Consider the following 60,948-nt stretch of genomic DNA (forward strand, 5'->3'; position numbering starts at 1 on the left):
TAGGAATGAGTGAAAGAACCCTGTCTTCCCTAAGGAAAAGCTGCCTTCATCCAGACCAGTCCACCCGACTCCTGTCAAAAAGCCCACCCCCATTTTGCCTTGTGTCACCCATTTGGGGCTTAACTGAAAGCAGGGAAGGCTATTGTAGCAGCTATCTCACCAGCCGGAGCAAAGAAAACTAAGTTTCTTATGTATGTATTTTTTTGCTCTTGTGAAATTACCACGGTTGTAATGGCTTTATACAACATAAATGCATTATCTTACTGTTCAGTAGTCAGAAGTTCAACATTGATTTTACTGTGCTAACATCAAGGTGTCAGCAGAGCTATGAACTTTCTGGAGGCTCTGAGGAAGAATTTGTTTCTTTTCCTTTTCTGCTTTGTAGAGAATGGTCACATCTTTTTCTCTGGGCTTCCTTCTACATCTTCACATCCAGTAATATTTCTTAACCTTTTTCAACCATGTCTCTCTCAGCACAGCTGAGGAAAGGTCTCTGTTTTTAAGTTTCTTTGTGATGACAACACGCCTTCCTAGATGCTCAGGCTACTTGCCCTGTCAGGCTCCTTACATCTGCACAGTCCTTTTGCTGTCTGAGGGAACATTCTCTAGGACTGTGGGGGAGGAACAATTCTGCCTACCACGGAACTGTTTCCTATAAGTTGCCTGTTTGTAATCTTTACCTGTTGTCTTTTATGTATGTTGTATATTTTTATTTCAAGGAATTCAGCTCTTTGCCTCAGATTCTAATGCTCTCTTTTGTTTATTCACTTGTTTATTTAATCAGTATACTTTTAAAAAAACGCAAGTTTTACAGAAAAGTGAAGCTTTACAAAGTGCAGCTCATATAGTGTTCTTTTCTCCCTGTCTCATTTTCTTCTGTACTAAAATTAGTGTTTTGCCTTGGCATAGTATATTTGCTGTGGTTGATGAATCAATATTGTAATTATTATCTAAAATCTGCAATTATATTAGAATTCACTGTGTATCTGCTGTATAGAGAGAATCCTGTCACTCATGAACAAAGATGGATCTTCTCAATCTTTCTATCTTTTAGCCAGGTATGGTGGCACACACTTGTAATCCCAGCACTTGGGAGGCTGAGACAGTAGTATCTGTGAGTTTGAGGCACCAGCCTGGGCTGCAAAGTGAGTTCAAGGCTGGCGCAAACTACATAGCCAAGACCTTGTCTCAAAAAGAAACAAACAAAAAGCTAAACTACTCTTTTATTTTCCTTCCTTTCCTTACTGTGTTAACTAGAACGCCTGTTTGGTGCTGGGTGGTAAAGAGGTGAGAAGCAGGACCCTTGTCGTGGACCTAATCTTAAAGGGAAAGCATTTAGTTTCTCACCACTGAGTATGATGTTAGCTCTAAGTTTTTTGTATCTTTTGTATCTTTATCATGTTGAAGCAGTTTCTGTTTCTTCTTTTTAAAGTCATGAAATGAATTGTGTTTTATTAAAGCTTTTTTTCTTGCGTGTGGTGATATGAACGAGTTTTCTTTTTTTTTAATTCAAAGAAATTAACTGTGTCTCAGATCTTAACTCCTGTTTGTTATGTTTTTCATTTTTATCAAGTGGTTGAATTTCCATTCTGCCTTTTAGGTTTTCTAACTCCTTATAGCTTTCCTACACTAGCATTATAGAAGTATTACCTCTTTTCTAGCATTCTTACAGTCTTAATTTTCTTATTCATATTTTTGTACATATTTTATTTGAGGTAATGTGTATGGGGCAGGACAAAGGGTTTGGGAGGATGCTGTTGGCTAGGTGTTGTCTCAGTCTGATTAAATTTTTGATAGCGATAAGACAACCCAGACTGAAAAATTGCATAAATGAAAGTAGTTTTGTGGGGTTCAACAAGAAATCCAGTTTGGCTTTACTTAACGGGTATATACTTATAGGAAGGCAGTATTAGGTGTTGGGATGGGAAAGATGGCTGAGATCAGAAAGAACATAACGACCACTGAAATAGAAACAAGCAGTTGGCCTTGACAGTGATGACACAGTGAGGATAGTGGAGTACCAGACACTTGGACAGGCACTATCTGAAATGATTTGGGAGTGGAAAGGGAGAAACAAGATGTTTCGTTTCTTTCTAAGTGAGAGGTAGGGAATGAGAATAGCGAAGATAACAGACTGGATATCAGTGGCAAAATAGATGTAGATCCAGAATTTAAGTAGAACCATACTTTGAGATGAAACAGGGTTTAATTTAAAGAAGGCACCTTTAAAAGAAAGGATTTACAAAGTTGTTTTGAACACACATGATTTTTATTATTAGCGCGTCAGGTGGAATGAAATGTTTGCATACTAATGTGAGATACATTCTTGAAAAAGCAGTCAGACAATAGAACTAATTCTGAGGATTGTTGAAGCCTTGAGTAGATGAGATTCTCAAAAGAAAATTTGAAAAGTCAGAATCTTGCGACTTTTTTTTAAGATAGAGGAATAAAACTAGATGAGGAAGAAAAGATACCTTCAAAGTAGGTGAAAAGCCAAGCAACAAGAGTGTTAATGTATGCTTTTTGCTCTTTTTAAAAAATAGGAAATGGACCCTCAGGAATATGCCTTTCATACATGTTATCAGGCTACAGACCATATTTATCATCAGAAGCAATACACCCAAATACAATCTTACATAGTAAATTAGAAGAAGCAAGACATCTCTCCATTGTTGATCAGGTAAATTTATATGTCAGTTTTTAAAATTTGTTTTTTGCTGAAACAAAAATAGTTTTCATTTATATAAACATTGTGTCTCAGAAATACTTTATTCTAAATTTTATTTTTTTTAAATAAATTTCATTCTTGTATTCATAAATATAATACTTTCTGCCAAGTAATACCAATTTATTTTCTTGAATTTCTTGGACAGGAGCAGAATTTCCCAGGTTATTTTCTGACGGAGTGTTTTGTTTTGTTTTAAAGAGAAGAAAAATAGAAATAAAAGTTTTAAATCTGGCTAACAGAGTAACAATAATTAATGTATTCCACGATTTTATTTTCATAGTAGTTACTCAAGAGTCTGATGGAATTTTAATAGGTGCTTAAATAAATTTGAGAAGTGTACTGCTTTTTATTATTCGAAGGCATCTTCTGCCTTTGCAGTACAGAGAACAGTGGGTTACCTTATACCAGTGATGGCAAACCTTTTAGAGCTTTCCATGATAACAAATGGCTACCTGTAGCATGGATGTCATAGGTTCACCACTGCAGCACTTTCCCTGTTTCTTTGGCCAGTGAATCTGTTAAAATCTCAAGGAAGGTCAGAATTTTGTAACACACTGTCTGGGAGGTACTGAATTGGAGTTGTGGTCTTTCCTAATGTAGCACTCGTTTGGGCCTTTTTCCAATTCTTTTTTTTTCAGGACTTAGAATACCTGTCTGAGGGCCTTGAGGGCCGATCATCCAATCCAGTTGCAGTCCTTTTTGATACACTTCTTCATCCAGATGCAGACTTTGGGTATGATTATCCATCCATTTTGCATTGGAAATTAGAACAACATCATTATATTCCTCACTTAGTTCTTGGTAAAGGTCCACCTGGTGGGGCTTGGCATGTGAGTATATTTTTCTTAATATTTTAATTGTATGTGAATTATTTAACTGTCTTGATAAGATCAACTTCATTCGTAAATATTGTGAGGATATTGTTATATGTGATACTTACACATTTATATCTGAGAATTTTAACGCCATAGAGTTTAGTTAAATATAGGTCTATTGCCTATGATGGCTAAGTTAAGTGTTTTTGTGAGTATAGTCTTAGAACAGGCTTTTCCCTATAATGTTTTTTTTTCTTTTTGCAGTACTGGGGATTGAACCAAGGGTCTCATACATCCTGTACAAACACTATACTATTGAGCTACATCCCCAGCCCTTTTTATTTTTATTGTGAGACAGGGTCCTGCTAGCGTGCCTCCCAGAGTGCTTTGTGATCTAATTGCCTCTGCCTCCTAATAGTTAATAACATGCACCCCCACACACAGGTTTTCTTCTTAGAGAGCCATTGACCCCTTAATAAGGACCTACCATAATGACTTTACCTGACCCTAATTACATCCTAAGCCTCCATCTCCAAATGACATCAAATTGAGTATTGGTACTTCAACATAAGAATTCAGGAAGCCGGACAACACAGTTCAGTCCAGGGGTTAAACTGTGGAACCTATGAATTAAAGATTCACCTAGTACCTTTCACTGGGTGAGGGGCAAGTAGGTAATACATATTCTTTGTTCCCATGTCCTGAGCAGTTAATATGGTGTCTAACATTGTCACTGTAGTGAGTGTTCATATGTTGTATAAATGTTTGCAGTATTATGAATACATGCTTCATGGAAACTTTAACATATTAGATGTTGGAACTTTAGTACAAACTTCATTTGACTGTTTCTATATTGGTGCATTCGAACTCAGGACCACACACTTGCAAGGCAGGCGCTTTTGCCGCTGATCTAAATCCCCAGTCCTTATTGGTGCATTCTTTTATTTATTTATTTATTTTGTCTTTTTCTTTTTTATCGGTACCGGGGATTGAACTCACAACCACACACTTGCAAGGCAGGCGCTTATGCCGCTGAGCTAAATCCCCAGCCCTTATTGTTGCGTTCTTAAGAACCCTATATGACCCATCGTTTTAAAAATCTTAATTCTCCTTATGATATAGCATCTACCAAATTACCTGTGCCTTTTGCTATTTGTTTTCTGCTTTTTAATATTAAATTTATTTAAGCATAACTAATTTATAATAAGCAGCATCCTTTTAAAATGTATACTTTGATGAGTCAGGACAACTATCTGTAACAGCAGAAACTACTGATACAAAGTAAGAAACCTCAGTTAGGCCCTAAACAGTACTTGGCAACCTTGTCTATTTCCTGAGTAAGTTCTTCTCAAGCTTTTTTTTCCTCTATTGTATTTAGAAATGCTCTTAGTTCTCATTTTGCAGAGAAATAGAATTAACATAAAACTTCTAGTTTTACCTTCATACCTATGAACTTATCTGTATTCATGCCGTTCGGTTTCTTGTTACAGTGGAAGAGGTTTACCTTCCAGCTGTATTGGGGACCCCAGTCTTCTTTTATTTATTTATTTATTTGTTTATTTATTTATTTAGAGACAGGGTCTCACTATGCAGTTCAGGCTGGCTAAGGTCACTTTGTAGCCCAGGCTGATCTCAAACTTGTAAAGATCCTCCTTCAGCCCCTCAAGTGCTGGGATTACAGAAGTGTGCCACTATGCCTGAAAACAGTTTCAATACAAGATAATAAGAGAGTAACAGTGCTTAATATTTTGCTTGTTGTTATCTTTAGTTACTCAATCATACTAGCATTTAATTGCCCAAACAATAATAGCACAAAATTTTACTTTCAATGAACTAAGAGAAATTAGTAGTGTAACTTTTAACTATCTTTTATGTAAATGTATCTGTGTGTGTGTATACACACACACACACACACACACACACACACATCTGTATTTTTGTGGGTTTTTTGTTTTGCTTTTCCCTTTTCTCAAGGACCTTATTTATTTCTATTCTTGTTTCTTTAGTTTCTCTGCCAGTGTTTATTGGTCACTATGTAAATATGCTCAAATTATTTCTTAAGATTTTTTTAAGGTGTCACTTTATCTGTGTCTTTTTCTTCAGAGGTAACTTCTTGAGATGTTTATCCGTGTACACTGTCTCATGCCTCTGCCTCCCATTCCTATAGCGCACTTACTCCAGCCTCTGTTGCTGGTTTCCCACAGGGCCTATTCTTTTTAAAGGTCATTGAGTCCAAGGGCTGGGGATTTGTTAAGCGCCTGCCTTGCAAGCAGGCAGTCATGAGTTCGATCCCTAGTACCAATAAAAAGGAAAAAGACTAAAAAAAAAAAAAAAAAAAAAAAGAAAAGAAAAAAAGGCCAGTAAGTCCCATTTTTACTTAATTATATGTGGAGTTTCTAAACTTCCTGAGCTCTGCAGCATTTGACAGTGTTAATGAATAGCTGAGGTTCTTTGACTCTTTCGTCTTCTTGATTTCCTTCCTCTTTGGTCACTCCTTTTCAGTTAACCTTTGTGGGACTCTGCTCTTTAAAACATTGCTTCTCCTGTATGTATATAGATCTATCTTGTATGCACATTACAAGATCTATGCATGTGTATGCATACAAGATAGATAGGTATACTACTCATCTGTGTTAGTTCAGCCAAAAGAACAGTTTGTGCTTTCATTGTTTGATCATTTTCTTGTGCCTAAATCTTATAACCTGAACACCTAAATCTAAGATAACAATATGCAATATATTAAATAATGTTAATTTCCTATTGGTTTTTCTTGAAATTCTGTATTGTTTCTATCCTTTTGTTCTGTTTCACTTTTTAAAATTAAAAAAAAAAAAAAAAGCCTGCGGATTTAGCTCTGAGACATAAGTGCCTGCCTGGCAAGTGTGAAGTCATGAGTTTGATCCCCAGGTACAAAAAAAATTAAAAAAAAATTAATTTAAAAAAATTGCTCCTTCCCTGAATGTGGTGACATGTTTGTAATCTCAATACCTAAGCAGCTGAGTCAGGAGAATCACTGGGAGTTTGTGACCAGCCTGGGCTACATAGTGAATTCAAGGTCAATCTAAACTATATAGAGAGGCCTTGTCTCAAAAACTAAATAAATGAAAATAAATAAAACAAGTGGGGCCAGGGACATAGCTCAGTGGCATGGGCATCTACCTGGCAAACAAGGTCTTGAGGTCAATGCCCAGTACCAGGGAAAAAACCTTAAAAAAAAAACGGTCCAACAAACTGTATCCCAAGCTAACATCTTCTTTTCATTCTCTGGATCATGTCGTCTGTTTTAGTGACTTCAGTATGTGTACTGATTGATTACCAAATAAAAATTTAGGGTGCCTTTTGCTCTTATATATCTAACTTATATATCTAACTAGATATTTCCCTTAATGATTGCAAAAGTATCAAGAAACTCAGCCTGCCTAAAACTGTTCTTGTGATCTAATTGTTTTATCATTAAATGGCACTCTTACTAGGTTGTTCAAGTCAGAATTCTGAGAGTCTTACTTGATCTTTCTGTTTCCAGTTCTCACATCAAATTAATCAGCAGATCTTTTCTCATTCATTATTCTCTTTTTTTTTGAAATAGGGTCTCAGTAAGTCACAAGTTTTCTGGACTGGGTTTTATCTTTCTGCCTTAGCATCCTATGGGGCTTAATTTTCCTTTTATATCTGTTTTTTTCTTTTTCTGATCTTTTTGCTACCCCTTGAATCCAAGGCCTCACATGCTATGTACATGCTATATCACAGTGGTAGATCTCCAGCTCATCCACTTTTTTTTTTAGATAAATTATTTAATCTACTCTTCTTTTACAGATTATTATAAAACTTTTCTAAATGATTTTCTGATTCACTTTTTCTTCTTTAGTCACTCTTCATACCAAAACCAGAATTATCTAAAACACATCTGATGTGGTATATGCATGAATTATTCTCTTTAAATTAGTCCCCATTTGATAATGTATAATGTGCAAATCTAATATATTTCACCATACTTGATCTGATTTAGCTTCACCCTCTTCTTTTTTTCTCCCTCTCTCTCCTTCTCTAGAGCATCATATGCTCTGGCAGGCTTGTATTAAGGACAGCATGTTTGTGCTTAATCTCAATGATTGACAGTCATAGGACTCAGAAAAGATGATATACTCATGGTTTCAGTGTATTATAATGAATGGTTACAGATTAGCAATATGGCTCCTGGGGAAAAATCAAGGAGAAACTTGTAAATGATATAACTGCATGTATATTTAAGTGTATAAGATAGAAAATGATATCACTGAGTTTTATTGGATAATTGAACAGAACTGTTTGCAGTCTCACTGTTGGAATGTCCACTTTACATGCTATAATTTTGTGACTTGAACAATTATTTTTAAGATGACAATATGTAATCCATTAACTAGTGATTTCCTATTGTTTATTTTTTTCTGTAAATCTGTATAACTTGTACCCTTTCTCTGTTTCTTTTCTCCTTAAATAAAATTAAAAAAAAAAAAAAGAAAAATCAAGGAGAAACCAAGTAGGGAATGCTTCAATCTCTTAGCAGTAGGTGGTATATGCCAGGGCTCCTGTAGAGTTGCCAACCAGGGAACATGCCTAGTACACAGGGGTTTTTGTAGGCCTATAGTTACAGGTCAATAGTGCCATGTGGCTGACCTCAGACCTCTGCCACCCAAGCAAAAGCTGGTATTCATCACACATCCCATTGTTAGGATAAATACACACGGTTGCACTAGTATAGCATGGCCAGCACTTCAGACATAAAAACAGTCATACTCATCGAGTGGCATATCCTGAAGGATTGGCCCAGAGGTTATCTCCTAGGAGTCAGTGTTAAGGCTTGCTCCAGGAGACAGGTCTTTCTTTTTTTTTATTTTTTTATTTTTTATTTTTATTTAAAGATTAAACAAAAAAGAAAATAGGTAGAAATAGTACATACCTTCAGAGAAAAATAAACAGTAAGAAATCACTAGTTGATGTTGTCGTTTTACAAATAGTTGTTCAAGGTACAAAAATGGAACATGTAAAGTGGGAATTCAAACAAAGAGACTGCAAACAGTTCTGTTCAACTGTCCATCAAAAACTTAGTAATATGGTTGTCAATCCTATACATTTAAACATACATGCAGTTATCCATATCTTCATTTATGTTTAGCTTAAACAAACTAAAGCAAGTTAAAATCATTCTGAACAAAGAATAATAGTATTGCTGGATTTCACATCATGACACTCCGTGACCAGCACTGGGTACTGTAGTGTCTTCTTTTTAAAACTGCATTTAAAGAAAGACTTAACAAAACAGAAAACAGGTAAAAATAATACATAATTTCAAAGAAAAAAATAAACAGTAAGAAATCACTAGTTGATGATTACAGATTATCTTCTTAGGGCTGGGGATTTAGCTCAGCAGCATAAGTGCCTGCCTTACAAGCAGGCAGTTGTGAGTTCGATCCCCGGTACCGATAAAAAGGAAAAAGACAAAAAAAAAAAAAAAAGAAGAAGTCAGATTGTTTTCTTACAAATAGTTATTCAAGATACTAAAGTGGAGCATATAAAGTGGGGATTCAAACAGTGAGATTGCAACCAGTTCTGTTCAACTATCCAACAAAAACTTAGAAATACGGTTATCAATCCTATACACTTAAACATACATGCAGTTACCCATATCTTCAATTATGTTGACATTGAATAAACCCAAGCAGGCTAATATCACTCTGAACAAAGAATAGTACTATTGCTGGGTTTCACATTGACACTCCAGGATTAGCACTGGGTATTTTAGTGTCTCTTTTATCTGTTCAATTCATCATGTGTCGTAAGATCAGTTCCCATAAACTGTTTATAGATTCTACATATGCATAAGTCTTAACATGTGTTTCTTTTCTTTTCTTTTTTTTTTTTTTAATTTTGAAAGTAGTAAAAATGCACAGCACAAGACAGAACAAAGCCAATCGAGACAATGCAGTGAAATTGGTACAGGATTTCACAGTAGGATACTGGGATAGTAGTAATAAGTACTATGATATATCTCTTTAACTTAACAATAGTTGTCCAGTCAATTACATATTGTAAAATCAAACCAAAAATAGAAATTATGAAACCAATTGAGAATACTGAATAGAGCAAGAGAAACATAACAAAACAGTGAAAACAACCTATGCCTTTGAACAGAAGATAGAAGGAAATCCCCCACATTTGCTGTACTGCATATGGTCATCCTCCCAAGAGATGTTGAAACATCTATCCCCAGTAGCTAAGGGGTGAGGGGGCAGGCGAGAAAAGTGTGCTTGATTTTCAGCCTGCGTGGCAGTAGGCTCACAGGAAATGGTTCTCCTCCAGCCCCAAGCTGCAGGTGCTTACCAAGAGGGCGGGTGAATAAGCTGCCTGAGTCCCTCCATGGTTGGATCTCGAGAGCTCTCTTCTTCTGGCCCACCTTGCAGGCGCCTAGCAGGTGAATAAGCTGCCTGAGTCCCTCTTTCTTAGTAATGTGAACTGTAAGAGTAACGCAGACCTGCTGAGTTTATGCTTTCCTAACGTGGCTCTGTATCATTTAATTCCTTGTAGGACATCCAGTGTTCTTTCCCATTATTGAGCTGTCATGCTAGTTTCTGTTTTGGCCTGCAGTAGTCTTCCTTTCTAGGGAAGTGCTCTACTAAGGCAAATGCTCCTACTGTGAGCCACATTCCCAATCCCAGTAGTCTTCCTTTCTAGTGGTACACTCCTGAAAGCCCATTTTCATCCTTGAAGAAATAGATATTTGCTGTCCCTATAGTACTTCTGTCTTGTTTCCTTAAGACACTTTTCCTTCTCAAGACAATTTCCATGATAGCAGGCTGTTCATGGCATGCAGGTTGGCCTATGGGAAAGGAAGGTCACTTGGGAGCAACAAACCTGGGTCTCCTACCCCTCTGGAAGAACTGGTGCAAAGATGATGAGATTGACACCCAAAAGCAACAAGAGTTGTGCATGAAGGTTTTAGAATTGTAGATGACACTGTTTAATGGTTCCAAAAAATGTCATATAAAACATTCTTAACAGTTCCTCTTAGTGAGCTTCTAGATTCTGATCCAGTTTTCAGGGCTGGTCTGCTCTAAGCACTGGCAGCTTTCCCTGCATTCTTTCCCTGTGTGTGTTATCTATGTACTGATATAAATGATACTTCTCAGGGCTTAACAAGAAGTGAATATCCTGTTAATATAATAATATGCCTCATTGCCAACGCTGTGCTATATAGAAATAGAGCAAGAGAAGTTTTGTGTAAACAAGCTAGGGTTAAGAGGTCATTGGTCACTGGGATAGATGCCTTCAACCTTGACCTTTGCTGTTTGTTGTTTTTTTCAACAAAGCAAATGTAAGCAGGCCAGGGAAGTTTGGAGGGCTCACTTCTCCAACAGTGAATCTGTTTCTCGGGCAACCACTGCTTATTTTTCTATTCTTAGGAAGCGATGCTATTGTATCCAGTCAACCAAGACTTTAGAATTAAAATTGATGAAAAAACATTTCTGTTAATTTTTGAAAATCTGTAAATACTAAAATGGAAAAACCTCTAAGGTTTTGGAAATGAACTTTTTTTCTTTTATTTAAAAAGTGAAAACGCAGGGCTGGAGATTTAGCTCAGGACATAAGCGCTTACCAGGCAATCGAGAGGTCATGAGTTCCATCCCCGGTACAAAAAAAAGTACAAACATTAAATTTTTTTCTTAACATGCATATTTGAATTGCTGTGTTGATCACAGGCTAAAGCTATAAGCATTTTGTGAGCATTGGATAACACTATAAATTTGTTTATAAATGTGTGACTACATGAAAGAAATACAAATAGGTAATACCAAATAATGAAAAAGTGTGAAAGTTTATTGGAGTGAAGTTTTAGAATTTGTACAGCCATTTAGGACTGCTTTGAACATACTTTCTCCAAAGTCTTAATTATAAATAAGATGAATTTAGCTTAAAAAGAATCCATGTTACCGCCTAGTTGCATTTTTTTTTTTTTTTTTAACTCTTCTAATTCTAACAGAATATGGAAGGCTCCATGTTGACAATCAGCTTTGGAAATTGGATGGAGCTACCTGGACTGAAATTTAAAGATTGGGTGTCTAGCAAACGAAGGTAAAGATCCTTGGTGTGTGATGAAACAGACAATTAATTGGAAAATTTCACAATTAATTGTGATCCTGTTTTGAATGAAGAATATAAACGTACGAGTCTTTCAAATAAAAGTACTTCCTTGAAGCAGCGATTATAATGATGGTTTTCATTTAAAGGTGTTATACAAACTAAGCACACAAGTAAGAGATTGTTTTCAGATTCATTTCCTTTGACTTTCTGGATTTATACCTGTTCTGTTACATTGCTTTCTCTTTTGTTTCTTGTCTACCCACATAAGATTTTCCACATGCTTGCCTAGTTATTTTTATGAATGGATATGTCTTATATCTCATGTATACACCTACAGTATTTGACTTTCAGGGTAAGGAGTATGTTTTATGATTGATAATTCAGAGTGATGAAATAAATGAATCTTAGATATGGTTATTTGGATATGAAGATAAATATTTTCATTAAAAATGTAAAATAGAAAAATACCATCTTGGGAAAACACGAGTTTTATTTATTTTGGAGCAAAGAACCCAGAATTAAAAAGTTTATGAAAATCCCTATTTCCAAGAATAGTAAATACTAAAATAGATAGGAATTACTAATGTAGAGAACTGATTCTAATTTGACCATTAAGGGAAACAATGCAGGAAGTTAATTGGTGGAGTTAATTAACCTGTATTAGGACAGAGATGTAACATTTGAGTACTTGACTTCCTTCTAAATAGAAGCCATGTTAATTCATAGAGATTTTCCTTTACATGAAATAGGAGAACAAACGAAAAAGACCAAAAAAAAAAAAAAAAAAAAAAAAAGAAATAGGAGAACAAATGAAATCATCATGGGTAAAGATTAAATCTTAAAAAAATCTTTTTAGGTTTTAAATAAAAGGAATTGTTTCATAGGTTTGAAACTAAACTTTGTAAAGGCAAGTTGTACAAGTTCCTGATTTCTGTAATTAAACAAACAAAATTGCTCAGCAGCATGCTCTTTCCTTCGTTAAAACGAGTAAGAAAAGGGAAAGCATAAGTTTTTGCACCAGAAGCATTTAATCTTCCTAAATTAGGCATACTGTATCTTGAATAATACGTGAAAATGAGTCTTGCTGTAGTACCTGCCTTTGCATAGTGTTAAGAGCAGACTCTCAGGTCTCTTGGAGTCTGAGTCCTGACTAACTTCCCATGTTGTGACCCTGGGCAAATAAACTAGTTGTCAATATCCTAGTTTATAAAACAGTATATTCGAAATCTTAAAGCCTTAAAGAGAAAAAAATTTTATAAAATTTAGATACAAATTACATCAAATGATTAGGTTTGATTTTATTGCAACTTCTAATTAAGGAATGGGGTTTAGGGAGATTACTGACCTTTAACATTGAAGTGGAAAAAAATAAAATTCAAGTGGAAAATGAAAAATGTACTATTATACATTTTTTATATAGAGCAATTATATTTTTTGCTTTTATGAGTAGGAAAATAAAAATATATCTTGCTTACTTAGCTATAAAATGATTTCATTCAGCAGAAGCTAAATTATTTCTTGTCATTAGAAAAATAGCAACTTTCTAAAAACCATGTAAAGATGATGTTATCTCTGTGAAATGTATGGATATTAGACCTAGAATTTCTTAGTGATTATTATTCAGCTGATAGTTATAGCTTATAACTGCAAGATGTGAAAGTCTGTATAGTGTTTAGATACCTGCATTTAATCCCTTTATTCATTCACTGAAAATCATTAAGCACTAAATTGAGCTACACTGTGAATGACACTAGGGAAACAGATGCATTAAGTATAGTTTTTGCCTTCCTGGAACTTTTAGTTGATAAAACTAAGTTATTAATACTGTCTTAAAAAGGAAAAATATCAAGCTTTCTTTGTAAAGTGTCGGGATGATATTTAGCTAAGGTGGTCCAGAGAAATTAAAAAGTTATAAAAGCTTATTAAATGGAGTATTAATCATAGAACTAAAAGTACTATCTTTATAATGTATTTTTTCTTTTAATAGGAACCTAAAAGGTGATCGAGTTATGCCAGAAGAAATAGCTCGCTACTATAAGCATTATGTAAAAGTTATGGGTCTTCAGAAGAATTTCAGAGAAAATACTTATATAACCTCTGTATCAAGGCTCTACAGAGAGCAAGATGAGAGTGATGATCAAGACAGAGATATTTCAACAGAGCATTTACAGATTGAGAAATCAAAATTTGTCAAGAGAAACTGGGAAATCAGAGGTTATCAACAAATAGCAGACGGTTCTCCTGTTCCTTTTTGTCTCTTTGCTGAGAATGTAGCTCTAGCAACTGGAACATTGGATTCGCCTGCCCATCTGGAAGTTGAAGGAGAAGATTTTCCTTTTGTGTTTCATTCAGTGCCTGAATTTGGAGCTGCAATAGGCAAAGGAAAATTTCGTGGCAAAGTGGATCCAGTGTTAATTGTAGGTTCTGGGCTTACTGCAGCTGATGCGGTACTGTGTGCTTACAACAGCAATATTCCTGTGATCCATGTTTTTCGCAGACGAGTAACTGATGCAAGCTTAATTTTCAAACAACTTCCCAAAAAGCTTTATCCTGAATATCATAAAGTCTATCATATGATGTGTACTCAGTCATATTCTACAGACTCAAATCTTTTATCTGATTATACCAGTTTTCCTGAGCACCATGTGCTTTCCTTTATGTCGGACATGAAATGTGTTCTTCAAAGTGTCTCTGGATTGAAGAAAATATTTAAACTGTCTGCAGCAGTAGTACTGATAGGTTCTCATCCTAATCTGTCTTTTCTGAAAGAACAAGGGTGTTACCTTGGCCATAACTCAAGCCAGCCAATCACTTGTAAAAGTAATCCTGTGGAGATAGATGCATATACCTATGAATGTGTTAAAGAAGCCAACCTTTTTGCATTGGGTCCTCTGGTCGGAGACAATTTTGTTCGATTTTTAAAGGGTGGGGCATTGGGTGTCACACGCTGCTTAACGATCAGACAAAAGAAAAAGCAGCATTTATTTGTTGAAAGAGGAGGAGGAGATGGAATAGCATAAAGCAAGTGTACAAGTAATTTAAATGGACAGTTTACCATTAAAAATTTTTAATAGTGGTTTTGCAGTGTACTGGCTTAAATTTTCTGGACTTGAATTAACTGGAGGAGAGCCTCATGATACAGTAACTTCATTTTTTTATGGTTATCAGAACTCGGTGTCCTGATTTATATTGTATCAAAAATGTCACTGTCAGACAAATACAAACACTGCCAACTCGTTATACTTTAAGCTCTCTCTTAAGCATTCTTTTTCTTCCAAGACTTACTTTTGTGGTTATTTTTTGTTATTATTTTTGATTCTAAAATATTACAGCGTGAAATCTATAAAAATGATAAAAGTTATTAGACCAGAAGTTGTCCTTACTACATTAGGCAACCTTGCTTCTCAAAAAATATAAAAAGACCAGTAGCATCAGCTTTTGTTTGTTAGACATGTAGATACTCCCCAGGCCCCACAGTATAATCAGAAACTGCATTCTGAAAAGATCCCCAAGGGTTAGATTTGCTCATTAAAATTTCAGGGACACTGATTTAAATGATAATGGGATATTAAGTATGCTGGGGTGGGATAAGGATAGGAGGCATTTTTGACTCAGGTCTTATTTATTTTGAAATTATCACTTATATAAATTAATTTATTACCAAATATGATGGCCTTTTAAAAGTATTTTTATTGTTGAAACCTTGACAGATACTTCATATTCTTAATTTCTAATAATTTAAACATTCCAATGTTGCTATATACTGTGACATCCAGGAACGCGCCAAGATATTTTTCAGAGGTTTATTCTCTCCTTAACCATCATAACATCTATTTAATCTGATTTGCAACTCAATAAATTGTGGATGAAACTACTTATCACCGTGTGAACATTTGAGTTAATGTCACTGAAGCCAAGATGTGGGCATGGAAGGTATTTCTAAAGTTGTAACATTATTTGGAGTATTAGCAGAATTAAAGCTTAATGTAGAATGTAAAATTAAAATTTTCATTTCCATTCCAGAGTGATTAGAGATCTGTAATACTATTTGTTCAGTGATGATAACAGCAGCTCAAACCATGTTTTTTTAAAAAAAGGATAGAATGATACAGAATTTTTTAAAAAAGAAAATTAACAGTAGTTAATATATTGCATATTGTAAGAAGTTTTTCAGATTACAAAATTTAGGCATAAAAATGATCAATGAAAGCACAGACTGATGAATTCAGAGATTACTGTGTGTATATTTATACATAAGTATGTATAATTGTATACATATAATCTTTTCCCTTTTTCCATTTCCCCTGCTTTTTTGGGTTTATCTGCTCTACATTCAAATTTATTGTGCTTAATGTCTATTTCTATACAAATGCTCAGAATTTTTGTTAGAAAGGTCTTCTGAAGTTTGCTTTGGAAACACATTTTCAGCCCCCTCATCACTAGTTACTTCACCTGGAATGTGCTCACTGAACTTCTAGTTCTGTTTTTAGAATTAAAGATAGTGGACAATTATCAGTATTTTTCTCTCCATTATCTTGCAGTGCTATGTGCTGGTTTACTAGGATCACAATTCACTTTAAATATAGTTGTTTAGAGTGTGTTTGCTCCATCACCAATCACTGAAGTGAATTCTTAGACATTTGGTAAATGTCAAACCTGATTAGTGTGATTTTATAGACTGTGATCCAGTTTTAGTTTCCTCTTTCTCAAATTGATCTCACATCTTCTGAATATTTTTTTTTTTTGGTCTTTTTCGTTTTTTTTTTTTTTATCGGTACCAGGGATCGAACTCATGACTGCCTGCTTGCAAGGCAGGCACTTATGCCGCTGAGCTAAAAATCCTCAGCCCCAAATATAATTTTTTTTTCTGAATATTTTTTTTTGGTCTTGATCTCACATCTTACAGAAATGGTATGACATATTATTATTACTATACTTGACCCTGTAGTTTTGCTTTCTTGTTTTTGAACTCTTGGATACTTTTCATGTCACTTCTAAATTGAAAATGGTAAGATTATAAACATGGTTTCTGTGATAGTTCGGACCCTGGAATAAAACCCAAGGAAGCAAGAAATTAAAATTTGGGGAGCAAAGGCTTTATTTTAGGCCAGGCCTTGGTGATGCAATCCCCGGAAGCCAATTTGGAGACTGTGCCCCTTACAGCTAGAAAGGTTGGGTTTTAAAGCCAAAAACCACACGAATGTTGCAAACTTTGACCCCGTTAGATAGCACCTGGGCCTTACAGAACTTCCTGTAATTTCCTTGAAGTTAAGCATTTCTTAAAGAACAGCACATTTTATTACAGATAGCTGGATGAGGGGTAGGGGAGGGGGTTACAGGAAACTGATACCTAAGGCTTTTACAGCTTTCTCAGGAAATTGAAACTTAACCCAGAAAGATAGGAAGGGAAGCGAGTGGGGAGGGGGGGCTGAGCGGCGCATTCAAAACAGAAGTGAGGTGCAATGGTTATAACTAGGCTATAACAGTTTCTAGAGAATATTTAAGACCCAACAAATCTCTGTTTATCTCAAAAGTCTGCTTCAGCTCAGCCAATAGCATTTTTATGGAGTATTCAGTTAAAAAAAAAAAAAGGGAATCAAAGTCTAAACAAGACAGATAACTTCCTCTCTGATAACCTATAGCTTTCCAAGTCTCCCTCAGTGCTAGCTATCCTATGTAGCATGTGACATGCAAGGCATTTCTCTGATTTACAGCACTGTATTATTTTTTACCCTATAATTGCAGTTTTTTCATTGTATTAGCATTAAAGTTTCTGAATACTTGATTATTTATAGGGTAAGCAAACACCTTCCTCTTCCTCCTAGTTTGCAATATGCAGATCATACTTAATATGTGTTGAAAGAATGTTTATAAATAGGCATACGATAAAATCAGATTTTCAGTGCTTTTAGTGTTTGGCATCCTGAGTATGTGAGCCTAACCCAAGTTTTATTTACAAAGTTTAAGAAACTGATGTTTCCATGGCGTTAGGTTTTAGTTAAAACTTTTTGTTTTTTTTAAGTCTGAAAAGTATTTTGAAATATTTAGTAAGGAAATGGTGCAAAATTCTGAATCCTGTGATTAAATAAAAAGCAAGTCCTATTGTGTTCGCATTTCTGGAACATCCTAAGGATAAAATAAATTTAAATATTAGAGTAAATTTAAATACTTAAAAATTTAACTTGATTACAGGACACCGTTTTCATAAAGCCATTTTGATCATGTCAGTTTTTTTTTTTTTTAACTACTGAATATAGTAGAGGGGGAAAGGGGCAAGGTCCCCAGGGTTAGGTTAAAAAGTAAAAACCAGTATCAAAGCATAGCAGTCCAAGACAATTTTAAGAACCAAAAGAGGATCTCTTTCAATAATCATCTTGCCCTTTGCCCTCAGGGCACCTTGTAAACTAATGGATTTGGGTAGGAGAAAACATTCCTGTGGGAATTTGTAAGGCAGGGTATTCCAGAGGAATAAGCTGCACAGAGACTGTCCAGAAATTAGCATAAGGATTTCCTGAAGTCAGTGAAAATTCTGAGGCCTGCAGAGATCAGCAACCATAAAGTAGGTTCCAAATAGGAGATACTGAGGTATACAGTTCTAGAAGGCATTGGAGTTCTAGCCAGCCAATGGAGCAAGACTTGCCAGAAAATAGCCCACATGAAACAATGCTTTTTAAAGACAAACCCAGACCAAAAAAAAAAAAATAAAATAAAATAAAAAAGATAGGGGCTGGAGGGTTAGTTCAGTGGCATAAGTGCCTGACTTGCAAGCAGGCAGTAGTGAGTTCGATCCCCAGTACCGATAAAAAGGAAAAAGACAAACCCACAGCCACAATGTTCAGCAATAGTAAAATTAATAGGTGTGCAGACAAAATATTACAACCAGGAGAGAAAGAAAATCAAAGCAGAACTGAAAACCATGCAGATGTTAGAAAGAGCAATTACTTTTAAATAGTTAATAGATATTCCAAAATATTGACAGTATATGAGTGAAGTCTCAAAATACTTAAAACATTCTATAGCTGATTTGTCTTTGATTTCAGGCTGGCTTTGAGCTCACTTTGTAGCCCAGGCTGGCCTCAAACTCTCAGCAGTCCACCTGTCTCTGCCTCCTAATAGCTGGAATTACAGGTATGTGCCACCACAACCTGCTGAAAACATTCTTAAATGAAGACTTCACTGAATGATCTTAACATAAAGAACACTGAAGCCTGGCAAGGTGTTATACACCTATAATTCTAGCATAGCACTCACCAGGCTGAGGCAAAAGGATCATCACAAGTTCAAGGGCAGCCTGGACTACCCAGTAAGACCCTGTCTCAAAAGAAAAAATAGACACTGAAGATAAAGAGAACTGTCTTAATCACTTTCCTTGTCACTAGGATAAAACACCTGACACGAGATTTATTTTGACTCCTAGTTTTGGAAGTTCCAGGCTATGTTCAGCAATCTCAAAAGATGACATGGAGAAAGGGCCTGGGCAAGCGAAAGTTGCTCATGCTATGCTAGTCAGGAAGCAGAGCTCAGAAAGGAGCCAGGGAAGGGGATACACCCTTGCAGGTCATACCCTCAGAGAGCCCTCTTCTAACCAGGCCCTACTTCCCAAGAGACTATGCTAGATCTAGTCCCCATAATCCAATCATTTTCTTAAAGGGCAAACTGAACCCATTGCCTTTGGGAGATATTCTTTCTATGGCTCAACTATAACATTCCATCCCTGATTCCCAAAAGACATATGCACATCTCTTTATGCAAAAATCCTTTAGTCCATCTCTAAGATTTTGCTAAGTTTTAACAGTTCCAGCATTGTCAAAAAGCCCACTTTCCTCTAAGACTCAAAGCAAACTCTGCTGAAAGCTACTATAGAAATACAAAAGTTGAACACTGCTGACATACAATGACACAGGATAAACATTCCTATTGCAAAGGGGAGAAATAGTAGGGTACAAAGTAATGGGACCAAAGTAAAACCAAGACCCAAGAAGGCAAACATTAAATCTGTAGCTCTGTATTCAGCACACAGGGCAATTTACAATGACACATGAACTAAACAGTTTGGAAGGCCCCATCTCCATGGCATGGTGGATTGCAGCTCTCATGGCCTTCTTGGGTAGGCTCTGCTCAGTGTCTCTTTCTTCACTGAATGTTCCACATGCCTGCATCCTCCAAATTGCTGGGGCCTCAACTGCACTTTCAGCTTCACTCTCACAGCTTCATGCACTGGCCTCTCAGGGGCACACTGGCTGACCTCCCAGGCTATCTAAAATCTGGGTGGAAGTCTCCCTGTTCCACAAATTTTGCATTCTGCACTCCTGTCAAACCAGCACCAGATGAGTGACAAGATTTGCTACCACTTGGAGTGGTAGCCAGGGCTGCCTGACTTGTGGCTACAAGGCTTCCAAGTGCCTGGCTGGCTGAGGAGTATAAACTAGATCTGGAGAATCAGTTCTCTAGGTGGCCCTTCTAGAGTCGGGTATCCTGAGGCTCACAAATAAAAATTTCCTTAAATGTTTATCTAAACTGGGTGTGGTGACACACACCTGTAATCCCAGCACTCAGCTAAGGCAGGAAGATCACTGTGAGTTTGAGGCCAACTTGGACTAAAAAAGTTCAAGGCCAGCTGGCACTACATAGCCAGACCCTGTCTCAAAAAACAACAAAGTTTACCTTTACTGTTTTGTACCCCTGAGCCAGTGAAGGATGGAGTCTTGCTGATTTCTGAGATGCCTTCAAGGTATATTGTTCTTATTGAAAGTACTTGGCTTATCTTTTTAATTATTATTGTCTTTATGAGACAAACTTGCTATGCAGTTCAGGCTGGCCTTGAGCTCACTTTGTAACCTAGGCTGGTCTTGAACTCACAATGATCTTCCTGCTTCAACCTCCTGAGTGCTGGAATTACCAAGTGTCACCATGTCTTGGCTTTTAGCTTCTGTTTTTAATGTTTTCAACAGTTTTGCTCTTTAAGGCATCAGCTTCTCAGATATTTTGATCAGTCTCAAAACTTTTTAAATTATTCAGCTATGCAGTTTGTTCTTGATTTTGGCTGAAGTCCAACAGCAGTACCCATGCCATAGCCTACTGCCTTGAAATTTCCTCTATTAGTTTACCTCCCTTAATCTCTCTTTCAAAGTCTAGGACACGCGCAAAGACAAGACAAATTTTCTGGTAATTCCAAATGTAACTGCCATTAGAGTTCATGTTCCTAACTTAAACCTTGGGAACCTGACCCCTGGCTTTACTTATCTGCATTACTGCCAACATTCTGGTCTTCTGAGCTCTGACTAGGTGTCATGCTCAGCTTACAGCATTGTGTGGCACCTCTACCCAGCATCTCCAAGCCTTTCTAAGGTATTCCCATAGAGGCTCCTGTGCCACATGGTCTGGCAGAATCAAAGTAAAAGCTCCACTTACAATCTGTATTAGGCTCTAAGTGAACAGATTCAGTATAAAATATACATATGATTACATGAAGGATTTAAGTAGGATTATAGGATCAGAATCAGAATCTGACTGCTGGATCAGAGCCAGGAGACCAATCTGGCCACCTGTGTGCTGGAGAGATGGAGCCTCTAGGAGCAGTCAAAGTTTGAAGGCCAGAAATTTTACGGTACAGTCACTGCTGTGAGTTTGTTGGAAAACCTAAGAGTACACTTTGGAAGCCTAGAGACTGCTCTAGAACTCTAAAGGAACTGGAGACCAGCAGGGCTTCTCTGAAGAAAGGGGAAAATACTTCCTTCTTCTTTCCCTTTTTATTCCATTCAAGTGGCACATGTATTGATTGCTGCCATTTACGTTCAAGGTGAGTCTTCTGTCCCCTCTACATCTCAGTCATCTACAGACAAACCCAAAATTTACAGACTTGCAAGGTAGTTCTTACTCAAATGGACTGCACTATCTTTTTGTACTGGGGATTGAACTCATGACCTCATGCTTGCCAAGCAGGCATTTTGCCTCTGAGCTATATCCCCAGTGACTGCACTATTTTTAATGGCAAAGGCAGTCCAGATATTGGCAGACCAATATCTGCAGAGAAGATCATTTATAGCAACTATTAGGCTACCCTGGTACAAAATCAGAAATAATACCATCAAAGACAGATTGGATATTGATGTACTATAAATCTGAATAATGTACCATCCTTAATTGTGGAAAAGATGTATAATTATAGTGTAAACAAATTCTGACGTACAATAAATATCTGAATTCAACAACTACAGTTCTAGTAAAAATAGAAAATTCAGAGTAATAGCATACAGTTAACTGTCTAAAGATTAATAAAGCTTGATGTTTGTGCTGATGGGGTGGTGAATAGAATAAAATTGGAAAAAATAAGCAATAGAAGATGAGAGAAAAACGAGACAGGATCCTACTGAGGAGTAAAAGGTTAATAGAATGAGATAAAAGTAACAGAAAACAAGAAAAAAAGGAAAAAATAAAAAGGAGAAAAAAATAGGAAAATAAAGGAAAAAAGAGAAAAGAGCCCACTCTTTTCCCAAAAATAATGCAGAAAAAAACCCAAAAAATTCCTCTGCATTTTTGTTTTCTTTCCAGTGGCTGCAGCTTCGCCTTCTGCAAGCTACTGTTTTCTCTACCTAGTTTTATGGCTGTGGGTGTGTGAGCCCCGCCCCCATCTACAGCCCCTTTGTCCATACAGCCAGGATGTGTATGGCAAACTGAGGCACGTGGTTGCTCATATTGGTAAGTGGGAAAGCAGTCGGACCACTTACCTCTGTGCTAGATGACGGAAATAGGGTGGGGGTTCAAGCAGACCAGTGAACTTAAAATCAGCACTTAGTCAGCTTGCAAAATCAGTCTTGCCTGGCTTCTCATCATAGAGGGAAGGGGCCCTGTGCCCTTTTCTGCCTGAATTTAAACGACGCAGGGGATCTGTGTCTACCTGCACCATGTTCATGACTATCTCTTACACAGTCACTGTGACAAGGTAACACTGGAAACTCAAAAGTGGCTCTGTGGCTTAATCTAACTATTAAGCTATTTCCCAGATGGCTCTGATTAAACCCTCTGAAATATGGCAGGCACTGCACTGGACTTCTTTTCTAACTCTAGCCCATAGTACGTAAGACTATTTGTTGTAAAAATGTATTATTTTACAACACCATGGGCTTTTCTTGGGGTAGCACTTGATGCAGTTGCCAGCCCTCTGGACTTACCTTCTCTTCTCAGGTATTGGCTTCAGTTATGATCAGGTGGCTGGTACCTCTACTTTCCGTGCCGAGAAACAAAACTGAGTAAGCTGCAATCAAGGCATAGAATCCTTGGGTATAGTTTGTTGCAGGCATACATGGCTTTGACAAGATTTAAGGTCTCTGGATCCCTGAGCTGCCTCATTCATGCGTCAGGTTTCCTCTGAAGTACCTTACTCTTTTCTCACCCAAAGTCTAATAGCTCTCCTTAAAATAAAATTTTTGAAACAGTGGCAAAGAGATTCAGCACTAGCATGCTTGCTGAACATGTGGGGACAAGTTCCAATTCCTAGTACTGAAACAAACAGAATGAAAACATAGTATATTAGATATATATAAAACTTAAGAGGGAACTTCTTCAACAGTCAGTTCCCAAAGCAGATACCTTTACAGAAACCCTTACTCATCAAAGGATTCCATCAAAGCTTTGTGGAGGGCAATGCTTCATATATATATTTAATAATGCTTTGTAAACAAAGAATTTCAAACTATATTAGTGAAAATAAAACAAACAAGGAAACAAAAGCCTATGATGTTTGTAGACTATTTCCACAAACAGAAATAGTGTTTGAGACTAGGTGAAGGTTCAAAGTATCTTAGCCAAATACAGTACTCACATGCAGTTTTTTTGTGTACAAGAGGATACTGAATCTTCCATGAAGATCCGGTAACTATACAATTAACTTGTGCTATAATTTTTCATGTTATGTTCTACTCATCTGCAAAAGATAGGGTTATAAAAATAGTAACCACCTAAAAAAGATAGGGTGGCAGAACTTACATGGACCAGATGTTTTCAGTCAGTATAGAAAACTTACTGTACTTTATGGGATATGATACATCATTAGTCTGTAGATTAATAATACAATTTTTTTGGTCTTTTTTGAGACGGGGTCTTGCTATGCAGTTCAGGCTGGCCTTTAGCTCACTTTGTAGCCCAAATTGGTCTCGAACTCACAACTGGAGCTACTGGTTTTGACTAGCTCTTCCAGCTCTGCAGTGTCAGTGGCCCTTTAGATTTCTTCCACACCTGACTCTGCAGGTGGCCACACACACACACACATACACACACACACACACACACACACACACACACACACACACACTTTTTTTCTCTGTTCTTCTACACTCTTCTAGTGAACCCTACATGACTCAAGGTATCTCCATTCTGAAGAGATCCAGCTACAAGTTTAATGAAGTGTTTCATACTGTTTTCAGTTTCTAGCATTAGCGTAATGTTCTTAACTGAAGCCATTCCATTTGGGACACATCAGTTTAGATAAACTACAGCATGCTGGAAAGAAAAAAAAAATGTTAATATTCCTATGAACTTCCTATTACATGAAAAAAAAAAAAAACACAAGGTGCTGAACACTGCCTGTGCTATGCTATCATTTGTACAGAGAATTACTAAAAAAATGATATATGTGGGAATTTGAATAAGAATCAAAACTCTGGTAAGAGACAAGAAATGAGCACCACAGATTTTTTTTCTGCAGAGAACAATACAGGAGAGTGGTAGAAGGGAGACTTAATTAAAAGCGAAAAAATGTTGATCACAAGTGATAACAAAGACTAAAAATGGAACAAAAATATTCACTACCACACACAAAAGAAACAGAGTTTCGTGCATTTTATTTAACAAATTTGGTTGTAAAAACTTTCATACTCTGTGTTCATGTATCTCAGCCTGAAGTAAATGTTTGCTGGGAAGTTGGTTTTTGTGCTTTTTTTTTAAAGTTCTTAATTATCTTCTCCTTTTTACATTAGGATTATATCTGCAAATAAAAAATGGGGTTAAATGACATTTAGACATGAGCTTTTTGTTTCTTTTATTTGTAAAAGTCACACTTTAGGAAACAATGAGAAAGCAAATTTTGTCCTCAGACTCAGATAAATAAACACTGGCAATTCTGTATTTTCATTTACAGTGGTACCTCAGCTCACTGAATGATTTTGTCTGCAAACAATTTGGTCCTCAGACAGACGTGTTTGGCAAAGCTGTTTTTTTTTGAAAACTATGGATCATGTGACAAGACTGATACACAAATGCAGACATCTTTCCCACAAAAACACAAACGTGGCTGACCATCTTTCCCAAAATCATAGAACAAATTAAATTCATGAACCGAGGTACCACTGCTCTCCCTTGATATTTTTTATGAATCTGATAAAAACAAAACATGATCAACAAAAATTGCATAAAGCACCACAATAATTAAAACAAAAGCTTAAAAACTGAGTGTGATTTTATATAGCTCCTAATGCCACTCCATACCCCAAATTAAAGTATATCTTTACATAAGAAATCACAACAAAGCTAAAGTAACAATAATTTACAAAATTTTCAATTAAACAATTATACAATTAAACAAATATAAGTGGGCAGCCAGACAGTCTCATTTGACTACTTATAAAAAATAAGGGTGGGGTGTGGTGGTACACGCTTGTAATACAAGCACTCAGCTAAGGCAGGAGACTTGCCAGGAGTTCAAGGACAACCTGGGTTACAAAGTGAATTTAAGGCCAGCCTGGCTACACATTGAGACTCTATCTAAAAACAATAAAAATTTTAAAAATTTAAAAATTCTGTATTTTCTTTCAATGTTTTCATCAAAACTTTATACTGGTAGTAGAGAATAAAAATTTGGCTGGAAAATATTAGTATATGTGCTATTGAAACAAACACATAGAAAATACTTAAAACTATCGTACTTCTTTAAGTCTGGAAAAATATTACTGTCTTATATTTATCTCTAATGGCGTTTTGTTAATTTTCAAAAATTCATTAATATTTGAGAGACAATTACTGTAAGGTCTGTTGAAAATGTGTTAAATCAGAATTAAATTATAATTTTTCTTTACAATTGCACTAAAAATTCCCACAAAAACTTGCTTTAAAACTTTAACCTAACCTTTTATTTTTATGCACGTGTTTATTAAATCTGAACAAATGGCCTGGCATTTTACTTGTTTGAATTAAAAGTCAATTCATTCACAATTCTAATCAGAACTTAAAAATCTCACAAATTTACAGGTCAAGTTCACCCAATTTAGGATTTTTTTTTTCCCCCAAAATGCCCCTTTCCAAATTTTAAGCATCTTATGTGACACAACTGAGTCAAACCTTAAACCTTGAAGCTATGTATAGGAATCCAGTTAAGAGTTGCACAGGTAATAAAAACACAAAAATATTAAAAACAAAACATGCTTCCATTAAAGGGACTAGAGATCAACTACAAGGATAGAAGAAACAAATGTCTAACATGTAAGAAAAGAACCCAAATTATGTACACATCTCTCAAAAGTACATAAAAAAAGCTGAAATCAACTTTTACCTAAAGAGATCATCAGCAAGAGACTCTTCCTTTGCATGTTGCTTTTGTACCTGTCAAAATTAACAAATTAAACATTTGCTTGTGGTAAATGTATAATGAAGTGCTCCACTGAAGCAACTCAAAATAAAAAGGGAACAGAAAAGGGAACAAATTTTAAATAAAGTGAGGATCATAAAAACCACAGTTTTAGAACTAAATTAATTACAAACAAGTATACTGTTTCCACTATTCAAAGTACAGATGAGTATCCTAATGCTTAGAAACCAATTATTCAGACTTTGGATTTCAGAATATTTATATAGACATACATGAAACTGTCTTGTGGGTAGGAGATAAATCTAAACATAAAGTTCATTTGTATTTCAATGTTTCATATACATCTTATAACATAGCCTGAAGGTAATTTAATAAAATATATTAAATAATTTCATGCATGAAAGAAGTTTTAAAGTGCGTAATCTTCCATTTGTGGTACCATCTTGGTCCTCAAAAAGTTTTAGGTTTCAGAGTGTTCTGGATCTCTTATTAGGGATGCTCTCCCTGTAGTATTTAATGCCTATAAATCTGAATCGATTTGGCATGGTTCTCATTCTGCACAGGAGGAAAAAATGTGTGAAGTGAGATAATTTGCAAAGTGTCATATATTTAGGTATGAAGAACAAATACAACGGAGATAATACTGTCTGACATGACCAAAATTAGGAAAAGTACAGTGAATATAGGAAAAAAAGTAGAGGTGAGCCAAAAGAAAGATGGTTATACCTTAAATGTAGAGACTCAAGAAAGTGGATTTCTCAAGAAAGGGTTTAAAATATATAATGGAAAAGTTTCTTGAAATGGCAAGAACTGCACCTGAAATACAAAATAGCTTATAGGATTTCAGGAAAAATGAATGGGAATAATCACATTAGTACTTAAGGTGTGACTGAAAGATATGGCGAAGGCTTAAATTAAAAAAAAAAAAAAATACAGCTAAAGACATTGCCATGAATGACAGGGTGTGTTCTAGGGGAAGAAGTACTTTGAGTATTCTGAGGAGCATTAACGACAGTCTTTTATTATAGTAAATTTTAAATTTAAACAATCACTGTGATTTTTGATCACAGTGTTTCGTCACCCATCTTATTCACTGGATCAGGCAGTGTGTAACTTCTGGATCATAAAAGTCAAAATGTCAATAAAAGGTAAATGTTTTGAATTGTTTCAGAGTATCAATGCAGTCACACCAGTACAATTAAAGACACAGGGAAAAAAAGGTGTTCAGAGTGCTTCAAAAAGAGGCAAGCATGATGAGGTAAGTGTGTTCAGAGTGTGCAGGGAGTATTTTGAGGGGAGTTACTGGCCATGTGTCTTTCACTGTAGTTAATGAAAAAAATTAAAGTCATCACATTGATCACACTCATATATTTTGACAATGTAGGTTCTCTACAGATGGGAAAAACAGGACAGTCATAAAGTGAGGGAGGAGAGGAAGTACAAATAATATCCTTACTCTTTTCAGAAGGGAAACAAACAGTATGTATAATTAAAATATATGGTTTAAAATAAAAACTGATTCTAATCAAGTTTTTTCCTATTTCCACCCTGCATCTTGGAGGGATCTCAAGAAATAACATACCTCGGAGGGAAGAAGAAGGTATACAAATCTAGCAACACCTTCAGTTTTACTTCTTGCTATCAATCTCACTCTTTCTCTCCCAAGTCTGTCTCTACCTCACGGCTCTCAGCAGAGATACCGGAAAATCGTTCACTTAATGTTTAATCAGTTAGTTTTGGGGCTTCTTTTTTCTTCTGTGTACTGTCACAATTCTCTGGAATGTATATTCATAAGATAAAGCCAATTCTTCTTTCAAAACAGACAAGAGAGGATATGACTTCAGTCTTTCATTTTGACTGTAAATTTCCTAACATCCCTACTTTAATAAAAGATTTCCTAATAACCCTTATTTCCATCTCTGCATCTGCTCCACAGTCCTGATTACAAAGTATTTTCTGAAATGAACTGCTGAAGCACACACTATACTTACGATGCAACAAAATAAGGAACCCTGAGGCATTAGAAAGTATCATAGTTAGCTTTTGCCCTGCCTTACAGATATCTGTAAACCATGAAAAATCTGCATTTTCTTTTGATGTTACAAGTATTACTGATATGAAACAAAAGCCTAGGCAAGGACTCTTCCAAAAGGAGAAGGAGAACACAGAAGGAAATAGCAAATTTGCCTATCTCAATTTTGGCACTTGGTAAAGGAAAAAATTAAAAATTATATTTGAAGCTTGTAACAACAGGCTGGCTGTAACCCACTCTGTTCCATGGACATACTAACTACCTGGAAAATCCACAAAATTACAAAAAAAGAATGAAAAAGAAAAAAAGAATTTAAAATAGAGGGTGTAGCTCAGTGTAGAGTGCTTGCCTAGCATGCTGTAAGTCCTAAGTTCAATCACCCATATACCAGCACCAGCACCCAAAATAAAACAAAACAAACAAAAAACAAGAAAAGACACCCCCTCTCCACTTGCCCTGACAATTAACACTTGGGAGGCTGAGGCAAAAGATCCGTGTGAGCTGGAGGCACAGTGAGACCCTGTCTCAAAAAAAAAAAAAAAGTCAAATAGCGTCGAGAATTTAGCTCAGCAGTGTAAGCACTGCCTGGCAAGTGCAAGGTCATGAGTTCGATCTCCGGCACCAAAAAATAACAACAAACAACAACAAAAACAAAAAAAATTCAAATAAAGGAAATCTTACAGATTATGTTCCAAGGAAAACAGTTCACATTTAAAGACCTTAAAGTATAAATGCAGAAATAAGATACCATAAAAGCATAAAACCTCCCAAAAGTACTATTAGGTACTAGTACCATTAAGCAAAATTATCAGTAGGAAATAAGATTTAGGAGAACAGACTTCCAGTAATAAAAAAATTACAATAGGTTAAATTAAAATCTCACTAGATAAATGCAACAGTAACCAGAGTTGAAGGCACGCAGTAAACTAGTAGGCAAGCTGAAGAAACTGCCAAAAGCACAATCCAGAGAAACAAAGAGAATAAGGAAAGTGAAAAAATTTAATTTATGCCAAATTAGAATTCCAGAAAGAGAAAATAAGAGAAAACAGGAAAGGGTAATCTTCAAGTAAACAATACAAAATATTTAGAATTGTTGAAACATAATTTCTAAACTGAGAAAGGCTGGTTTACTCCTACAGAGTATCACTTGACAGATCTACAGTATCTTCCATGTGATTAAATAGCCACTCTTTTAGTTATAATTCTTTAGTTTCCTTTAAAACTTCTGTACACTCAGAATGAGTCTCTACAGCCACACATTCCTTTAACTAACTATATAAATGTAAAATTACCTTAAAGGAACGTTATGGGAAGATACAGATCAACCTTGGTGTCTGGAACTGCAAATTGTTCTTAACTAATAATAACCTTAGGTCACTTACTATGAGTTTGGTCTTAAGAATAATTTGCTTTAAGAAAGAAGCAAAGTGTAATTCAAACACGTGTGGGCCTCATCTCTTACTAACCTCCATTTCCTGTCTCAACCATTCTTCTAATTCTGCATTCTTTCCAGCATGATAAGCTATGAGATCTGATCCTCCAATAATGTGTGGGAGTTTACCTGCTCCAGGAAATGCGACCTTTTAAATAACAAAAGTAGTGAGGTTAAACATATTAACAAATTAAGATAATCATTTAAAAAACTAAATTAAAAAACAAAGATTATAAATCATACATAAGTGCCAAACATGTTCATATCCTATAAGAAAAGTAACTCTGTTAGATCCATTTGTTTTTGCCCTTTTCTTCTCTAGATGTTACTAGGTCAGAAATGTCACTGACATTTATACACAAAAGACTTTAAGAGTTTTAGTTTATAGTTTTCATTTTAAAATAGCTGCTGCTTATCACCTAGCAGTTAAAGTAATAAAGTGAGCATGCACATTATAATTTATCTTTTATTTATTTCTTCTTCTTTTTTTTTGGTACTGGGAATTGAACTCAGGACCATGTACTTGTTAGGCAGGCACTGTGCTGCTGAGTTATACATCCCTAGCCCCCACATTATAATTTCAAGTATTCCATTTTGTTCAAAAAAGATTTCAAAGCTTAAGCTTTTTCTAGTACTGATGAAAATTTAAGGTTTTTTTCAACTTTCTAGCTTACAAATCCTTAGCAGATGTTGAGGCAACAAAAATTTATACTTTTAGCTGACATTTTAATTTTTTTACAGAAGGGTACAAAAAAAGGAAATTTGTATGTAAAGATTTGTATCTAACACACTGGTAATAGCATATTGAGGGAATAAATAAACCCTTAAATGTGTAGGGGACATACTTTCAAAGTTTTAATATGTGAAGTGGAAAGGGAATTTCAAATTAGTTTTTAACATTAAGCAATATTTTAAAAATACAAAAAGAGTTGTCTCTAATTTAGAAATTTAAAGAAAAATTAAAATTCCTTTGAGACAATCTTAAAATTTTTTCCATACAAATTTTCAAATGAATTTCTTACACAGCTTGAAAATAGATTTCTAGAGTATCCTTATTTTTTAAAGATTTTCAATCTGCAGTACTTTATTCTTCAGAATATACTGCTTCAGTGCCAATCATATTACTGCTTTTTCTTTGGTAACTTAACCAATAAAAATAGTAAGTCTTTTGAACTCTGATTTTTTAACAAAGGCATTTTCTAACATTATTACACATGATGTAACAGTGCAGTAAAAACTGTGTGTCATTTATGAGCCACAAATGTAAAATATGAAAGCAATGTTAAAAAAGTATCACAGTGCCAGGCAATGGTAGAAAACTAGTTTAATTGAGAAATAATAATAGTAAAACAGTAGTAAACAGTAGCAAAAAAAGATATATCACCTTATGGTCAAAGCAAAAATTTGTACATGTTATGCTGAAAGTAGCATTCCACAAAAATCAATTTTGAAATAATAATTGTACTCTGATCAAATGCATAAGCAAAGGCTAGCACTTAATAGTAGTCTACAGCAGGAAGTCAATATCCCAGAGAAAACTAAAAAATGAATACAGTGGGTTAGAAATACTTTTAGCCACACTGATAAAATAGTATCCCAACATTTCTTTGATGAGGAGGAACTCAGAGCTAACAGTAATGCTCAGAGTACAATGTACATTTTGCTTTACATGTACATGCAATCAGAAAATGCCTGTATTTTCTTTATTAAATGTGTTGTTACTTTGAACAAATCTTTTATCTTTATAAAGCACTGAGCTGAAGGACCTGTTGAGGAAGTCACAGATCAATATCAGAACTGTCATATGATCTTAAACTCAATGTTTAGGGTGGAGAAAACCAAGTAAATGGTGACCTACAAAAAATTCAGTCTTGGCAAAATCTGTTTCATTCTAGATTCCCATATATTTATTAACTGTCAGTGCACATCTTTCCAGTAATTTTTGAAAACAATTTTAAGAAAAAAAATAGTACTGGTTTTCAACACTTTCATTACCATTCTAGGGCAATGGTAGTACTAAAACCATTTCAAACACTGCCCTCTTGTGATACAGTTAAAGAAATACCTACCTTTTTGAATTTCTTGAAATTCTTTAGTTGATGACCATGATCATTACTTACTCCATACAGATTTCTGTGACTGGGGTTATTAACCACCAGTGATCTAAATTCAGTCATTAACACCTTTGTTGGAAGCATCTCACTGCTGTCCTGAAGTTCATCATTGTTCTTAAAGGGAGTTCAAATGGATAAAGAGAAGAAAAGGAAAATTACTTGTCATTTAGGGCTTTACAGAAAAAAAGTTCAAATATCTAAAAAGAACAGTTACAAGGGTTTATTTCTAGTACATGAACTTTGTATTTAGAATCAAATCGTATGTTTGATAAAACTAGAAATTTATTAAGTCAAGTGTTCCATATCTCTGAAAACAATATACTCATTAATAAAAAAGGTAAAACCCATTCAATCTAGTACTGTATTTTTAACTTTGTAACTTGGTCAGTAAGTAGTTTACCTTCTTATCATTCAGTTACTCAATGAGCTTTGTAGTTTGACATCCTTTACTACTATCTAATTGGGTACATATCAAAATTGTTACAGTTGCTCAAGTCTCACCCTCTAATTCTTTTAATGTTGAACTATATAACTCATCAGGGATTTGCTGACACTTTTAAAATAAATGCAGCCTGGAAAGAAAGAAAAAATCCAAAAGAAACTACTCATCTAATAGTGACAGAGTATAATCAGGAACTCAAAGTAAAAATGGCCTAAATCTTGCAGTTTACAAATATTTCATACCATTACTGTATTTGACATAAACAACCACGCTGTTGGAAAAGCATTCACCTTGTTTTATAAACAAAGCATTTGAGGTTCACAAATGTGAAAATGACTTTCTCAAGGTCACCAACAATGCAGTAGAGAGCAGGGTTTTATACTGAGGCATCTCTCTGCACTCTTTTTACTCTGTAATGATTATAATTATGACCTATTTATTCCTAGAAGAGGCACAGCAATGAAACAGACCAAAGTTAGCAAAGAAATATTTAAGAATAAAAATGACAGAAACTAGTAAGATGAATATCCTTATAAATCAAATCTTTATAAAAATTTAATCAAATATTTGGATAGTTATCTGTAGAATAAAAAAAAATTAATCAAATAAGTAAGACATTTCCTCACAGGTATTTCTTTAGTTGACCACTGTAATTCTTTGAGGTCACATTTCTTCTCAACTTCACCTTCTTGCTAAAGAAATAAAATAAAAAACACTGTTCACAGGAGTTACTAATAATGAAATCTTCTATGAAATTCAGATATTTATCCTTTGACCTAGATATCTGATTTTCTTAGGAAATATCTTTTCCAAAGAAATGATATAAAAATAAAAGTAGAAAGATATTCTAGTAAAGTACAGAAATAAAGAATTAGTAGGCATCTAATTTCATATACGTATGTATTTAATATCTAACAATATGATAAAACAGTATGAATTAAACATGGCTACAGAGTCCATTTTTACATAGCTCAGCAACATAAGCACCTGCCTGGCAAGTCCAAGGTCCTGACTTCAATTCCCAGCACCAAAACAAACAAAAAAAACTAAAAGACTGCAAAAGAATGCAATACAAAATTTAAAAAGAAAAAAAAAAAAGTATTAATTAACATCTGTGGTGGTAGAAATATCAACAAATTCCTGGCTTATTTTCTTTTACCTATGCATATTCACAAGGATTTTCAGATATATTTTATAATGATAAAAATAAGGAATTAAAAATAATCCATTGAAAAAGTTGGTTAATTATATGCGTCCATTTCCTAGTTGCAATATAATGCTATAGTTATTCAAGCTGTCCTAATAATTAGGGGAAAAGCTGTCCTAGTAATTAGGGGAACTCAGATGAAAGGGTATGGGCTCTTTTTATCACTTTTTACATGTGTACTAGAAATTTCTCAAAATAAAAACATTTAAAAATCTTTTAGATCTTTTAGATTTAAAAATCTAAAAGTAAATCACTTTTGTAACTAGATTCTTACTAAGAGCATTTAGTGCTGGACTAGTGATTTCACTTTTAACACATCAAGTACATTATAACCAAATTTCTATCGCTCTCCAAACATCTAATATAGTGCTTAGCTTGTACTGTATTTTTCACTTAATGTGTGAGTTTTGAAGTAGTAAAATAAATATAAAAGAAATTACACTGTAAAAATAAAATAATTATATTGTCTGATATCATTATGCACTATATAAAACACAGATATTAAATGACAGGTCTTTTCTGACCCACGAAAGGCTGTTTAGTACTGTCTATGTTAAAGAGTATGCAGTGCTTGGTTCTTGTCTGTCCCTAACCTGCCTTCTAGTGGCCAGTACCTTGTGATACAAGCTTTGGGAGAACATGCACTGCTCAGCAACATCAATTAGCAGTTATACATGATAGGCAAAGAGTTCCATTACCAAAACCAAAATCACTACCACACAGATGTATATTCACTAGAAGTGGCCAACCTGGAAGAACACTTAAGGAAAGGTTAAAAGCCTAGTAAAAGAAGGTCTAAATATGTAATAGGATGAGACTAAAGGAAGCAAATAAAAATGGATCATAAAATTAGAAATAAACATCAAAGAAAAAGGTACCACAAAGAAAATTGTTTTAAATCCCTCGAATACTGCATGGTCAAAATTACATAATATAAGTAAGTCCAAACTTTTTAAAGATTAAATGCTTATATTAAATAACCTAGAAAAGAATACAGTATAGTCTTCAGACAAAGTGAAAATATAAATTCATAATGTAGAGTAAACATGGCTTTATAGAGATACAAATATTAACTATCAAATCCCTCTCGGATTGCAAGAAAAACATTAAACTGAGTTACTTAGCTCTCCGCTATAGAAGACACTGCTAAAGAAGTTGTGTTACAAGACACAAAATCTGCTTGTTTCAATCAATTGTTCTGTAAACAGATGAGATAATCCTTAAATCTTTCATAAAAGACGATTCTGTGCCTCTAAAGTTCTCATTCTAGCTTCAAAATGGGACTGGTATCTCAACACCTGTTTTCTCTTTCTTCCCTCACATAAGAGAAGAAATTTAAAGATGAGAGCAGAAATTAATACAATTGAGACTAAGGAAACATAAAGAATCAATGAATCAGAGTTGGTTCCTTTTTTTTGGGTCTTTTTGAGGCAGGGTATTGCTATGCAGTTCAGGCTGGCCTTGAGCTCACTTTGTAGCCCAAGCTGAAAGAGTTGGTTCTTTGACAGATTAACTAAAATTCATAAACTTCTAGACAATCTTATCAAAAAAGAGAAAAGACCCAAATTCAAGCAACTAGGAATGAAAATGGTGAAATCACAATGGATCCTGTGGGGAAGAAAAAAAACACAAAACAAGTCAGTTTTTCCTAGTTCACTGAAAGGGAAAGTTTGTGCTAATATTGACTGGAGAAAATTTTAATAGCCATATTTTGTACTCTGAATAACTACTTTAAAGATAACAATATGCAATGTATTAACTGTTGTTATTCTCCCACTATTCTGTTATGAAATTTTACTTTTATTCTATAAAATAAAGTAACAAATAATGAAGATTCCTTGTACAGCAATATATAGGTAAGATAGGTCATAGTCTTTGTTTTTCAACAGCAGTTACAGATTTACATAGTGCTTGATATACACTAGATTCTCAACTCCTTTAATGAATCAATTTTAATTTCCAGTCATTTCGTCTTTACTCTTTCACCTACTCCTATCCTCTTCTGTGGCTGTTCAGGAGGGAGTGACCATTGTCATCAATGAGAGTGCTCATTGTGGGGGATCAGATGTTTTATTTTTGCAGTACTGGGTACTGAACAGAGGGCCTCTGCACTAAGTTGTATCACCAGTTCTCTTTTTATTTTTTAAAAAATTTTTTGACATAGAAGTTAGTTGCCCAGGCTAGGCTCCATCTCACTATTCTCTTGCCTTAGCCTCCCATAGTGCCAGAATAATAGGCATGTTCAGCTGGATGATCAGAACACTTTCGAGACTTTACCCTATCTAAGCTCTCATCTAATGAGCTAACCAGAATAGAGATAGTAGGTCAACTTACTAATAAATAAAATAGGAAACAAGAAACAAGACAAAAAGCTTTCTTAGCCAAAGTGGAATCCACATTTATGAAAATAGGACATTAAAGAACAAAAAATTCCTACTGATATCATATAAACTTTTATCTTAAAAATTTATAGAGTAGAAACAGTAGTTATACTTATTTCACTTTGCTGTCTATTCTTTTTTTGTGTGTGTGTGTACCAAGGATCGAACTCACAATGTCGCACTTGCCAGGCAGACACTTATACAGCTGAGCTAAATCCCCAGCCCCCTGCCTATTGATTATATTAAAGCATCTCCTGTCATTATTGTGATGCCCAAATCTTTTATAATTGTATAGCCTAGGTGAAGTCTATTAAAATTATCATGTACAGCAGTTTTATGTGATGCTATTTTACACTGTTAAAAGAATCACTGTTCCCCTTGCATAGTTATAAATAAAAAGAATCACTGCATTTCATACCCATTTACCTTATCTAACAAATTTATACTTAATATTAGGTGTTGACATTTTTTCCTCAACTAGACAAAATGGATGCTCACACTCAATAAAAAATTCTAAGTATGTTTTAACATTCTAAGTTTCTATTTGCATTATTACTTATTGAAAATGTTACTTACAGATGTTTTGTCACTTTCTGGCATTATTTCATCATCAAAATTTTTATTTGTTTCTGTATCCACCCTTGATTTTTTTCTGACATTGACGTCTTCCTCTTGTTTTTCAACTTTCACTTTAATTTCCAACTCTGATCTTGGGTTCTTGAATAACTGCTCCAACTGTTTATCTTCTATGGCCACATCAGTTTCTTTTCTTTTCTTTGATCTCAAGTTTTCTGTAGAAACAGATTTACTGGTAGAGTTTTTCACATTGGATTTTAAATCTATATCATCTGAAAATAAGTTTTCTGATTTTGTGTCCATAGGTTCACTGTGAGATAGATTTTGTTCTTTGTTTTTCCATTGTGAGGTTATAGAAGGTTGTGTTTGCTCTAAAAGAGAACAAGACATTTCTAATCTTGCTGCTTTGGATGAAGACATTTCTTGATTTTCTTCATCCCTTTCTCTTGAATTTAAAAAAGAAAACAAAATCAGAAAATGCATACAGGAAAGGAAGTTTTTTAGTTGACAATATTTATCACCCTTCCATTTAATTTTCAATCTACTCAATTTATTGATTACACTGGAAATCAACAAACATCAGAAGAGCCAGGCATGGTGGTACATGCCTATAATCCAAAATACAAAAGGGCTGTGGCAGGAGGATCACTGTGAGTTTGAGGCCAGCCTGGTCTACACAGTGAGTTCAAAACCAGTCTAAACTATACAGAGAGATTCTGATTCAAAAAAAGAAAAAACTAAATTAAAAAATTAATTAAACACTGTACAAAATTCATATATTTCTACTGTTTGGATAAGACTGATGGTGCCTTTGGTTAAAGTAATATGGAGAACTCTTACCTTTTCTGAAATAGGATTAGCTGAAAAATCAATGTGGAGGAAAAGGGAGAAAAGCACAAAGGACCTATTGCCAGGAGACAACAGCTTCCTTTATAGTGTAGAAAGAACTTGTGGGCAGGGACAAATTAACCTAATGAATTAATTAATGAATTAATGAAAGCTAGATTCAAGAAAATAAACCAGGTGGCTAAACGTAGAGTATGGCATCAGCTGTGTACTATAAATATTATGTGAATATATCACTAAGACTGTATCATTCATTCAATACTGTACATATTGAACACTACTGAAGTGGATCAATTGCATTAAGACCCACAGAGGAGGATATAGTTTCTTTTCTCTAGTTTACTGGATTCATGCTGAACTGGAATATTAAAGGTGATATTCTATTAATAGAGTACTGGATGGAAAGACCACCTGTGAAGTTTTTGTAATAATTCAGGTGATCAGAGTTTGAAGTAAGGAGATGGCAACCGATATAGATGGCAAGAGAGGGACTGACCAGAGACTGATAAGAACTTGTGGTAACAGAGGAGAATAAGGTAACTTCATCTCATGAGAAAGATGATCAAGGGAAATGGGCAGAAAGCTGACTACGGAACTTGGATGTCGGTAAATTCTTCAAGAGAGTGAAGTAAATAAAACAATAGGTTTAAGTTGAAAGACAAAAGCAAAACTGTCCAATTGTCTCAGTGCAAGAGTAGACTGGTACATTTCTTAGGAATGCGTCCTTGGACTTAAACAGAACAGACTAAGGAGACTACTACTATGCAGCAATATAAAAATACAAATAGTTTGCAGAGACATGGTAGAGGAGTTACTTAAAACATACCTTTTTTTGGGAGATGGTTGAAAGTAGTTTCTAATGGTATTTGATTGCTGCTGTTGAGAAGCTTGACCTCTACTTTTAGTCACACTTGGGAATTTAGCTGGTGAAAGCTCATAGTTTTGGATTTTTACCCTAACTAGAGAATTTGATTTTATGTTACTACTAGAGCTTGGTTTGGGAGAGTCTTTTATATTGGATGTATCTTGTGAAAATGTTCCAAATTTTTGTTCCATTTTGGAGATTTTTATTTCTTTTAACTTTTCACTGGAATACATACTGTAATAAAAGAATCCAAGGGGACAATCAAGTTAGCAACACTTTTTATCCAGAAACAAAGATCCTTCAACAGTTCTAATGTAACATAACTTTAGAAGATCATCTTTAGATAACAAATCAGTAACTAGATTTTATCATTCCAGGAAGATCCTTTGTCCTCTAAACGCCCCAAAGAATGATACTTTACCTTTCCTAATCCTCTACAGAGATACATCACTTACAAATAACTATCAAACAGCTGTAATAGATTAGGTGATAATTCTGTTTCTATTTAACAGTTTTAAATTATTCCCATCTAAACGTATGTAATAAAAATGAAGAATCAAAACAACTCTTGTTATTCAGTATCGTATGTAATGTGGTATTTACATTATTTTGGATGAATTGGTAAGATTATTTAGCCAGATAGTACTTTCTAGTACACAGTTTTAGACTATTAGAAAAAAAATATTTAAAATTCCCACACACAGACTTTTACAACATTGTTTGAACAAATACTACCTTTGTTATCCTTTCCCAAAAAAAAAACTCAACTGACTGAACACCTATAAAGAAAAATCACAGGGATAAAGCTGCTGTTCAAGTAACTTCCAAAACATTACTTGTTTCTCTTTAAAGTTAAACCTAACTACGATGTAAAATATCAGTATAGCAAACAATAAAATAATTACAGTCTAGGGTAGAGGCATCATTTAGTAATTTAATATGAGTACTTCACTATGGACTATTTAAAATAAAATATACCACTTTAAATTAAAAAAAAAAACACAGAACTCAAAAAAGCTAACTCCTTCCATTAAAAACAAAAGCAGAAACAAAATACACAGAACCCCTCTCAAAATACAAAACCACTAAAAAATCATCCTCATTGACAAATACTATTTAGACAACTAGGTAGACCTTATAAAGCATCACCAAAATTATAAGTAATATTTAAATACAGACAGCATCACATAAGAAATATAGAGCTTTCCCCACTGTGAGACATATGTTTCAAGAACTCCAGCGGATGCCTGAAACCAGTGACACTACTTAGCTCTATACACATCACATTTTTTCCTATACATACACATCCATGATAAAGTTTAACATTAGGGAAGAGATTAACAAGGATAACAACAGAACATTATACCGTAACAGAAGTTATGTGATTGTGGTTTCTCTCTCCAATTACTTTACTGTACTATACTCATTTTCCTTGTGATGTGAGAGGGTATAAGTGATGAAAGCAAACGAGGTAGATTATTCAGACACTATAATGCAGTGTTAGGATGTCTGTGAAGATTACCTGAGCATATGTACTGAAATACCAAGGACAGTTGAGCTGCTAATTGCAATAGCTTTTAGTGGTAACAGACACCTAGCAATGACAGCTTAGACAAGATGAACAAAGGAATGATGGCAAGGGATCATCATGCTATCCACACAGTACAATTCGAAACTTCTGCATTGCTTATTTTGGGAGCTTTTCATTCAACATTGCTGGACCACAGTTTACTATGGGTAACTAAAACCACAGCAAGTGAACTGCAACTGACTGGAGTGTACTGTATTTCCAATTTATTTCACAAGTCAACATGAAGTACTACAATTCTTTTTATTTTTCCATGTATATTTATAAAGTACCAAAAAAGAAAAAAAAGTCCTAAGACAACAAGAGCTGGATAACTACAGCCTACAAATCAAATGAGACAAGTCATATGTTTTTGTTTTTGTTTTGGCACTGGGAATGGAACTCACGACTATGTGCTTGCAAGACAGGCGCTTATGCTGCTGAGCTAAATTCCCAGCCTAAGTCATATGTTTTTGTAAACAAAATTTTACTGGAACATAGCCACACTTGCTCAATTAAAGGATATTTATGGCTATTTCCATGCTACAAAATTAAGTAGTGACGACAGAGACAAAGAGTACATAATAGCATAGTATTTATTCACTGGCTCTTTACAGAAAATCTGCTGATCTCTCTTGTAAGATTTTATTTTCTCTGACACCCTTTCAACAATACCTTATCTCCTGAGATGAGTGGATAAAGATACTGTCTTTTCTTCTTGAAAACAGTGTTAATTTATTGATAAAATAATAACAATACTTAATTAACAAAGAGCTTTACCATGTATCTGCCTGGTCCGATTCTGAGTCAGCTACATATGTTGTAGTGTTCACAGGAGCAATGGGCTGTAGTTTTTCACTGACTGGCCAGCCTACTGAAAGGCTTGGCTCTGGAGTCCTTGTCTTTAATCCTGCAAATTATACAAATGAAAAGAAAAAAAATCAGAACTCTTCAACATTATGGACATTTGATCACTGAAAACTGTTAAGACTGTGCTATGCTGAGGGGATTAAAGCAACATAACTCATATGAGCTAAGTAACATAGTTCATTGTTGTCTCCAGTCAGCAGAGCTAACCAATACTTTAAAAAATCAATAATGGAGGCTGGGGATTTAGCTTAGTGGCATAAGCGCCTGCCTTGCAAGCAGGCAGTCGTGAGTTCAATCCCCGGTACCGATAAAAAGGAAAAAGACAGAAAAAAAAAAAAAAAAAATCATCTATGGTAGCCTGTTAGCATCTATGATGGACTTGTCTAAACCAAAGGATTTCAAAGATACATCAACTTTTTGCTGTGAAATGTTAGCGCTTTAATAAAAGTAAAACCCACTTAAATTCTAATGCAATTGATGTTTTACGCAGTATACCAAAAACTTACATTTATTCCTCATAGAAAGTACATCCACACAAATCACAACCAATGGGCTTTTATGAAATATATTATTTGAAACGAAGGCGTATTGTATCATTTTAGAATGTACCACTATTCTATTTTTTTTTTTTTTTTGTCTTTTTTCATTTTTATCGGTACCGGGGATCGAACTCACGACCGCCTGCTTGCAAGGCAGGTGCTTATGCCGCTGAGCTAAACCTCCAGCCCCGATACCACTATTCTAGTAAATCATGATTATTTAATCATATTTACTTATTAGAATAGCATCTTAGTTCAAGTGCCTCTCTTTTAGGATATATTTTTTGAGCCTCTTTGTGACAGTTAAGTTTAACTGTCAGTTAAGCTGTGACAGTTAAGTTTCAACCTGATTGGCTTGGAAGCACCCCGGGGGACAGTAAAGCACATTTCTGAATGTATCTGGGTGAGTCATGGAGCCACGATCCTGGGTACTATCTTGGGTCCTTGGCCCACGCTTCTCTGGCACTGTTACCCTGCTCTGCTTCCTGGACACATTACATGAGCAGCTTTGTTCTATCACTTTCTTCTACCATGATAATGCTGCCTTAGAGCTGGCTGACCATGCACTGAAACCCTTGAAATTGTGAACCAAACCAAACCTGAGCTTCTTTAAATTGTGTCAGGTATTTAGTGCTTGAGATGGGGAAGCTGACTAGTACGTCTGCACTGAATTAGGTGCTCATTTCAGCCTGCATAGCACTTTGCCAATTACAGTAGTAAAATTCATTTATTACTAGCTCTGTGACTTGTAACATTTAATTTCTCTATGCCTTAGTTCCCTTATCTATAAAATGGGAAGAATTATAATACCTTCTTCACAAAGTTGTTTTGAGAATAAAATAAACTGACATATGGGTGGAACTCAGGAAAATGCCTGGAACATAGTAAGTACCTTGCCAGTGTTAGCTGTTATCAGTATCTTCACTTTATGTTACACTTAACTTTGCTAGACTAAAGAATAAAAATTATTTCTTGTTTTTATATGTTCAGTGCTTAGGTCAATATTTGCTACACATCACTAAGTTAAAAATTATATTGTTAACTGAAAAATCTTAAAAACTTGACATTCACTAAGTACCTGTGCCACATTATCACTCTATTAGGTACTAACGACATGGAAGATATTTAATAAGTTTATTACCAATTCTAAATTCAGATATTTAAATAACTTTCACCAGAATCCTGACATTAACTTCCCAAGAAGCACAGACATTTCCCTAAAGGAATATTATCTCTAACAATTCATTTTAGCTCCACAGAATTTTGCAGAGAATTTGTAAAATAATCATTGAAAAGAAACATTTACAAAGCTAATCTAGTGACCCAGAAAAACTGGAGTAGTATTTCTTAACAACTGATTATTTACATATGTTCTTCTTTCTAAAAATACCATCAACAGAGAAATTTGGCATGATCTATACACATCCTTATTTCCAGCATGATTATTGCTATGTAACATGTTCATTAAATACTAAATGAATGAATGAATATGAAAAATAAAAAGGAAAGGAAGAAGGGAAAGGAAGAAAGGAAACAGACTTTCACTGTGTTCTCTCAAAAGTGATTATAAGGGGCTGGGGATTTAGCTCAGTGGCATAAGCGCCTGCCTTGCAAGCAGGCAGTCATGAGTTCGATCCCTGGTACCGGTAAAAATGAAAAGGCCAAAAAAAAAAAAAAAAAGTGATTATAAAATTATCAAGTCAGAGGCATGACTTGGAACTCACATAAATCTACCTATGAATATGTGAAAGTAATGGTATTAATTACAATGTACATTTTTATTCACTCTCATGAACTTGCTTCTATATGAAATAATACATTAGAAAAAAGTACTGCTTTGGTACTCAGAAAACCATAGCTTAGGATTTGCATGGCCTTTAAGTAGTTATAAATCTCCAAGTTTTCTCAATCTTGGTACCATTTAAAAACTTTTATTATACTTTTGATTTTCATCTCTTTTGTTTTTTCCCCTGTGTTCGTGGAGCTTGGGATCAAACCCAGGCACTTGTGCATGCTAGGGAAGCACTTTACCACTGAGCTGAATAGGTATATTAAACATTCTTATTCAAATAATAAACTACTACCTTATCATATTTTTAAATCAGATGTCCATTTATTTCTGATGCTCCCTATCATCCCAGATTATCATTTTTCAAAACTGCTAGCATCAAAATATTAAGCAATGTAATGTCACAATGGCTTTGATTTATAAGAGTTAATTTGAATCAGTTACTTGATATGTGACCTCTGGCAAATTTCTTAATCTCTCTGAACACCAGTTCCCTCCTATATTAAATGCATATGATATCCTCTGTCTTAAAGGGTCTATTTTGCAAGTTAAATTAAAATGATTTTAATAATATACCTGCCTGATCAATTTCTGGTCACTGGACTCTAAATGAAGCCTCATTTTCTATTTCTGATGGAATTTATGGTTCAACCTTTTTCGTTACAACAGGATTTCACGGCCTACACGTAATCATTGGGTCAACATTCCTTCTAGTATGTCTTTTCCGTCCACTACTCTACCATTTTACATCTAAACACCATTTTTGCTTTGCAGCAGCTGCTTGATATTGACACTTCATAGATGTAGTATGACTATTCCTTTATGTCTCCATTTACTGATGAGGCTCACGCTTTCTTAGTATAAACAATATTGCCGACTTCCAATCAGCAGGCCCCAGACATACCTGGGAGAAAGCAATTAACATCATAATTTCTCTACTAACCAACTGCTTCTTAACCTTTCTATTAATCACAATTGCGTTCTGACTGCCTCAAATAAACACTTACATAGAAAAAACTAGTCCATATGAATGTGGGTTTGAGCCCACAGAATCTGCACACCTACTATTTTCAATGAAATTCTTCCTTATTTTTACTATTCAACCTAGAAATTGCCTTATTACTCCCACTTCTATGAGCATCTCAAATCAACAATCTTAACCTCATACTATTAATTGCACTTAATTTTAATCTTAACACTAGGCCTAGTTTATGAATGAACTCAAAAAGGCCTAGAATGAACCAAATATGGTAGTTTAATCCAAAACAAATGATTTCGACTCATTAGATTACGCTTAACACATAATTACCAAGATGTCATCAATCCACTTCAATTTAATCATAGCCTTTACCATCTCATTCTTAGGAACAATACTCTACCGATCCCACATAATATCAACATTATTATGCCTAGAAGGCATGATACTCTCAACATTCATCTTTGGTTCTCTTGTCATACTCAATTCCCACTATCCACTATCTTTCGCAATTCCAATTATCATATTAGTGTTTGCTGCCTGTGAGGCAGCTGTAGGCCTAGCACTATTAGTTATAATCTCTAACACCTATGGGATTGATTATGTACAAAACCTAAACCTACTACAATGCTAAAAATTATTATACCCACAATTATGCTTATTCCCACCATCTGATTATCCAGTAAATCAATAATATGAATTAATACAACATCGCGTAGTCTACTAATTGCACTAATTACCAACTATTAACAAATGACACTACTGGACAAAATTATTCTACAAACTTTTCATCCGATTCACTTTCCTTCCCCCTCCTCATCTTAACAACATGACTCCCGCCACTAATAATTATTGCCAGCCAACACCACCTAAATAATGAAACAGAGACATGCAAAAAAATGTATTTGACCCTTATAGCTCTTCTTCAAATTTCCTTAATCATAACTTTCTCCTCCACGGAAATAATATTTTATATTTCATTTGAAACAACCCTAATTCCCACCCTAATCATCATTACCCGATGAGGAAACCAAGCAGAGCGCATGAAAGCAGGCCTATATTTCCTATTTTATACACTAATTGGGTCTCTTCCCTTACTAATTGCTTTAGTATATTTGCAAAACCTACTAGGAACTATAAATTTCCTCCTATTCGACTATAGCAGTATGATCCCTCTTACAACTTGGTCTGCCAATATAATATGGCTAGCGTGCATTATAGCATTTATAATAAAAATACCACTTTACGGGCTTCACCTATGACTCCCCAGAGCTCACGTTGAAGCTCCAATCGCAGGCTCAATACTACTAGCAGCCATCTTACTGAAACTTGGGGGCTACGGCATAATACGAATTCTTCAACTTTTAGACCCACTAACAAACTTTATAGCTTACCCCTTCATCCTCTTATCCCTATGAGGTATAATCACAACCAGCTCAATCTGTTTACGCCAAACAGACCTAAAATCCCTCATTGCATATTCATCTGTAAGTCATATAGCACTAGTAATCGTAGCAATCATAATCAAACCCCACAATTTACTCTTTCCAAAACCTAGATTAATACATTCCTTACCCATGTAACCCAAGTTTGCAGAGCCCTCAGAAGACACACTGCTGGACTGTAAAGTAAAATAAAGTAGTGACATTCTCTAACTTATCTCTGCTAACCAAAATCCAGTAAATGCTAAGAAATAAATAAAAAACTCAGGAAGCAAATAAATGTGCACAGGACTAGAATAGATGGTTTTGTATGTACACAAAGAAAGAGAAAATCTGCTATGAAAAATAAATGTAAAAACTCTCTAACATGAAGAAGACAGAAAACTTCAAAGCCAGGTTTGGTGGTATATGCTTGTTGAGGCAAAAAGAATGCAAGCTCGGGTTAGCTTGAGCAATTTGGCAAGATCTTGTTTCAAAATGTAAAAACTTAAAAAGTGGTGAGGATGCAGTTCAGTTGAACAGCACTTTCTTAGCCTGCTCAAGGCCCTGTATTTGATCTCTAGAACTGAAAAAAAAGGAAGAAAAAAATAATCTTTGCAATAGCAAGATCAACTTACTTCTAAAAAAAAGGGTGTAAGAATATATTCATCCCTAAATATCCAAGTGGTTACTGGTTCCAGAATCACTCTCCTACCATTTAGATACTCAAATCTCAGATGTTCAAGTCCTTATATAAAATATTATATTTGCAAATAACTTCATGTCTTCAAATATATATTAAATTATCTCCTTGCTACTTACACTATGCAATATATCATGTAAATACTAAGTAAACAGTTATATTATTTAAAGAATAAGAAAAAAATTATGTTTGGTATAGATCCATTTTTTCCCCCTAAGTGTTTTTAAGCAACTGTAGTTTGTGTAGGACATGAAGACACAAAGAACCAAACACAATACAAGGATATAGTGGCTGTCTCTGAATACTTCCAAAATAGCTTTTTATTCCTATTACCTCTTCCAATTTGGACCCCTACAGTCTGTTCTCCACAACACAGTGACCTGTGCCTTCTACTAGAAATGATGCTAGATCACCGTAAATCTGCCTTTTCCCTCATTCAGGATGCATGAAGCTCAAATATCAGACCCTCCCTGACCACCTGGCTAAGAGCCTGCATCCTGACACCATCATTTCACCTCGCTTTCCTTTCCTTTTCTATTTGTACCCAAACTTTTGTGTATATCTGCTTACTGTTTGAATCTTAAGCATCAGTGTATAAAATTCACAAGAATTGGGATCTTCTTTATCCACCAGTGAATTTTCAATGCCCAGAGTAATATTTGGTATATAGCAGATGTATTTCTTGAGTAAGTAAATAAATGTATAAAGACATGATTTTAGAAAGAAAGTAAATATGGTCATACTTGGCAAATATAATTGTAAAGTGCATACAGTCTATTATCAATTTACATAACAAAATGGCTAAAGAACTATTGAAATAATGCATTAATTACCTGTGTGGGGCTGGCCCTGGGGATTACAGTAATTCTCTGTAGTCATGAAAATAACTGCCAATCCAATTTCTGCTTCAGGAATAGGTCTAAGACCCTGCCTGTTAGGAAAAAAAAAATTTAATGTTCACAATATATCAACACTTTAAATTATATCAAACTCAACCAATGTATTATACGTATTAATAACATGTTTGGAGTACATAAATACTACCATTATTGTGGGGAATTGGTATGTGTACATAACATATCTTAATTCTTTTCTCTTTCTCTGTTTTTGTAAATCCTCTATCCGTCCCCTTTCTATTTTCGTTTGTTTGTTTTTGTTTTTTTGAGGCAAGGTCCAAGGTCTATGTGCATGTGCAGGCTGGCCTTGAAGTCACAGCAATCCTCTTGTCTTGGCCTCCCAAGCCTCAAGGATTACAGGCGTGTGCCACCACACCTGGATTATATCCCCCTCTTACAGGGATATCCGAATTTTATTATAAGGACAGAACTGGAAATGAGTATTAGCTTATATAGTATCAGTGTTATCTTGGGATAAGTCCATATTTTTAATACTTCAGTTAACTTCACTTATAAAATAAGGGGCTAGAGTGAAGGTTATAGATCTTTCCAACTTTCAGAATAATAAAATGTATTATTTAGATGAACAATAAAATAGACTTTTACAAACAAATCCATGATTACTTTAAGATAAAACTTTAAAAAAAGGACAGTTATCCTTCTTGTGCTTAAATTTAGTACAGAAGTTTTATCAAGTTTATATACATTAAACTGAGCCTATTTTCTGTAACATAGTTGATTTTATAAGTTTTCATATAGCAAATACAACGCTATATAGAGACTACAACTCAAATGTGAAAGAGCTACAAAAAAACTTAGTAATCAATGCAAAGATGTCCTAAGTGGCTGTATCAATATAACATTATTAGTAGTTTGTATGTGCCAAATTAATTTAAATAGAGTCCAGTATGTACAATTATAATACTATTATACTAAAAAGAGTAAGCCTTTACTTTTTTTTTTTGGTACCGGGGATTGAATTCACAACCTCACGTTTGCCAGGCAGGTGCTTATGATGCTGAGCTAAATCCTTGGCCAAGAATAAGACTTTTAAAAGACATTATAATCAAGCATAGGCTTGAGCTACCTATTGTATCTATAATTCAAGTAATTCAAACTAGTATTTTATGAACTTCCTTGTTTTTTTGAAACTCTTATTTGATGTAATTAGTTATAAATATGAAATTTTAAATACTATAGTGGATAATAATACTACACAGAAATTATAACCAAATGGGGACACATGAGCGGCATTTCTTTAGAAGTCAATAGTCATGGCTACTATTACATCCTCTATTCAACATTGTTCTGGAGGTCTCAGGTGATACAGAATAAAAAGTATCAGAGGCATAAAGATTAAAAAGGATGACAGAAGATTTATTTATTTAATGGCCTTTTAATTTATTTTTATTTTCTTTTTTTGGTACCAGGAATTGAACTCATGATGTTGCACTTGCCAGGCAGATGCTTATGCCACTGAGCTATATTCATGGCCCTTATTTTCATCTTTTTGAGACATGGTCTTGTATGTGGTTCAGGCTGCACTTGAACTCATTTTGTAGCCCAGGCTGGCCTCAAACCCCTAGTGATCCTCCTGCTTCAGCCTCCCAAGTAGAATTCTGAGATTACAGGCATGCACCACCTGGCTCTATTTTTTTTTAAAAAACTATAGATAATTAGAAATAAAAAAATCCAAATAAATGGGGAGAGATGCCATGTACATGAATAGAAAAGATTAAAATTAAACTTTTCATTTTCTTCAAGTAAATTTATAGAATCAAAGGAATTCCTAATCCAACAAGGTTTTTTGAAAAGTTAATATTAAATGTGTATGAAAAAAGAAAGGACCAAGAATAGTCAAGATTCTTTTGAAGAAAGGCAAAAAAAGATCTGTCTTAACAACCATGAGAACTTACTGAAATCTATAATAATTAAGACAATATAGTAAGGGGCTGGGGATTTAGCTCAGCGGCATAAGCACCTGCCTTGCAAGCAGGCAGTCGTGAGTTTGAGCCCCGGTACCTATAAAAAAAAGGAAAAAGACAAAAAAAAAAAAAAAAAAAAAAAAAAAAAGACAATATAGTAAATATTTTGGTACAAAGATGCACAGATTGATTGAGGGGAAAAAAGCCAAAAACAAAGCCATGCATGTATGAACTTTGACATAAAACAGAGTGTGATGCATTCAACACAAATTTCAACTGAAAATGTCAAAATATGAGTAATAATTGGTAAGAAATATAAGTATCTTTTAAAATATATGACTAAGAAGAATTAAAATATAAAAATCAGTGATTGCAAAAGAAAAGAATGATTTTCACTATATTAAAATTAAGACTTTTTTTGTTTTTTGACAATACAGTACTAGGGCTTACACTCAGGGTACTCTGCCCACTGAACTACACACTCAGCCCTTTTTATATATCTTTAAAATTTTGAGATTGGGTTTTGTGTTTCCAATTTGCTTACTTTACTCACTGTAAATTCTGGGATTACAGGAATGGGCCATCATGCTTAATTAGAGTTTTTACTTTCCAGTACATGAACAGGTTCGGTTATAAAGTATTAACAAATATTGCAATGCACATAAATGAAAAAAAGGATTAACATCAAGACTGTATAGGTAATTTCTACAAGTCAAAAATAATACACAAATATATATTCTAGGAACTGTATTCTTTGGCATTTATCTTGTGAAATAAATACTTATGTAAAAGAATGTTTAATAGCAGCTAAGTCACTAAAGTGACCACAAGATTCAGGATGACAGTTATTCCTTGAAGTGGTCTACTAGAACCAGGTCTAGTTCCATTTACAGTAATCAGTGGCAGGTTACTTTCAATTATCTGCCTTGCATTCTGGATGGCAGACTGCGTTATTTTTTATGCAAGGCTTAGGGAATAGGTGAAGAGAGAAGACATAAACAATAACAACAATTAACAACTGGAAGAGCTCACAAATTTGATCTGACATCCTAAGATAACAGTACATTTGTTGTAGCAGCAAGATAGTGTATTGTTATGCAAGATTTTTTAAACACTAGTTAATATATCTTCAATAAGTAATAACACAGATTGGACAGATGATGAAAATTTTACTTTTTGTTCAAGAAATTTGTTAAAGTAAAAAGGAATTCCATAGTCAGAAGTCCAGGGTAGGAAAACTCAATCCTTTACAAGAAACTACCTATGAGTTTTCCAGGCATAAAAAACTCTAGGTTCCAACTACTCTTTGCTAGATGAATAGAAATTTAACTATCAGAGTGTCAGACCTGGCATTTGTACAATACTTCTTTGGCATCAAAAAATGCTAAGACCACTGAATACCAATAGAGTCTAAGGGGAAAAAAAGCCTCTGGATGTAGTTCTTTTACACTCTCTGTACTACAAACATTTTTCTAAGTTACCTGACATCTTTCCCTTTGCTTTTCCATAGTAGCCAAAATAAGAGCAACAAAAAGTTTTGTATGCTTCCTTTTTTTCCTGGTGATACTGGGAACTTAATCCAGGGCCTACACACTGAGCTACATCCTGTTTCTTTTTAAAATTTTTAATTTTGAGATAGGGTCCTGTTGAATCACTAAGATGTGCAGGTTGGCCTCAAACTTCAGTCCTCCTTCCTGAGCCTCCCAGAGTGCTAGGATTAAGATCTGTACCACCAGGCAGTATGTGTATTTTCAATGGGTAATAATCAACATTTCAGTTCCAGGCAATTTCTAAGAATTTTAGTTTGAGTATTAACCTCAACCTCAACATTTTCTGTAGGAAACTTTTGTATTACTTTATTAACTTAAGAGTGTTAAATTCCTCAGATTTTATTCAAGTAACAAACAAAGATAAAATATTTAAATAAAAATATTATATATAATATTTTATGGCATATAAGTCACAATTAATTCCCAAGTAAACTGATAAACCCTTATAATAATTCTTGTTATCTACATTTATGTTAGTAAGCAAAATTAAATTACATACAAAATCGCCTAATGGCATTTTTTTAACTAATGAGGAATAATTCTGTACCTCTGGAGTGTATCCACAATTGAGTGAATCCATTTTTTCTGCGAGTCAGGAATTAAGATCTGTGTATCTGTTATGCCTGTATCAACAACACACATCCCAGGAGCTGAAAAAAAACTGTCTTTTTCTTCATTTTCTTCTGTTATCAATCTAGCTTCTCCACCTCCAAAAACAACTGCTGAGCTTAATTTCTTATGCTGAAAATGTAAAGAAACATTTTTGTAAAAAGCAAAGTAATAGTCACAATTAATTTTTTTTTGGTACCAGGAATTGAACTCAGGACCTCGTGCTTGCCAGGTAGGCACTTTGATGCTGAGCTATACCCCTGGCCCCAGTAACAATTAAATTTTTCATATCCATTCTTATGCAATAAAAAAGGAATAAAAACAGAGGAATTTATGCTATTTCCTGACTGTGTAATATGAGCTTCCATGTAGAGAAAAAAATTCCTAGGTCAGCAGGTGTGTCCACAGCCTTTGAAGACAAACCTTGACACTGTTGCCCTTCCTCACCACCCACTCTCAAAATGTGGGATTACATGAGTGATTTTTTTCCTATAAAAGAAACTCTTGGAATCCTTATTTTGGCACACAGAAATTCCACAGAGATTAACAAGTTAGGACTTAAAAGTTTTGCATCTTCTCCATTTATGCATTTACATAAACCTAACATATACGTGATCTAACTACACAACCTCTGGTGTTGGCGCAGGTTCCTTGTACTTCACATATCTGTAGAAATTCCAAATAAAATACAATAACAATTATCAATGAATAGTAATGCACCTGACTTCAACAAGTTTTCTTCAGGGGCCGGGGATTTAGTTCAGTGGCATAAGTACCCGTCTGGCAAGCGTGAAGTTTCGAGTTTGATCCCTGGTACCAAAAAAAAGTTTTCTTTAGGAAAATTTAGCTTATAATATTACCTGTTTAGCATTTAAAAATATAAATGTTTTTCCTTTGAAGATTTGTTTTCTTTCCTGTCGTCCTGACAGATCAATAGTTTTACCATTAATAGCCGGTTCATCAACAGGTGGGTAAAAACTGTAAAAATAATTAAAGCATACTGCAATTATATACTACTCAGTATGTTTACTATTAAATTTGTAAATGGGGCAACTACATCATAATACAAAAAATTTCTATGCTACCATTTTTAAGAATTTTGTTTTTGAGACAGGCTCCTGCTATGTAGTCTGGGCTGGCCTTGAATTCACACGTAACCTGGGCTGGCCTCAAACTCAGAGGAATTCTTTTGCCTTAGTCTCCTGAGTGCTAGAATGCAGGCATGTGTCTCTATGCCTAAGTCATTTTTAAATAATGTTGCCTGGGACAAAATGATGACAAGCATCTAAATGTATTTTCTAGAAGTATGGAGACAAAAGCCATATGACAGGAGAACTGGTTTTTATTTTCTCAAAGTAACCCAAGGCATACAATCGGAATACACATTAAACATGTATGAATCAAAAATTACAAAAGTTACAAAAGGTTGAGAGGTTGTGGTAGGTTTCTCCTGACCAAGCTCCATGCAGAAGGCACAAAAGATACAGTGGTTTGCTTTACCAGAAGAAGGAACACTGAACTTTGAAGGCAGTAATTTTCACAACCTACAAGTCAGTCTGTTCTCTGCTTTAGGAGGGAAATACTAATTATGTCTCAAGATTTCCCAGTGCAAAGGTTAACTGTGAGAAATGGCCTGTATAAAGGGCTGTCAGATTGGTGTATTTTGGCATATGCAGCAAGGTGTTTATGAATTCTAGACTCCAAAACAGGGCCTAAAATAATCTGTTTAAAGTAAGTTGAGAGTACCTCAAAACGCAACTTTTTTGTTCTAAAGGGTAATTTTCTTACATTCAGATATATACATCTTTAATAAACTTCCCTACTATAGTACAGACAATCAAAAATTAATACTCGTCTTAAATGGAGTCAGAATAACTACATGGGTACTTTGAGGATGGTTTACAATAATGAGGCATCACAAATCCTATCAGGTATGAGGCTGTAACTCTGATTTACCATGTTCCTTGATAACAGTACAAAGATGAAAAGGTAGTTGTACTGAATCTGTATTTTTTTGCTGGGTAAAGATGTTATAGTAAGCATCCTAATTTAAATACAAGTGATCACACTTTATTGGAGGAAAAAGATGAAGTATTTGTGTAATAAAAGAGTCATTGTGGCTTATTTCCTTTTTGTAACTCAATCCAGTTAATATTTAAAGTAACTATTTAAAGTAATAGTAGGGGAATTTCCTTACTTAAAAATACATGTCTGTATAATTTATATATAACAAATTCTATATTTATAAGCACATCTTTATAGGATAATTTTTACTGTTTGAAGAGGTTTTACAAATTAACATGTTTTATAAGAATTTTATGACCAATGTTAAACTATTACTTGCTATAATAAGACATTTTTCCCAATGAACAGTTTTTCAGGAACTATTTATACTTATAGTGACAATAGATGTCAGCTTTTAGCAGTAGCCAAAAATCAGATTTTTCTCTTGATAAGTTTGATCTGGGAGGTTTCTTGTATTTTATAACCTGGTTAGTAGATAATATTTTTGGACTCTGGGAAAAGATTCTTCAATTTTCAAACAGATTATTTGTAAACTTTCTTGAGTCTTATACCCTGTGATCATATGGAAACATGGTTCTCTCGTCAAGAAATTTTATTTACGTACTATAAACTTACAGTATTTCAACATGATGACATTTTGCCTGGAAGCTTACTGATAAATCTCTCTGGGAGAGTTCATAATTGATGTAAATAATAATCCTGATTATAGATAATAAGCCATTATTAATTCTACATTACTTGAAGGTAGAGTATCTGATAAATTTTACTGCTGGTGATGTCTATTGTGGTCTTAGAAATTTTAGAATTTGACACTAAGTCCACCTTTTTTCAGATTTTTTGGTCTGTTTAATGTGCAGCTGTTTTTCACATAAGTTCAGCATAGTTTCTTTTGGTTTGATTTCCAACAGTGTTAACATATATTGCTACATTAAAACATCCTACTATAAAATTGTTCAATAATTTTTACTTCACTATTGACCAAAAAAACTACTACTGTAGCCTATATTTGATTGTGGCAATTGAGAATCCAATTTTCAGTATTATTTTAAAATGTATAGGCACTTGCCTTAATAGATTCCTGTACCTGTCTGGATCCATTTTGATATAATGTTGAAGACTTATTGACTGACTGCTCAAAGTTAAAAGAAAACTGGACAGGTATTAGTCTCATTTTTCAAATGAGGCAACTGAAGCTTAGAAGAGGCTCCATGCACAAGGCCACAGTGCTGTCCTCATTCCAGACCCTGGATGAGGTGGCTCCTGGAAAGGGTCACCGCACCATGCAGTTTCAGAAGTGACTCTCGCACGATGCCTGGCACTGAAATATGTGCTTTTTTGGTCACAACTCAGGGCCACTTACTGTCCTTTAAATTTTTCCTTAAATATTAAGATTTATTTAACATTTGTTTCATAGATACAAGAAACTATCAACAAAGAATTTGGGAAATACTTCACATGCAGAGATAATAAAAACAATCTGTCACTAACAACACTATACTTTTATAGTAACCACTACATCCTGAAAGAGACAATAAAGAGGGAATTAATGTATATAAAAACCAGTGTGTCATATATTATTTTATCCGACATACGTAATATACCTTTCAACTTGTGGCAGCTGTTGCTTGGACTCAATTGCTTTAACAAATTCAGTAAAGTATTCTGGCTTTACAATTGGACATCCACAAATAAGTGCACATATTGTCTAAAATAAAGAAAACACAAGTGAATATAGACTTATACCTTGGTGTTAAAAATAGTTTTAAGTTATAAACTGAAAAAAGGTTCAACACTTTTTTCCTTTTCTCAATTCTAAATTTATAAAGGAGGCACATTCAATAAAATAGAAGACAGCATTTGGTCAGTGCTCAGATATTTAGAATACAAATACTACATAATTACTCAAGTTTAAGTCACAAATCACAATATGACATTTAATATCTGCTGCATTAGAAAACAATGACAGTATTAAGTATATATAAAGGAAAAATATGTAAAAAAGCTATGAGTCTTCAAAATGTATCCACAAAAAATGTGAAAATTAATAATGTGATTTACAAATCTACTATCTCGAGGTGTATTAGAATAGACTATCATCACAGGGACTAATCAGGCACTGAATATATAAAATGAATTTCACAAACTTGCAAATTAAAAAAATAATTCTTGCCCAGGGAAAATTCCACCAAGGTATAAATTTAACTTAAAGTTCAATATGCGCAGCAAGCCCGTCTATAACACCTCACTAGTCTGATACACATACTCTAATTATATCAAATACTGAAAGTTTTGATTTTATATATAGATATTAACCCAGAAGAATCCCATGCATCTATAATCATTCTGCATAAAAGGAGACGAATCACTTCCCAATGTCATTCTTCACTTAGCTTTGGAAATAAATTTGAGGAAGATGTAAAATCTGAAAATATATATCAAAAAAAATCAGTGTTTTAATAAATAACGGCATCTTCTAATGGTGTATATTTACATTTTTCTAGACTGCAATGGTAACATTAAGATAATATTAAACTATAAGAACTTAAATTTTTGTGATAAAGACAAAAATTAGGACAGCATGAGATATAAAATGGTAAGTAACAGAAACTGGAGGAGGACAACTTGACAGAAATCACAAGATGCTACCTTTGAAGACCTAAGGGCAGTTAATCTTTGGTTTCTTTGCTTTTAGGCAAAATATGAACTATACACCCAGCTAAACTTGATAAAAGGATTCCTTTTTGAAAATGCTTAATTACACTCTGAAAATAATTTTATGTGTTTCTTATCTTACATAAACAGCTTATCTAAAAAGCTATCTGGATCTAAAAAAAGGCAGAAGACAGACACAGAAATCTGTAATAGCTCTGAAAGTCTCAAAGTAAAAACTTAAAAGTCTGTCTATGGTAGATAAGCTTAAGTTTACAGAATTTAGCAGAAAAAGAAATTCAACTTACTTTAATGGTAACTTTAATTGATACCATAACAAGGTGAGTACATTCTTCTGTCCAGTTGTTTACTGTAAGTCCTCCAAGCTGTAATATAGCTTGATTTAAAGCAGTTTTCCCAGAGACATCTAAACAAGAGGAGCATGCAACCAAAGGCTCATATTCTACTCTATAAATAAAAATAAGTTTCACAAAGTTAAATTATCACAGAAATGGCAATGTTTATACTCTCAATACAAAGTTATTTTAATTTTTAGGCATTATTAAACTTTCTAATCTATAAAATTATTACTTCTTAAGACTTGAGTTCCAATGAATAGGGGAAAAAAGGACCAAATTACACTTTGACTTATGAGGAATTGAGCAACTGTGCTCTCATGAAGGCTCTTAGGGCCCCCTCAGTCTCTCATCCAATCTCATAATCTCATCACTACCTGTGACTGATAAATGCGCCAAACCCAAATGGCAGAGTGCACTCCTGCACCAAACAGAAACAAAAATGGACTGTTTTCAACTCAGTATCCATATACTTTTCCTTTGGAATTTGGCTCATGTCAAATAGAGCTACCTATTTTAATATTAATTTAAAAACTCCTTACCTGAATTTACTTTCAAACACTCCAAAGGTAACTCTATCCCCTGTCTTCAAAGTTCGAGAAAGGCCATTCTGCATTTTTTCCTCATTAACAAAGGTACCATACTTAGAATTATCTTTTATTGTCAAAGTAGGAATTTCATGCGTTTGCTGCTGAAAAAAATAAATAATTGTAAAGTCTTTTTATCACTCAGTAGTGTAATTTCCAAAGGAAAGGCTTTCAAAAGATTACTAACTTTCGGATAGGGAAAAGTTAAGCAGACAATAGCTACAGTTTTGGATGTCTTCAGGGAATGATCACTCAACTAGCAATTAAACTTTCAGTTAAGGAAATGTCTTAATCCCAGGATTAATCCTCTTGGAGCACAAACTTTCTTTATTTTTATAAGTTCGGGATTTCCCTAACCCCTCAATTCCATACATTTGGTCTGATACAGTCTATTTCAGGTTATAACAAGTCCGTTTCATTCCTTTACAAAAAAAAAAAAAAAGCTTTTCCTCTTTACATTGGTTGGGTAAGATTTTTGGTTAGAGTTTCTGGCTTATAGCAACATTTACTTTTTGTGTAGGAATTTCAATGATGTTCTTTTATGCCAAAAAAAAAAAAAATATACACAAAACCTAAGTATCAGTGAACAAATCCAACTTTCACATATATGCACTCTAATCAAAATAATGGCTTTTCTTAGTACCATAAATGTTAGTTTTTTTCATAAACACTATTATAACCAGAAATTTTTATATATTTTTATTACTCATAATTAACACAACTTCACCAAAACTCAAAGCAGCAGAGTGGCATATGCAACAGTTATTTTTTCCTAATGAAACATATCAATTTTTTTTGTTTTTGGTACCAGAGATTGAACTCATGACCTCACACTTGCCAGGCAGAACACATCAATTTTTACTGTGGAAACATTTGTTTTACGGGAAATGGCTGTGTCCACTTGGGGTTACACAACATCCATGAGCAGGAATCATGAATGTCCACTCACTGCTCCACTCCCAAGCTTGGCATAATGAATGTACACACTAGCCATTCACAAATGTGCCATGGCTTGGATCTGGAGTTTATCCTAAAGGCTTGCGACACTACTGGGAGATGGAAGCACCTTTGAGAGATGGAGTCTAGTGGAAGGAAATTAGGTTCTGCGAATATGCTCCTAAAGGGGCTAATGGGACATCTGCCTCTTTCTCTCTTTGCTTCTTGGCTGCCATGTGTTCCTGCAATGGTGTACGATGCATCACAGGACCAAAGTAAACACAGTAAAACAACTGACTACTGAAACTATAAGCCAAAATAAACTTCTCCTCCTTGGGATTAATTATAGGTATTGCTTCACAGTGAGGAAAAATGACTAACGTGAAGCATGTTAAGTAACTAAGTAGAAGTATGCACTACTTGCTCTGAGTTTCTAAGTCAGGAAGTATAATACTAAAACAGAAAACTCAAACATCAAAATAAACAAATACCACATGTAAGGATGCCAATTACGTGTCTGTTTCATATTTTACAGGGTGCTGGGGATCAAACAGTTTTACACACACTATGTATAGGTTCTATCACTAAGCCATACCTCCAGCTCTAAATATAAATATTTGATTTGTTAATACTATAAGAAACTTAAGTTTCATGAGATAAAAGGTTCTATGAGCTCTCACATATGCTTAGAGATAATCATTTGTGACTTCAACTCACTGTGAAGTAGATACATAAAATTAGAAACATACCAAGTTAGTTACAGAAATGTTAGCTGTTAACACAGCATGATTTCGACTGATGGACTGATCGTTGTCAATTAGAATGGCACAGTTTTTCCTTCCAACAACATACTCAACATCAGTCAACAGTCTACACGGTTCTAAGAAAAAGCAAAAACAAAATTTTAAAAGTGCACACTGAATATACAGAAACATATGCACATATTTATGTGTACAATATACATGATACAGCTATGCCAAATATTTAAATCAAGTGCTTATTTCACTATGGTAATCAACTGCATATCAAACTTTGTTTTCTAGTAAAGCCTCAACGAAGGATACAATCTAAATAGAAAGTTATATCATTTTTCTAAAAAGAAAAAGTGAAGAGTTACTACCTCCCCAAAACAATCAATTTAATGTATTACCAAATAAAATCACGAATCTGTATTTGCGATGTGGTTAAGTAGATTCGGTGAACAGACCACTACCATGTAAACTAAATGCTTAGTCACAGTTTCCCGGAAAATAAGCCAATGCTGAGGTAGAACCCATCGGTTTCTGTAACGTCACTTTTTCTTGTCAATAAATATTACCTGGCCAAAATGCTGGGTGGGAGCTATTGGGACAGCTACTAGTTCAGGCTGACGCAAGACTCATGACTCCTCCTTCCCTCAAATAAACTGGTCAACTTAATTCCTCTGGAGGTTTTGCTTGTTTTTAAACTTGTTTTTAAACAATTACAGGAAACTAAAGAGCAAAACTCAGGCTAGTATTGACTTCGATCTTACTTGCTCACCAACTCGGTGAGCCATGGGGATGCCTTTATTCTTGTGTCTGACCCTTTCTTCACTCTTTTGTCCAATCATAATGTAAACGTGCTGAGGACGTGGCCGAGTCACGGGTACCCATTTAACTTGCTCCTAACTATGATCATACAAGAGGGAACCGCTTCAACATATGACAAACATCTCCTGCTGCTAGATGTGCAAAGTGGGGGGGCGTCATCTTTTTCTGTGGTGCTGATGTTACGGAAAGGGTCTGAAACTAAACTGAAAGCCACGTGGTTCCTTACAAAAATCATCACTGCGCTCCAACGGCATCAAGCGCCGGCACCGCGGGGTCTGGGCCGAGACAGCCCGGCGTTCCCCTAATCGCCCGGGACCGCGGAGAGGGCCCGGTGCGGCAGGCCGTCAAAGCTAGGGCTGGTTCCCATCTGGAAGAGGGCGAGCCCACCCCACCGCCCGGTCATAGCCAGCTTCAAACCCCCGCGCCGCCACGGAAGGAGAGCGGGCCCCCACAGCCGGATCCCCGCTCCCCCAGCCCTCACCCAGACTCCCAGGGCGGAAATGAAGGAACGCGGCGCCGGAAGTCGGCCAGCACGGACCGGAAGCACCGTGCGGGGATTGTCCCGCAGCTCATGCTCCGCGAAAAAGGGATCCGACGTCTCTTTTCTAGTCCTACCTCGAGGCGCGCCAGCGGCGGGGAGCAGCTTCCACATGGCCCGGCTTGGCAGGACCTTGGCGGCCTGCGGCCACGTATCCAAAACTGGCCGACGTGCGCGGCCACAGCTCCCGCAGTTCGCGCGGGTTCGGACGTGCGCGCTCCCAGGAACCGCGCGAGTCCCTGGGAAGCCCACGGTTGCGACCGGAGCGCTTCGCAGGAGCTCGGGTGCCACCTGGTGTCTGGAAAAGGAGCAGCGCGTGTGAATATCCGTCTGGTTTTGAGGTGAACAGAATGGAAGATGTGCTGTCTACTTTTTTCTTACTGTGAATGAAGAGAATTTCTAAAAATTATATCCAAATAATATTTTTAAAAAATCTAAATCATTTTAAGGAAAGTTTCAAATTAAATGCATTAAAACACTGGTCAGTTATACAGTTACGTGAATTTGCTGTTTTAAATAGCACTTGTTCCTCTGTATCAGTTCTGATAATGGTGATAAGTGATGAAGGTGAAGATTTCCCCCGCGAGACAACGCAAAATTCGATCTTTTCCGTGTTTAAATGAACTTCTGTTAGCTTTTTTTTTTTTTTTTTTAAATCTCATCAGGTTATACTGCATCTAACCACACGAGACGGATGGGCAGTGTATTGCCCATTTCCACTGTCCTCTTAATCCTGCAGCAGCCCCTCTGGGGTGTCACCACCCACCTCTCCGCTGCCTGCGTCCTGCCTGCTGAACACCTGAGAGCGCACTCTGATCACATAATTGCTCATTGACAAAAGTAGTCTGTAACAGAAAACAAAAAACAAAAAACACGTTTGGGATTTTTTCTTCCCAAAGACTTACTTACCTGTTTCCCTACCACAAAAATCCCAAACACGATTGCTAAATTTAATTAAGTGGCATGACAAAAGGAACGATTACGGAAAAAAAAAAAAAAAAAAAAGGGAATGATGACAACTAAGTGATATATATTTCAGTTAACTGTAGGGGGAAAAATCAGTATAAGCCAATAGAATGTTTTTAAAGGTGAAAAGTCATGTGATCTTACTAATTACAAAGAAAAAACATTTGATAAAATTAAACATCCATTTATTGTAACATCGTTGAAAGATAGGAACATCCTGATCTAAATAAGATTTTTATGAAAAACTACAGCCAACATTATATAAGGAAAATTATTGATTCTCCATGAGATCAAGAATGAAACTAGAACATATATTCTTTTTTTTTTTTTTTTTTTTTTTTTTG

At 34.9% G+C, this 60,948-nt stretch overlaps 2 protein-coding genes across 12 annotated transcripts in view; one reads left to right on the forward strand and one right to left on the reverse strand.

The window, feature by feature from the left end:
* The window catches only part of Osgin2 (oxidative stress induced growth inhibitor family member 2), a 21,826-nt gene extending 6,290 nt beyond the window's left edge, over positions 1-15,536 (forward strand). Inside the window, exons 3-6 of the mRNA XM_005008720.4 lie at positions 2,544-2,680; positions 3,367-3,558; positions 11,558-11,649; positions 13,646-15,536. Coding sequence (XP_005008777.3) covers positions 2,544-2,680; positions 3,367-3,558; positions 11,558-11,649; positions 13,646-14,678 — 1,454 coding nt within the window. The 3' untranslated portion in view covers positions 14,679-15,536. The remainder of the gene's footprint in view (positions 1-2,543; positions 2,681-3,366; positions 3,559-11,557; positions 11,650-13,645) is intronic.
* Positions 15,537-24,480: 8,944 nt separating this feature from the next.
* Nbn (nibrin) lies at positions 24,481-59,866 on the reverse strand. Of its 11 annotated transcripts, XR_010050213.1 has the most exons (17): positions 59,716-59,866; positions 58,279-58,409; positions 56,549-56,697; positions 55,959-56,118; positions 54,603-54,706; positions 51,837-51,954; positions 50,915-51,108; positions 46,830-46,927; positions 40,479-40,608; positions 38,093-38,365; positions 36,421-36,865; positions 32,883-32,948; positions 31,770-31,928; positions 29,735-29,848; positions 26,963-27,052; positions 26,201-26,250; positions 24,481-24,640 (listed from the first exon to the last, which is right to left on the reverse strand). XR_010050213.1 is itself a non-coding variant. In XM_013144034.2 (16 exons), the coding sequence occupies exons 1-16, from the start codon at positions 59,750-59,752 to the stop codon at positions 24,610-24,612; spliced, it is 2,256 nt and encodes a 751-aa protein (XP_012999488.1). In that variant the 5' UTR covers positions 59,753-59,866; the 3' UTR covers positions 24,481-24,609. The 11 variants fall into 11 exon arrangements, 10 of the variants coding, with proteins under 10 accessions (XP_012999488.1, XP_003479937.1, XP_063113607.1 ...); XM_013144034.2 differs by lacking the exon at positions 26,963-27,052 and having other exon boundaries at positions 56,549-56,694; XM_003479889.4 differs by lacking the exon at positions 26,963-27,052.
* Positions 59,867-60,948: the final 1,082 nt, after the last annotated feature.

This window comes from Cavia porcellus, unplaced genomic scaffold, assembly GCF_034190915.1.
Source record: "Cavia porcellus strain 051 isolate PalLab524CR breed Dunkin Hartley unplaced genomic scaffold, mCavPor4.1 scaffold_10, whole genome shotgun sequence".
NCBI lineage: Eukaryota > Metazoa > Chordata > Mammalia > Rodentia > Caviidae > Cavia > Cavia porcellus.

Excerpts from the sequence above, each read along its gene's own strand:
- Nbn (XM_003479889.4), bottom strand. The coding sequence starts at position 59,752 with ATGTGGAAGCTGCTCCCCGCCGCTGGCGCGCCTCGAG. Across the intron at positions 51,109-51,836 it reads TATTTTTAAATGCTAAACAG|CATAAGAAATTAAGCTCAGC; the intron begins GTAATATTATAA and ends TTACATTTTCAG. Across the intron at positions 32,949-36,420 it reads CAGAAAGTGACAAAACATCT|CAAGAAGGTGAAGTTGAGAA; the intron begins GTAAGTAACATT and ends TTATTTCTTTAG.